Raw genomic sequence first — 70,946 nt, 5'->3', positions numbered from 1 at the left:
CCTGGCTTGGGGCTGGAGTTCTCAGAGCCAGCCTGGGCTCGGGGTCCCAGGGCAGCCATGAACTGCCCAGCACCTGCTGGGCCACACTTTGCCCTCAGCCTCCTGCTGCAAAGCTGAACTCATTGTGGTCAAGTCAGATTTCCTCTGCATGGATGTCTTTGTAGTCAGATGAGCAATTGGCCCCTTAATTTGAATGCAGTGGTGCATGGAGCTGTAGTCTAATGTTTTAATGTAGCTGACCTGTGCCCTGATAGCAAGGTGTGTTTAACAAATCTGGTATTGCCAGAAGGCTTTTGTTACTCTGAAACTGTGCTCTACACATGGAGCAGCAGAAGAATGAAGGGCAAATCCTCCCTCAGGAACTGGAGGATATCACCCGTGGGTAATGAGCTTTTGGAAGGAAGAATTGACTGTTCTTCTCTTCCACCAGGTGACCCTGTGCTCCAACACAGTGATGGAGTTCTACCGGAAATTGCTGGTGGACCTGGAGGGTATTGGCAAGGGAGTGGCAGCCCTGATCATCACAGCCAGGTACCAGCCCTTGCCTGGCCTCCCGCAGGCACTGCCTTGCCCAGGCTGTGCTGGCTGCAGCTGCCAAGGAGAAGTGCTGCTGAATGCCCTCATGTTGTGCCAGCTGGACACGAGAACAGCAGTGCTTGGGCCGCAGCCCATGGTGAAAAGCACGTTTGCTCACAGCTCAGCATGGTCCTGGGCCCTCTTCTAAAGGCACCAGGAATGATATCATTGATTGGCCTTGTTTTTGGTGCTTGAGGTGGAACAAATTTCCCGAGGGCCTCCTCTCCTTCAGGCTGCAAGAGGTGGGGTTGTGCTGGTTGTGAGCACCGTGCACTGGTTTGGGCCACACCAAGCAGCTGCTGAGAGTCAGGCTCTGGCTCTGTCCATGAGGGCACATGGCAGGGGGGAAGTGGCTCCCAGCAAGAGTGGGGAGGGCAAGGTCTGACAAGGGGAAAGCAGCCCTTGATGTGGCAGGTCAGCTCCAGTTTTTGTCCTTCCCTCTGCTTCCCATTTTGACCTTTAATGTTGTCAGAGTTGAGACCAAAAGTCGTCGTTGCTGCAGCAGAATTCCATGCTGCTGTGCTGCTGTGGGTGTCAGTGTGATGCCCAGAGGGATGCAGCTCCCTGGTGCTGTTCCCTGTGCCAGGCAGAGCCATCCAGGCAGTGCCTGGGCTGCCATTGTGTACAGCAGGTGGAGCTGGGGCCAGGCAGTGCCTGGAGCTGTGCAGTGAAGGAGCCAGGGAGCTGCAGGGCCTGGCAGGTGCTGATCAGCCCCTCTGTGGGGCAGCTGCTGTCTCGTGCCCTCCAGGGCTGGGGCAAAGAGCTGAGTTCTCAGGCAGGGCAACAGCACCATGGCAGAGAAGGGAGTCATTTTTACTGAGACCCTGGAGCTGTGTGTTCCTTGAGCCTTAGGGAGCACTGATCCTTTTTGGGAAGGCTCCCCCAGAGCTCGTGGGTCACTGGGACTCTTCCAGGAGTCCTTGCAAGCCTTCTTGGGTAAAGGAGGGGCTGAGGCAGCTGTGGGGCAAAGTGCTCTGCCTGGGGCACTTGTCAGCCTCTGGGTGCTGCCTCTCAGGGTTTGCCCCTCCTTGGCAAGACATGTTGGAGTGGGAAGAGGTAGAAGGCAATTTATCCCTGTAGGGCTCTTCAATGTGCATTTGACAGTGACCAATGTGTTCTGCTCCATTTCACAATCTTTGGGGGTAAGCATTCTCCATTCTCTCAGTATCTCTGATTGTCCTGGGGTCATCTCTTTGCCCAGATGTCTCGTTCCTGAGCTCCAAGTGTCCCCCCAAGTGCTGCTGTGTGATGAGTGCCACCTGAAGGTGCCCTATGAGAGGAAGATCCTCATTAGGAATCCCAGCCACCTTCCTGGCTGCTACGGGCTTATTCCCCAGGTTTGGCATCACATCCACCTCCTCCTATCAAATATTCCTGAGGAGATTATTAGGGGAAAAAAGGGTTTGGATAAGACCTTGCTGGTTTCTAATCAGTCCTAAAGATCTGCTGAGAACAGGATCCTACCCAGCTGTAAACTTTAGGAGGCAGTTTAAGCTACTGAGGAAACAGTTGATGTTCCAGTCCTCAGGGTGTTTTCCTGTGGGAGATCTTAGAGGGTTGTGAAAAGCTGCTGCACCCACAGACACCAGTGCCTGTGCTGGCAGCCTCCTTGCAGGATGCCCTGGGAGTGCTTACCCTACAATTCTGGCATCTTGTTTGTGCCTTTGACCTTTGTCCTGGGGAGTTTTAAAGATGTGTGTAAGTGTCTGTTGTGGTGGATGTTAAGGAGCCTAAAGTTTCTTGAGAGGTCCCTCTGAATCTGCGTTTCATTGTGTCCCTTCCAGAAACGCAAGGAGGACTCTGCTGTGCTCTACTCCAGCCCCAGGCCCTGTGGGATTGTGCAGCCCCAGAGCACAGCAGAGATCCCAGTTGTGGTGGCAGTGCAGGCCCTGGGCACTCATCGCACCAACGTTCTCATCGGCGTGTTCGGGGATGAGAGAAACCCCCTGGTGAGGGCAAGGGGAGATGTGAGCCTGTGTGCAGCTGCTCCTGGCAGGGTGCACAGGGACAGGGATTGTGCCGGGGAAAACAGGCACAGGCTGCTGGGGAGAAGGACTGGAGGGATGGGGGGCACAAACAGCTCCTGCCTTAGAGGTGGGAATCTCAGTGTCTGACACAGAATGGAGTTGGGCTAAGCTGGAATTCCAGGGGGATTTGAGTTCATTATTCTTTCAAATGCTGTTAACTTTGGAAACATCTGTTTGAAAATGTCATCTCTCTGAGCTCAAAAGAGGATGTCAGAAGACTTGTGGGAGCCTTGAGCTTTCTGTAAAAGAAAGGAAAGCTGGCATTTGAAGAGTGTTTGCAAGGACTGAAACTTCGATTAAAACATATGGAAATGGCAATGCCAAATTCCTTGGATGGCACCAAACATCTGAACCTGGGCCATTGTGGCACTGCCTGTAAATCAGTGAACAGGAAGGAAAGGCAATGCAGGCTGTGCCAGGGAGCCTGAAGTTTGACCAAACAGTTGCTTTAATTATCAGGCTGCTTCTCTTAAAGAGGAGGGTTTCTCCCCACCAGAAGAACCAGTTGTTTAACTGTCAGGCTGGTCTTACCTAGAGATTTTTTGCAAAGATTAAAGCTTTGGGCCAATAATTTTTAGTTTGAAAGGTTCTCTTACCTTAATCCTTTTTGATTTGGAGGTGAACATGTAATTTTCTTTTTCCCCAAAAGCCCAGCATTTCAGCTGGAGAGTGGTAGCTGTCCCTAAAGAAATAACTTGAGCAGGGTTGAGCTGTTGAAGGTTTTTTAGGTTTCTCTGTTGTGGTTTGTTTCGGGTTTTTTAAAATCTTTCTTGCTTGCTTCCTGGAACAGAGAGCACAATTACGGAGCTCAGGACGGCTGGCAGAAATCTCCCCAAGCCCAAGGCTGGCAGAGCTTGGCAGGGTCCCCGCACCACAGCCTGTGTATGTATGGATGGAAGGATGGATGGATGGGGAATGCGACCTGAGTCATCTGGGAGTGTTGTAAAATGTCAACCAATCCCCCAGCGGTGTCAGGGGAGCATTCCTGATAAATCCCAGGTGGAGCTTCAGAGTTTCTGGCCTTGGGCACTGGGGGGGCTGTGCTGGCTGGGCACTGGCTGGGTCTGCCCCTCGGTGTCTCAAATCTCACCTTTTTGCTGCCTTCTCTGTCTTTTCCTCTCCCACTGTGCTTTTTGCATCCCCACCAGGTGTAAATGCCTGTCCTGTCTAGTTGCTCAATGCAAGCAGTTGCAGCTGCTGCAGCACCTCAGTGTCACCCCTGGGCTGCCTTTAGAACAGACCTGCCCCAGCCTGGATTGGGAAGGGCTGGATCAAACCATTTCTCAGTTCAACGTGCGAGCACTCAGCCAGGGGCTGCATCCTGGCCAGGAGCTGCTCGTGCAGGTGTCCCTCCCTCCCTCCCACTGCAGGTCCCTGTTCATAGTTATTTATTTTCCAGAGATGAGCTCCACCCACCTAAATTCAAACCCCAGCCACCGAAAGAGAGGAGAACCAGTCTGGATTGTGCAGCAACTCGATGGAGGCACTTCAGGACTGGACAGGAGGAGGCAGCCAGAGCCCTGAAAGAAGTGCAGGATTTTACCCACTCTTCAGGAGCAGAGGTGGATTTTCTTGTGCACCTACTGCTTGCTTTGCCTCCCCAGCCTGCCAGCACCAAGTCCTGCTCATGCTGAGCTCCCTTTTTGCTGCCCTGCTGTGCTGTGCCCTGACAGTGGGCTGGGCAGCAGGGCCAGTGGCTGGACATGGGCTGAGGGAGAGGTAGAAATAGGAGAGTTTTCCTTGGAGAAGCTGACTCAGATCCTACAGGCCTGTGCTGAGTGTGGGATTTTTTGCCTTGTTTCCTTCCCAATGTAAGATGAGGCTTTTCTCTGCATTATAATGGTAACACCTCCAGCTTCCCTCCCAGAGGAAGCTGGGGTGATCCTGATCTCCATGGAGCCTCTTCCCAAGGCAGCCAGACTCCCTGTTTGCAGGGCTCTGCTTTCACCCAGAGCTGCTATTGCACTGCTGGCCCTGGAGCTGTCTGACAAAGGGAGACTTTGCAGAGGGGCTGTCTCTTCCTCCCAGCATAGAAAATGGCTTGTTTTTTGGGTGCCAGCACCAACTGCTGAGCACCCTCACCTGCCTCGAGGCTTGGAGGGATTCAGGTGCTCCCTGGATGTGGCGCACACTCCCCTGGGAGCGGAGAAGGCAAGAGGGAATCTGTCTCCCGTGCCCATTGTCAGTGTGGCAAGCAGGGCTGGAGCTGCCAGTGCCACTGGGGGCCCTCAGCATTGGCCACAGAGGGGTCTCCCATCCCTGCAGGCCCATCACAAAGTGCTGCTGGAGCAGCTGCTTGTTGGAGAGGCCGTGCAGGGCTGTCCAAGGACGCTGTGCGGCACCTGTGGAGGGCACTGCTCCCCCTGGAACTCCTCAGGTGCTCCATAGGAAATTTTTGCAGGAGCTTTTGCTGTAGCACCTTTAGAAAGAAGCATTTAAATCAGAGAGAGAGGGGAAGAGCCTCAGGAGTCAGATGAGCTGGGCTGGACTCCTTCCCTCAGCTCCAAGAGCTCTCACTCTGAGTCTCCTCCTTTTCTAAAAGCAGGAAGTTTTGAAACTTTTTAAAGGCAAGTTGGGCATCAGAGAGAATTTCTACTGCCAGGAGCCATCCCAGTTCACTTTCATGTCATGTACTAATTAATGCATTGAGCCGTGAGTATGGGAGAAGATTTTCCCCATGGTCCCTGCACTGGTCAGTGGCATGGATGCAGGATGAGGTGAGGGTGATTCTGGCAGTGTTTGGGGAATAAGCCCCTCTGGCTACAGCAGCAGTTTGCTCCAAGATGCTCTTCTGCCTCCATTTCCATGCTCAACACCTCAATCTCTCCTGTCTTCCGTCCAGGCTTTCAATATCCTGCCACTGCCAGGTGTGCTGCAGCCAGGAGAGAGCCAGCAGGTCTCCTCCACCTTCTCTGGCCAGCTCAACACCACCTGCAATGTCCCAGAGCTGTGCCACATGGAGGGAGGCTCCACCTCCGAGGTGCTGGTGCCCAGGGCGGCCTCACGTGTCAGCTCCTCCCTGAGCCCCCAGGAGATCAGCTGTGGCTCACAGGCCCCTCTCAGGGACAGGTGAGTCAGCCTTCCGTGGGTTCCTGCTCTGCCATGGGTTATTGTCCCTGCAGGGCTTCCCTGCTCCAAGGCCTCTGAGCTCAGAGGAGCTGCAGAGCAAAGGCCAGCAGCAACACAGGGATGGCTACTCTGAGCTCCCTGGCTGCCAAGAGAGGAAGGACCTTCTTCTGTTGAGACAGAACATCTTCTCTATTTGAGTTCTGAGCCCTGCTGGCTTAGCTGCTGTCTGCAGAGAGCTTGGCTCTGGGCTTGCCTTGGCACCACCTCTAGAGGTGTCTTGAAGTCCATGGTGTTGAGTGGCATCTTCTTCATCATCTGCCTTCTTCACCAGAACAGTGGGATTGTGGTATGGGCAGGCGTGGGGCACAGAGCAAACCTTGCTTTGGGTCCTGCTCCTGCCACAGATGAAGTCCTTGCACTGCTGATCTGCCAGGGATCTCCTTATGGTGGGACAGCAGCCAGAAAAGCTCCTGTCCTTTAGGCTCCCCTGCAGCTGCAGCCGTAGGCAAGCACAGGAGAAGCTCAGCTCCAGCAAGTCAGCCCAGCTCAGGACACACAGGCACAAGTGTGGAGCTGGGAGTGGAGGCTGCTTAAAGCAAGCCTGTGCATCAGGACTTCTTCAGGCCAGGCTGAAGTTGGTTTCATGGGGAGGAGATGGATGAGGCTGCTTCCAATGGTTTCCATGGCAGCCAGCACTGGTTTGCTTGGTGCTTGGTCCCAGCTGGGTTCCAGCAGGAAATCTGCCTGACAAGAGCCTGTCTTGCAGGAGAGGGGTTCCTGCAGCCTTTGCTTTCTGACTGATAGGATTGTTCTCATGAAGGAGCAGGCTAGGAGTCTTTAAAACCGAAGATCACGGACAGAGACTCTAACTAATTAAAGTTAGATTGTGGGATGTTTAATAACACCGGCGGGCGGCACCAGAGCCGTCCCTAAAAGGCATGACCACGCTGTCCAAGGTTCTTTGCCCTCTCCTTATTTCCCAAGATCTTACATACAATACATCTGCACAACCCCAGCACCTCCCATCCCTGCTCTGTATTCAAATGAGGTCATTGGTCCTTCACTCCTGTGCAATTCTTCCCTTGAATTGGGTTGGTGGTCTCGAATTGGGTCAGTGGTCTTAAGGGATTAAGTCAGGAATATCTTCATCAGATCTCTGTGACCCTCTGGCACCATCCAAGGTCCCCAACTTAGTGATTGATTGACATCAAGCCCAGGTGCTAACCATTGTTCTCCTGGTTTCAAGATGTTCTTATAACAGTTCACTTCCTCCACTTCCTTCGAGAAAGAAGCTCCTAATGGTCAACAATAGCACAATCAGCTCCAGCTTAAGCATCTCATAATCATTAACCTATGGTCTGCCTATCTAACCTACATCCTGATCAATGGGAATTGCTTCTAACCCTCAGCTGAAATCTGAACTCTTTAAAATCATGCTTCAGCTATGCCCAGGGAGAAGGGAGCTGAATGAGCTGAGTAAGAACTGTTGGAGCGCTAAGCAGATGTCAGCAATCTGTGCTCTGCTTTAAACTGGGAAGCCAAGAGACAAAGGGCGTTTCCAGGCACCAGCGCAGAGAGCTGCTGGATCAGCCTTTGGCAGGGGCTGGAGGGGTCTGGCTGTGCCTTCAGAGGGAGCTTGCACAGCCAACACCTTATGATGACAAAGCTCAGGTTTGGCTGGTCCTGGAGGTCCCCTTCCACCCATGCCCTCACTTGGGATGTTCCCAACCTCTGTGGGTTGAGGAGAATTCACGGAAATGGCCTCAGGGTCAAGGAATGAAGTGCAGGGCCAGCCAGGACTAGGGAGCCCAAGTTTCTGGTGGGACTCGCAGCCATGTTTTCTGTTTTGTCTGCAGAAGGGAGCTGAAGGAGCCAGCTCAAAAGGTCGAGGAGGAGGCAAAAGCCTTAGAGGAGGAAGACAGGGGGAAGGAGGAAGAGAGGCAGAAGAAGGAAAAGAAGAGTGTCTCTGTTGGGAAGCAAGCTCCAAAACCAGCGAAGGGGAAAACCAAGACCCGGGAGAAGAAAGAAGCCCATGTGAAAGCATCACAGAGGAAGGAAAGCAGAATCCCAGAGAAGAAGGAAAGCAAAATCCCAGAAAAGAAGGAAACCAAATTCCCAGAGAGGAAGGAAACCAAAATCCCAGAGAAGGAAACCAGAGCGCCAGAAAAGAAGGAAACCAAAGCCCTAAAGAAGAAGGAACCCAAAGCTCCAGAGAAGAGCGAAACCAAAGCCCTAAGAAGTGCGAAAGCAAAGCCCTAAAGAAGGGGGGAACTGCAATCCTAGAAGACCCAGCTGAGCTGGAGAACTCTTTACTCTTTATTCACAAAATTCGTTTTACACAGTTTGACAGACCTCGTGTGCAACATTAGTTAGTTCATAGATTTCCTAGCAGTTCTTCTGTTATTGGTTAATAAAATAGATTTTACTTGTGCATCAAATCTCTCTATTGTATTGTTTACCTCTTCACTGATTCTCATGGGACAAATCCCTTGTTGTTGCAGGTGCATTTGTTTTTCAGCCTCAGAATAGATTGTTCACAAAGTCTCATTCTTCACACGGGAACTTGTAACTGCTTAGCTGCACTCAGAAGAGATGACAGGCCAGCTATTAATATGGCAGAAGAAGGCCTGATTTCAAAAGGACTTTCTTTTATCATTATTCTACCTGTCTATGACATCTCCCCCTTTTCGTTCATTTAAAAAAGGCTCCTATGTCCTGATGTTGAAACAGCTCACTCTTGTGAGGGTATTATCTCATCACAGTTGTCACTGGTTATCTATTAGATATGGGATAAGATAGATAAATGACCAATTACAATCAACAAAACTTACCAAATTCTATCAAGTCATTGACACAGGGTTTTGCAGCATGAGAAAACAAAAGAAAAATATCCAATGTCTCTTAGGGAAATGAAAAGAAATGACCATTGTTTCCAATTAGTTGAGAAGGATGAGAAAGTCTGTGAGCTGGAAATGCTGATCTTTGACATCACTGAATGTCCTCCTGGGCAGTGGAACAGGGAATAACTGCAGAAGGTTCGTAGGAGCACTGTACCATGAGGATGCCATGAGGCTTTTGTTGGCAAATTGCCTCTGTCAGTTTCCAGCCACAGCCATGTCTTGGCAGTGCTCCTTCTGCTCCTGCTCTGGCCACAAAGGCTGCAAGGTGATGGGGTTATTTCTCCTTTCACTGGGCCTCATTTTTTCAGAACTGATCAGTATCTGATGGAATGAACAGGTGACTGCTTTGAACTGCTGATGATAAAACACAGGCACATCTTCTCCTGAAGTTAATGAATTGATTAGGCTTCACTGTGATAGAGCCTATTGGGATTTAGATGTGATCTTTTTTCCAAATTTCTCATGTAAATATTGCATTATTCAAAATGATTAGTTGTCCAAATTTCTCATGTACATATTGCATTACTTGAATGTTCATAAGGCGTTCATTCCTCTTCTTTTTTGTTTTTTAAGAATGAGATGCATGTCTTTTTTTATAAGTATGATGAAACATCATAGCAAAATAATACATGCAGTGAACAAGAAACTTACAGCAATTAGGAATAATTTGGATCCAACAATCAGGAATATTTCAAATAGCAGAAAAAGCTAACAACATAGGTTTCTTTCACGCACCAGAACCAAAAGAAAGTTTTCTTGGCAGTTCTCTGCTTTTAACCCCCTGTGTTCTCAGAGGCGTATCCATGTCCTCAGTGGCCACACCATGTGCCAATATTCAAATCTGGGCACCTATTGGTTTAACTACAGCATCCCAAAAAACTCACTTGCTTTTCAAACCAGGACAGAGGGTCTCTTTCCCTTCTGGCTGGCAAAGAGGTAACAAGGCCGACCCGGCCCCCATCTCAGCCAGGCCGGGCCGGGCGGCTCCTGCCGTGGGGCCGGGCCCATTCCCAGGGACCCCGCCAGGCCCCATCGGCTGCTGGGCAGGGCAGGGGAGGCCGCGGGGCCGAGGCCCGGCCGGGCCATGGCTGCAGTTGTGACCATCTGGGCTCTGCTGAGCCCTGCCCCGCCGCCAGCCCGGGCTGAGCCATGATCCACTGGGCCCCAGGAGCAGCCCCGGGCCGGGCCGGCTCGGCCAAGATTCTGCCACCGTTGGGGTTCAGCCGCAAGCCCCAGGCAGGGGGAGGAGAAGCCATCAGCCCCGGCCATGCTGCTGCTGAGTTCTGGCCTGGCTGCTGAGATCCTGGCCCTGCCCCAGTGCGGCCCATCCTGACACAGCCCCAGCGCAGCTGCTGCAGAAACCTCCATCATAAAACAGCTCCGGCCACAAGCACCGAGCCCGGCTGGGGTCACAGAACCATCTGCAGGCCCCGGGTGAGATATGAACTCTTTCAGTGCTTCCATCCTCCCTCGAGGGAGAGAAAAGGACAAAGTGCAGATACATACATGAGCAGCACAAAGACATGGGGGTCAGTGAAGTGGAAGCTGAGTCCCAGATAGGAGGGATGAGGAGATGTCTTGATCTTGGAGCTGAAATCCTCTTGTAAAGCAATGGAGAAGGATGTAATTGATACATCAGACTCTCTTTTTCCCTATAAGGCATTGAAAAGCATGGGAAGATGACTTGTTCAGCATAAACCTCCATGCTAAAGTAAGCAAACCTTGAAGTAGCTATGATCCCATGAGAAATTTGAACAGAGAAAGAGAGACTAGTGATGAGACCCTGTGCCTCATGAGGAGAAGAAGACCTCTGTTTGTAGATATGAAGATGATTTCAGAAATAGATGAAGAGAACCTTTGTTCCTAAGCAGCTCATCTTTAAACTAATACCCCATAAACTAACATGCCCATAAACACAGATGTGGCAAAAGATGTAAAAAAATGGGAGGGACTTCATGATTGCAGATTTTCTGGGAGGCTGATGTTCATGGGAATTGAGAGCCATGAGAAATATGTTTTCTTGTAAAGCTTCCATAGCATGGAAGAGAGACTCCTTTCCCTACGTGAATTGAAGAAAAACTATTCTAGAGGTGGCAAAGTGACTGAAAATTTTAGGTTTTGTCTCTTTCATTGTCAGTAAGAAAGAAAAGCTTGCAGGGAGAGGAGAAGTTCCAAAGGAGGAGAAGTTCCAAAAGTTTTTTTGCATTCATATTACTCTTTCTTCTAGTTACTGGTAATAAACTTTTCTTTATACCCTTTTAAAGTTTTGAGGCTACTTTGCCTTTCTCCTAATCCTACCTCACAGCAGGAAATAAGTACGTATAATCTAGTGAGTGTACTGGTATATAGCCAACACTGAACCCATCACAAACATTGCTGCATTCTCCAAGAAATCTCAAATTAGTGAACAAAAACCACTACAGACAGCTTCCTGATGAGCTCCATGAGAGCAGAGGGAAATCAAGGCAGAGCCATGGTTTGTCAGGATTTGCTTGATCCTCATGCGCCTCACTGTGCATTTGGAGCTGAGCCCTTGAACCTTAGGGCCTGAGAGGAGATTGCACAAACCTTTCCAGGAGTCAAAGTCAGAAGAAAACCGCAAAGTGTCTCAAGGCATTCATGGCTCCCACTGAGGTCCATCCCCAACACAGGCTCCTCATGGACTCCTTGGAGGACAGAATTGAAGGCCAGAATGGCACAAAAACCTCTCAGAGACTCAGCATGGAAAGGAAATTCCAAAGTACCTTAAAAACCTTGAGTATCTCAAAGTATTAATGAGCCCCACTGAGTGTCAGTACAAAGCTCCCAAGGGACTTGTTAAAGTAGATAATTGGGGTCATGATTGCACAAACCTCTCACAGAGTCTGTATCAAAACGGAAACACCAAGTACCTTAAAAGAACTGAAGTACCTTGAAGCATTAATGAGCCCCACTGAGTGTTGTTACTGACAAAGCCTCTCCAGGGACTAATTACAGCAGATAATTGGAGGCCATCATTGCACAAAGCTCTCAGAGACTCCAAGGCAAAAGCCAAACCCAAAGTCCTTTGAAAAACCTGCAATCCCTGCAGGGAGCATTCAGGAGTCCCCATTCCTGAGCAAGGCTCCCCAGGGACTCCTTCCAGCAGATCCTTGAGGCCACTGGGATGTGGGCTAGGGGGGATGCTGAGGGCAGGACAAGGGGCTGACAGTGCCCAGCCTGGCTGGGGCTGCGCCAGGAGGCCCCAGGGCCTCAGGACAAGGTGTCTCCTCACAGCCCTTGGTGGCACAGACCCTGCTGTGCCCCAGGGCACCAAGACTTGGCTTCTCTTTGTCCCCACCTGTCATCACTGCCTCCAGTTCTCTGCTCTGCCTGGGGTCTGGGGACACTTGCTCAGTCGTGTCCCTCAGTGGGACCCATTACAAGTCCAAGAAACTTTGGAGTTGGATTCTGACTTGGAGTTCTGGAGAGGTTTCTTCAGCTCCTTCTCAGGGACTGATGTTCAGGGCCTGAGCACAAAGCCCCAGAGGCTCATTACAGTCCTAGTCCTGTATCTGTGCTGCTGAGCTGAGCTGGGCTCCTGGTACAGATGCAGCTCCTGGTAACCAAGAAGAGCTTCAAAAGCACATTTCTCCTGATGAGCAGCTCTTCTGCCAGCCCAGCAGGGCTGGGACACTGCCTGCAGCCAGCCCAGGCACAGCACAGAGGCACAGAGAGCTTCAATCAGTCAGGGCTGGGAAGGTGCTGAGAAGTGCCTGGGGCAGAATCACTGCCAGCCCTTGGCACAGGAACCTCTGGCTGCAGGACAATGCAGCTGCAGCTCCTGGAGCCATCTCCTGCTGCTGGACCATTCCAATGCCTATAGACTCTGTGAGTACAACTCTGGGTATTTCTGGTGCAGGGGAGGTGAAATGCTCATGAAGCTCTGATGTACTGAGGGGTTCTGATCAGTCACAGAATATTTCCAAGACAAGGATTTTGATAAAAATGAGGAAAATTCCTAAGACTGTATTCAGTTTCCTACTATTGGAGGATGACGGGGAGGGGGTATAAATATTAAAGGATGATTATGAATTTTGACAAGTACCTGAGAAATCTGAACTGTTACTTTTAGTGATCAATAGGTTCACAGGAGATTCCTAATGTACTTTCAGCCACTCCTCTGCCCATGGACAGCACCAGCATCACCTTTGCATGACCCATCAGGCTCAGTCTGAGCTGTCCTTTCTCCAAGCTGCAAACAGAACCTGCCCCATCCAGTGCCCTGCAAACAGGCAGGGTTCTGTAGGACCAAGGAGAGTGCACAGAGATTTTTTGGGGTCTGTGAGTGCTGGCACAGAGAGATCAGGCACAGGGAAACACCTGCAGCAGGGAAATCTGCGGGAAGCAGAGAGAAGATCAGGGAATGAAAGAAAACAAAACCCAGCAATGCTGTGGCAGGGAGAGTTTAGAGATGCCCACAGGATCCCCTCCAGTGCAGCCCCTCCCTCTGAACAAGCCCCCTCCCTCCTGTGCCCCAGCCAAGCCTTTGCCCTCAGGGCCGGGGCTCCAAGGTGTGCAGCCCCTCCTGTGCAGGCAGAACTGCAGCAGAGCCGTGGGGCAGCTCTGCAGCCCCGGGCCCAGTTCCCTCTGCAGAGCACAGGGCTGGGAGCAGCTGCCCGGCCCTGGGGGCTCTGGCAGGGGGCACCGCTGGCTCAGGGTGACGCTGTCCCCAGTGCCCGGCTCTGGGCAATGCTGTCAGTGCAGCCAGGGAAGGAGCTGCATCTCCCTCATCCAATGCCATCATAAGGACACTTGGAAGTGTCCCTGAGATTTCAGCTGGGAGCTTCAATCCAGGGCGCAAACCTGTCCTGGAGTATCTCTGAGATATAAGATTGGTGGGGAAAGGCAGCGGTGTTGTTACACTGAAAATGCTGCTGGGTTGGTGAAATGAGCAAAGAGAGCCCTTGGCCACAAATGTGGAGCTGGGCTGTGGTGGATCCATCTGCTCTCAGCAGTACCTAAGGCATTTTTGGGAATAAACATGGGAAGTTGATCACCCTCCACCTGCTAAAGTTTAAACCCCTGACAAAATCTGAACAGATCAGAATGAAAGAACACCTCCCCTTAGTCTCCACTCATCACTTTGTCTCAGAGAAATCACTCTATTCTCCCGGGGGGCAGCAAAAATGCTGAGGGCTTATGATATCCAAGAATACCAAGACAGACATGGAGGGAGCTTAAAAAGAAAACTGCAGAACACTTGAACACAAAAGGAGGTCTGTGTCACTTACAGGGGACAGCGTATGGGAAATTGCTTTGATTTTGCTTACGGGTGTCTCCTCTATCTCTACACTGTCTTTTTCTCCATGAACAGGTCCACATGCCAAGGATCAGCAAATGTCCAACAGCAGCTCCATCAGGCACTTCCTCCTGCTGGCATTGGCAGACACGCGGCAGCTGCAGCTCCTGCACTTCTGCCTCTTGCTGGGCATCTCCCTGGCTGCCCTCCTGGGCAACGGCCTCATCATCAGCGCTGTAGCCTGCAGCCACCACCTGCACACGCCCATGTTCTTCTTCCTGCTCAACCTGGCCCTCACTGACCTGGGCTTCATCTGCACCACTGTCCCCAAAGCCATGCACAATTCCCTCTGGGACACCAGGGACATCTCCTACACAGGATGTGCTGCTCAGCTCTTTTTCTTTCTCTTCTTTATCATAGCAGAGTTTTCTCTCCTGACCATCATGTGCTACGACCGCTACATGTCCATCTGCAAACCTCTGCACTACGGGACCCTCCTGGGCAGCAGAGCTTGTGCCCACATGGCAGCAGCTGCCTGGGCCAGTGCCTTTCTCAATGCACTGCTGCACACGGCCAATACATTTTCCCTGCCCCTGTGCCATGGCAATGCCCTGGGCCAGTTCTTCTGTGAAATCCCGCAGATCCTCAAGCTCTCCTGCTCCAAACCCTACATCAGGGAACTTGGAGTTTCTGTTTTCACTGCCTCCTTAGCTTTTGGTTGTTTTGTATTCGTTGTTTTCTCCTATGTGCAGATCTTGAGGGCTGTGCTGAGGATCCCCTCTGAGCAGGGACGGCACAAAGCCTTTTCCACCTGTCTCCCTCACCTGGTTGTGGTCTCCCTGTTTATCAGCACTGGTATATTTTCCTATCTAAAGCCCCCCTCCATGTCCTCTCCATCCCTGGATCTGACCCTGTCAGTTCTGTACTCGGTAGTGACTCCAGCCCTGAACCCCCTCATCTACAGCCTGAGGAACCAGGAGCTCAAGGCTGCCGTGTGGAGACTGATGGCTGGATGCATTCAGAAAGACTAAATTAGATGACAGTTTTTGCAAATCACTTGTAATAAAAGTCATCTTAGATAGCTCTTGTTGGTTTTCTTGCTGGTGGTTTTTTTTCCCTTGATTGTAGTTTTTCCATATTTTCCAAAAGAAAAGCCACAGTTCATTCCATTTCACATTTTGTGTATCTCAAGAGTTCCTGTGGCCACAGACTGTGTCAAGGAGGGGCTGCAGTCTTGGTGGCTTTAAAGGAACTAAAGGATCTCCCAGCCAAGTTTTCTGCAGAGATGCCCTTTTGTTGCCTTCTCTGGAGGTGCAGCAGCAATGTCTGTGTGCAGAGCTGGGGGCAGATCAGTGCTGGCCCAGCAGCTGTGCCCAGCAGCAGCAGCCGCACTTGGTGTTGCCAGTGCTGCTGCCGTGGCCCTGCCCCGCTGCCCTGGTGGCCCTGGTGTTGCTGCAGGGCCTGAGTGCTCTCGGGGCCGGGCACAGCCCTGGGGGTGGCACTGCCGGGGCTGCAGCACGGACAGGCCATGGGCACTGCTGGGGCAGCGCTGACGCCTCAGGCCAGGGCCTGGGGGCTCCAGGCTCCTTGCCCAGGCTCTCTCAAGAACACGCCCAGGCCAATGCTCTGCACAGAAACCCCTGTGAGCAGCCTCAGGCTGGCCGTGGGCAGGCTGGGGGCAAACAGCACGGCTGGGGCTCTGCAAGGGCCCTGGGGCAGATGGGAAGGAGCAGCAGAGCAGGGGCTGATCCATCCCCAGTGCGCTGCACAGCTCAGGGCAGCGTCCCAGAGCATGCTCATGGAGCTGCCAATGACATCTCCCCTCTGCAGCCCTGGCCTCTCCCCCAGCTCACACAGGTGCCCCATCCTTGCAGGCACAGACACGGCAGCACTGGCTCAGCAGCCCCTGTTTGCATTGCACAGAGCAGAAGGAGCACCCCCATGCTGTTGGTTTTGGGACATGAACCTGAGGGAGCACAAATGCCATCTGCCCCTGGGGCCAGCAAGGGCTGGGGGACACCGGGGAAACCACTCAGCTTTGTCCTGGCCTCTGCAGTCAGGCAGAGAGTTTGTTCCCATCCGCTGAGAGTTCCCTGTCCCAGTGCAGACGCTGTTGCTCAGAGCCAGGGCTGCCTAGCAGCCACCCCCAAAATGCCTTCAGCATTTCCTTGACTTCACCTTTGCTTTTTTCACTCTTCCTGCCGCAAGTTTCTTCCTATTGCCCAGCCCTGTCCCCTCCCCTGCAAACAGCCCATCCCTGTTTGCCCTTTCCTCTCTGGCCCCACTCCCCATTGCAGTTCCTGACTTGGCACCATGGGAACGTCCCTTGGGCAGCAGGATCATCCTACAAGTGCTGCAGGAATTGTCTGCAGGCTCCTGCAGTGCCTGGTGCTGCTCCCTTGCCAGAGGCACCCCAGGCCAGGGGGGCACATCTGGGCTGCTGTGTCTGGCTCTGGGACTCCGTGTTCTGGGCAGTGAGGAGGAGCTGCAGAGGCTCTGCAGGACTGACAGGATGGGCTTTGGGGCTGGCAGGAGAAGCTGAGGGGCCTGGGCTGCTGCAGCTTCTGAAGAGGGGGCCCAGGGCTCCTCCTGCAACTGCTCCAAGGGTGGTTCCAGAGAATCCCAGAATCAGCAAGGGTGGAAAAGACCTTGGAGATCATCAAGTCCACCCTGTGCCCTGACACTGCCCTGTCTCCCTTGAGCCTCCTCTTCTGCAGGATAAACAACCTCAGCTCCCTCAGCAACTCCTCAAAGCTCTTGTGCTCCAGACCCATCCTCAGCCTTGTTGTCCTTCTCTGGACACGCTCCAGCCCCTCTATGTCCTTGTTAATTGGGGGCTCCAGAACTGAACACAGCACTCAAGGTGCTGCCCAAGCAGTGCTGAGCACAGGGGAAGAATCCCTGCCCTGCTCCTGCTGCCCACACCATTCCTGAGCCAGGCCAGGAGCCATTGGCCTTCTTGCCCACCTGGGCACACTGCTGGCTCATGCCCAGCCTGCTGTCCATCAGTCCCTGCAGGTCCCTTTCTGCCTGGCTGCTGTCCAGCCCCTCTGGCACCTTGTGGAAGGGAAGGGAAGGGAAGGGAAGGGAAGGGAAGGGAAGGGAAGGGAAGGGTCCAGATCCAATCCTTCCTGAAATGTGGGGTTTGCTGGCACTGCCAGTGCCTTGACCTGAAAATTTCCCTATTCTGGCACAGCCCAAGTGCAGCAATTTGCTGGCACAGAAATCCAAAACCCGGCAACTTTCTGCTACTGGGTCTGGCACCTCCCATGTCTTGTGTTTGCTGCCCCAGTACCCAGATTTGGAAATTTCCTGGTGCCCGCACAGCCCAAGTCCAGTGATTTGCTGGCACAGAAATCTAAAATTTGGAAATTTCAAGGTTCTGACTCCAGCACCATCCAGATCTAGTGTTTGCTGAGACCGCCAGTGCACAGATTTGGAAATTTCACAATGCCTTCACAGCCCAGGTCCAGCAATTTGGTTTTAGCTAGCTTAGGAAGAGAAGTTCCTCGGACTGTGACTTTCCTTTTTCTTGGAACTGTTTAAACCTGCTCTGGGCTGAAAACCCAGACAAACACCGGCAGCTCACACCTGTGGCCCCCTGAGCTCTGGGACGCTGCATTCCAGAACCAGAGGGACTTAGAAGAGACCGAGTGAGCCAACTACAACCCACAACAAGGACTTTCTGAATTTTCCATCTCTTCAGCACTGTCCAAGGTTTTATTTAATATTATTCATTTTTCATGCTTGTGAATACTTTACTTGTTTAATAAACTGGGTTTTTTTCACTTTTCTCGAGGGAAGTCTTTTCCTGAACTAGTAGGGGGAGGGGCTGCTTGAACTTCCTTTCTAGATGGATTCCTTTTGGAGGTTTCCTCCCAAAATTTGCCCTAAGCCAGCACAAACAGTCACAATGAAAACTTCACCAGTGGCATAATTTCCTGGTGGCAAATCTTGTGACAGAAGCTTGACCTTGTTCTCCATGAGAAATTCTTGGGAAGAGCAGACAGGACAAGATTCCTGGAAAACGGAAACAGCTTTCCAGAAGTGAAATGAAAATGGAAGAAACAATCCAAGATGTTTTCCTCTATTTATTTCTATGCTCCCCTTTTCCATGTTGCATCCCAGTAATTCCAGATGTACCTCACCTCTAAGATCAGTGACTTAGGGATTTTTAGGCGTTCTAAAATACCATGAGCCACACACAGTTTTCCTTCTCCTGTTTTTACTGGAAAGCAACACTGGAGATGTAAGTGCAGTGCTTGGGTCAGGTAGGAATCCTACCCCAAGGGAAGGTGCCCCGAAAGTGTTTGACCCTCAGCAAGGACAATGCACAGCAGCAGGCGAGGGGATCGCTGTGCCAGTGCGCAGGAGTCAGGGCTCTGCATCTGGGCTCAAGGCTGCAAAGTTCCCGTGTTTGGACAGACGGAGGGGCTGTCCCCGCGGCGCGCGGGGCTCGAACGTGGGGCTCGTGGGGCGAGCGGGGAACGGACACGGGGACAAACGGCCCCGGTGCCTCAGTTGCAGCAGCGGCAGCAGCAGCGGCAGCAGCACCGGCGACAGCAGCAGCAGCAAACAGATAGTTTTCAACACTCTTTCCATTTCTCTTTTTCTTTCTCTTTCTCTCCCTTTCCCGCTGTCGGGCACCCTTCTCTCGGGGTCCCTTGCCCGGCGTCCCTCTCCTCTCCCCGCCTCCCTCTCCCCTGCCGGGCCAGGCCATGCCCCCGGCCCGCCCCCGGCCCCGGGCGGGGCTGCCCCGTGCCCGGCCCCGGCCGTCCCGCCGCGGTCTCGCCTCCGCCTGGCTCTGGCCGTACTGGCGGTGGCGCTGCTGGGCGGGCATCAGTGCCTGGTGCGGGGGCGGCATCGCCGCCCTTCGGCTCCGCCTGGCCCGAGCCCGGCTCCGGACCCGAGGCAGGGTCCAGTCCCGGCCCCGGCCCCGGCCCCGGCCCCGGCCCCGGCCCCGGCTCCGGCTCCTCCCGGGGCCCGCGGAGGACACACGCGGCGCGGCCGCTCCCGCCACCTCCGCTGCGGCTTCCCCGGCCCGAGCTCCGCCGCTCGGCAGCGCGGCCGCCAGCCCCAAGCCGCCGCGGCCCGGGGCGGGTGGGGATGCCGGGCCCGGGGCGGGTGAGGGGCGCTCGGGGGTCGTTGCTGGCCCCGGGCCGAGCGCTGACAGCCGCGTCTCGCCCGCAGGTGAGGCGCACGAGGCCCTGCAGGAGCGGTACCGGCTGGGATCGCTGCTGGGGCGCGGCGGCTTCGGCAGCGTCTTCGCGGCCACGCGGCTCTCGGACGGCGCCCCGGTGAGCGGCGGGGCCGGCGGCGGGCGCGGGAGGAGGGGGCGGAGGAGGAGGGAGGAGGAGGAGAAGGTCGGGGCGCGGCGGGACGGGTGGCGAGCTCAGCCCGCTGCTCTCCCTCGCTCGCAGGTGGCCATCAAATGCGTGCCGAGGGATCGCGTCCGGCACTGGGGCGAGCTGGTGAGTGAGCGGGGCCAGCGGCAGAAGCCGGGCCGTGCCGGGCGGCGAGGAGCCGGGGCCCGGCAGGGTGGGAGCCGCCGTGAGCCCTGCGGGGAGAGCGGGCGTGGGGTGAGCGGGGCGTGCAGAGCATCCCGGGCTGCCTGAGGGCTGCCAGAGCCCCGGCACGGCCTCGGCCCCACTGACGGCACCGCGCTCCTCCCGCAGCCCGACGGCACCAGCGCCCCGCTGGAGATCGTGCTGCTGGCCAAGGTGTCCCGTGGCTGTGGTGGTGTTATTCAGCTCCTGGAGTGGCTTGAGCTCCCCGACAGCTTCCTGCTGGTGCTGGAGCGTCCGGAGCAGTGCCAGGAACTCTCAGGTTTCCTGGCGGAGCGGGGGTTCCTGCCCGAGGAGGAGGCGCGGGGGCTGTTCCGCCAGGTGCTGGAGGCCGTGCGGCACTGCACCAGCTGCGGGGTCCTGCACCGGGACATCAAGCCCGAGAATGTCCTGCTCGACCTGGCCAGCGGGCAGCTGAAACTGATTGACTTTGGCTGTGGCGCCTTCCTCCAAGACACAGCCTACACCCAGTTTGCAGGTGAGCCCTCGCAGGGGATGCTCCTGGGCATCTTGTGGCCCAGCCTGGGTGCAGCACTGGGGTTTCCCCCTATTGCAGCCGGGATAGGATTGATGCTGGAGCCGAGTTGTTCTGGGTGGGGTGTGAGGGCGGCCAGCTCCCAGCCCTGCTGACAGCCTTCAGCACCCACTGTGGCCTGGGCTGGGGCTGGAGCTGGGGCAGCCAGCCCGACACAAACCCCCATGGGGGTAGCAGAGAGGGAGGCCTGACCGCGTGCCCCGGATGGTTTGGTGTGCAGGTGAGGAAGGGCTGGACTGCTCTGCTCTCCTTGTTTGCCTTGGCTTATTAACATTTTTGGGGGCCATGGAGGTGGGGAGGAGAGTGAGTTTTCTCCACTACTGGGTGGGTTTCTTCTTTGTGTGTCATGGTTTGGCCTTCCCAGGGATTGTGCTGCCCTCTTCCAGCACCGGTGGCTTCTTTTCCAGCCCCGAGTTTGTGCACAAGTCCCAGGTGCTGGTGAGAGGGCAGCTCTCACTCCATGTGCCTCTGGGGCAACCCCCACATGGCCAGGGATGCTGGGGCCAGGCTCTGGGAGCAGCAGCATCCCCCTGCTGATCTCTGTCTGTGTTCCACAGGAACCCTGTCCTATAGCCCACCAGAGTGGATCCAGCACCAACGCTACCACGGCGAGGCAGCCACGATCTGGTCCCTGGGCCTCCTGCTGTGCCACCTGGTCATGGGGAAGCACCCGTTCAGGAGGGGCCAGGAGATCATCCGGGGGCGGATCTTGTTCCCACGATGGCTCTCTCAAGGTGGATCCTCATCTCTGGGCACGGGGCCAGTACCATTGCTGGGAGACAGGAGCAGGCTCATGGGCATCCCGCTCTGGCAGCTGCTGAGGAGGTGGCACATGTCCTGCTCTCCTGCTGTCCTCCAAACAGAACATCCATGGGGAAGTTTAGGCCCAGCTCTGGGCACACCCAGCATGGCCTGGGCATGGGAACAGGGGGGCAACTTCTCCAATTGACTGATGATTTCTGGTTTCTCTCCCCAGACTGCCAGGATATCATTAAGAGGTGTTTGTCCATGCAACCCTCGGACAGGCCATCCTTAGAAGATCTTTTCTGTCATCCTTGGGTGAAGGGTATTCCTCTGCCCTAGAAGATGGGAGAGATCCACGTGCACATTTGGATCCAGGGGCCTGGCAGGTACCAGCTCCACGCATCTCTTGGCAATCAGTGGCAAAGCAAACCAGGCTGGTTTTGTCCTGCCTGTAGCTTTGAGCAGGGGTCAGCAGAAGGGAATATGCATCTCTTGGGCTGGAGCTGAGCTGCAGACCTGGTGTGGTGGTGGTGATGGCAGGCCACTGGTGACCACCATCCCCCTGGTTTTGTTTGTCCTGTTCATGGATGGCTGGGGCCCCGGGCAGAGCCCTGACAGCCTGGTCTGGCCCCAGGGCAGGAGAAGGAGCCTCTGGAGAAGCTGTTCCAGGTGGGGCTGCTGCTGGAGACACCAAGGACAACCTCAAGGATGACAATCTCTTCCCAGCCTGGCCAGCTGAAGATGGTGGACTTGGATTCTGGCACCTTCTTCAAAGCCAGGCTCCAGGCCCAATTCGCAGGTGAGTCCACAGGCAGGGGGATGCTCCCTGATCTGGGCATGGCACGGCCTGGCTGGGCACCAAAGGTTCCCCCTGTGCAGGGGCAGATGCAATGAATTCTTCAGTCAGCTGCCCAGCTGCTTTTTGACTCTAGGAAGCTACTGAGGGCTGCATGTGCCGTGGCTGGCTGCAGGCTGGGCACATGTGCTGCCCTCCTTCTCTGCTGCCAAAGGCAGCAGGGATGGGCAGCTCTGGGCACAGCTCTGGGCACCGCAGGCCTTGGCACAAGGGCACAGGAGCTCTCAGCTGACGGGCACTTTTTGCTTTCTCTCCTTGCAGCCAGGCTCTGCGGGTGCTGAGGCTGCTCTGGGCTCTGCCAGGGCTCTGCTGGGCTCAGCCCTGGTCCCAGCTGGGCTGGTTCTGCCCTCACATTGCTCTGACAGCTCTGCATCAGACGAGCCTGTTGCGAGCACAGTGCCTGAGCTTTCTGCTTTGGCAGGTGAGTGAGACTCTGCTGCAGGCCCAGAGATTGCAGCTGGGGACACACATCCAATTGGCAAGGACCCAAAATCTCCACAGTCCCAGCTGAATGCCTGGATCTCTTTTGTCTGTCCCATTCTTCCTTCTTTATTGGCTGGAATTATGAAATTGCACGTTCTTCCTCCTCTAGAAGTGCCACAAGTGGGCCAAAGCTGGCGAGTGGGCGATGCTCCTGAGGCAGTGGAGTCTGGAGCTGGTGGATGGAGAATTGCCCTTCTGCACTTCCAAACCAGAGCAAAAAGCCGTAAGTGGGACTTTGTCAGGGATTTCTTAGAGACACAGTTTCAAAGGGAATGTGCAGCTCATTTCCAGGCTGAGAAGGAAGGTCATCTTCTAAAGGATTTGGGGTTTGACAGAGTTTCCACTCCCAGTCCTGCTTGGAGCTGGAAGGGCACAAAGCAATTTCCTTGTGCTTCAACCACAATTTCAAATACCAATGTTGGAAACAAAGCCCAAAATCTTTTAAGAGGCTGCTGAGGTCAGTAAGATGGATGCATGCCATCAGCACATTTACAATGTAAATAACTGAGTTATCTTTTTAAAAAGATCATTTACCTCTTAATGCACAGAATTTAACTTTGCCTTTATATTTTGTTTTTTTTCACTAACATTATGTTTTTTTCACTAACACTTGGATTTTACTCTTATCTTTTACCATTTACCTATTTTTCCCTTTGTCCTTTTTTTTCCTTTCAATAGAAAACATGTCCTACAAAAGGAACATCCTTTGCTCCTGGTTCCTGTGTGGAGCAGCTCCCTTCCTGCTGGCTGAGCTGGTCAGGCAGAGCCCGGCTTTTCCCCGTTGCTGGGCACAGACTGATGGAGCAGCACTGCTGAACACGGGCACACAGAGGGAGCAGCAGCAGCTGCCTTTGGCCACCTGAGGCTCCAAGGCCCAAACTCTGAGCAGCCAGGGCTGGAAGAGACTGGCAGGATCTGATCCCTGACTCTAGGCCAGGGCTGCACAAATGACCCCACAGAAGCAGCAGCAGCAGCAGCAGCAGCAGCAGCAGATGGAGCTGATTTTGAGCACAGCCCCTGCCCTTCTTCCCTCCCGTGTGCAGCGGTGTCACAGCAGCCTGAGGCACCTGGGAGCCCCCAGTGCCAGCAGGGACTGGAGATGGCAGCCCAGGGCTCCTGGAGGCTTTGCAGGGAACGGAGCTGGGCACTCCCTGTCCATGGGGAGCTTCCAGATGGAAAAGGCTGCTGTGCCCAGGCAGCTCCAAGGGCACAGAAAGGAGGCTCTGGAGCACTGGATCTGTGCCAGTGCCACAGTCCTGGGCAGCAGCCACTGAGCCCTGGGGGAACAGAGGGCACAGCACGAGGGACAGAACCAGGCAAGGGCAGAGACTGGAGAGAGCCAGGCCCGGGAGCAGGAACAGCTGCTCCATTGCACTCTTGGAGAAAGATCTTGGCTGGTTCAAAGCACTGAAAGGCGTGAAGGGCAGAGAGGAGGCCACAGCAAACAATGCTCCTGTTTGCACAGCCTCCCCTCTCCGTGTCCCAGAAGGAATTGCATGGACTGTGTTCTTCTCTCTGAGGCGTCTCGTTCAGCATGAGCATGTCAGCACCAGGAGCTGAAGGAGCTGAAGCCTCAGGCCACAGGAGCTGGGCAAGAGGGAACTTTTGGAGCAAAGTAATGCTGCTAAAATAGCCCCAGCTGGATGCAGTGGATATAATCATGGAATCACAGAATCCTTTCTGTTGGAAAATCCCTCTGAGCTCAGCCAGTGCAGCCGCTCACCCAGCAGTGCGAAGCCCAGCACTAAACCACGTCCCTGCAGTGCCAAGGCCTGGACACCAGCCCTGAGTGAGGCCTGGACAGCATGCCCTGAGCCAAAGGTGGCCTCTGGATGAACCTTCCAAGCAAAGGTTATCTTTGTATCTGCTCCCTGATGAAATATCCATGGTCATTAGCAGTGAGATAGATGCAGCCACTCGTTAGTGAAACATGTGTTGGAGATGAGGGGGAGACGACCATCCTTTAATGCATCGAACTCCGATTTTATTGATCAATCAATCACCTTAAATAACAAAGTTAACGAACTTCATGCATATTCTGTAATCCAATGTCATGATAGGCTAACAGAGAAATTTCGAACCACTCCCTTTGTTTTAGAATACCTACAATTGTTTATTAAAAACAGAAACCAAAACAGAAACCAAAAACTAAAACAGAAACCAGTGTTCCCAAAACGTTTACATCTGTTCTCAGGATGGCAGGCCTTCCCAGAGACGGTGTTCTACTTGTTATGGGAAGACAATCTGAGAACTCCATTGTTTATAGAATGATGCCTGAGAGAGTCTAATTGTTTATACAAATCAGAAAGCTGAGAGCTGTTAGAAACTGCTTTTACTTTTCCCCTATACTTTTCTCTCAATTGTATGTCTCATGGCCTTTTCTTTAAGTCATTCTTGAAAAACTCTCCAACAAACATGTATTGACCTTTGTGTATTTAGAAGCCAGACAAGGCCATGAAATCTGACATCTGGCCTTGTTTGGGGCTGTATGGTCAAAGTCAGCTCCCTTGGTTCCTCCTTGAGCCCTGGCCAGGCTTTGGGAGGGACCCAAGAGGTGGATGAAAGCAGATGTTGCCACACTAGCAGTGCTGTCAGTTTGTTCCTTCAGCACTGTCAGAGCTGGGCCCTCTCCCAGCAGGGTTGGAGCCTCACCTGGGGCTGGAGGCACCTGCAGGAATTCCCAGTGCCCAGGAGTGGCTCTGCAGCCCTTGGCTGTGACAGCTTCCCCAGCTGCTGTGTGGGTCCGGGGGATGGTAAAGCCTGAGGGTAAATGCTGCTGGATCTTTGTTAATATCTGCAGGCAATCTTTGTTGGGGATGGTTGGGTGCATTGCTGAGCTGCTCCTTTTGTGATTCTTTGCTGCTCTGAACTGCAGGAAATGACACTGATTCCTTCAGTTGGAGTCTGTGCCTTTGGTGCTGCCCCTGCCCACTGGTAAAACAAAACTGGCACAGTCTGGCCAGATCCCAACAAAATGTCACTTGTTCAGTGTAAATGTGAGGAATCAGTGCCATCAGAAATTCCCAGCTGGGAAGCCCTTCCCTGGAGTTCCCTGGCTCTGGAGTGGGCTGAGGTCGGAGCCCCGTGGGAGCAGTGGGGCAGTCGGGTAAAAGAAGCTGCACCCCTGGATGTCTTCAAATGCATCCAAAAATTGTATATGGAAAAGGAAAAGACCTTGTGGATTTGGGCAGACAAAGATGAATTTGTTGAGAGTACATAGGAAACAGCACCTTCAGAAGGAACAATGATTGTTGGAATGCTCCCACAAGGAGCAACAGAAGAAGGTTTTCAGCTTGAGCTCAGATGCCCTTGTGCAAGTGAAATATCAATATAACAAATAACTATATACATATTTATAGTATAATAAGACCTTCATGTTTATATTTATAGCTTTTAATGTATATATGTCTATATCTACATGTCTATATCTGTATTTATATATAAATATGTACATATAATAATAATGTGAAATAGTGCTGACAATACTAATTTGGTATCTTTGGCTGCTCAGGGATGTAACACGAAATACCCTACAGAACAGGATTGGCCAGGACCCTAATGTCAGTGGTCAACTTTGTGAGATTGTATACAATGGAAAAAGGAGGAAGGGAGGAAATTGGCTATTTTTACAGGGTGTGCTGATACTGTGATGCAGAGTGCTTTGTCTGTTCCTGTGAAAAATACAGCGATTTTGTCTGCAGGGTTTTTCATGTACCAGAGTATGCACAAGCTGCAGGATTGGTTGCATGGGTGAAGGGGTTGTTAAAAGAGCAGTTGGAAAGATGAGGAGAAGGGAACCTTTGCCCATGGAGAACCCATCTCCCAGATGTGCTCCATGCCCTTAACAATGGCCCACGGGGGAAATGGAAACCCCCTGGCTGTGCACGGCTGCCCCCAATTTGCAAATCCAGCCATGGGCAGTGAGACTTGGGCTGCCTGGGAAATTGTTCTGGCTGTGATGGCCCCTGGCAGGGCCGGCCCAGAGGCTGCAGGGCTGGGCCTTCATGCATTGGAGTTCATTAGGAGAAATTCAAAGCAAATGAGAGCTGTCAATACTGAAACAGGAATTCAGATTCCTCCAGGACACTTTGCTTTGGTAACTGCTCCCTTGGAGCTTGGCCTTGCAAAGTGTTCCTGTCATGGCAGGAGGAATTGATGCAGAATATCAAGGAGAAATTACAGTAATTCTGTAAACAATAATGAACAAGATTGGATTATTCAACCCTGTGACAGGGTAGCACAATTATTGATATTGCAACTCTAAGAGCAATTGATAAAAAAGGAGATCCAGCTCCAGTCACCACCATTTGTGGAGATAAAGGGTTTGGATCCAGCAGCCCTAATAATGGAGCCAGAGTGTGGGTCGGAGGCCAAATGGCCCTCCCGAGGCAGCTGAAGGAGCAGCTCCTAGGAAAGACAACTCTGAGTCCTGAAACCTGGGCAGGAACAATGGGAATGTGTCCCTGCAGCCAAGTATTGTGTGTGAGAACAAGTAAATCTGACAGGATATTGTTTTACACATCCTGCCAGACCAGATCTCCCTGTTTGCCCCAAGGGCCCCTGTGGAAAATGCTCTGATCCACGGGGCTCCATGTGAAGGCTGCTGTGACACTGAGGGACTTGCACAGGAATTCCATCCAGGAGGCTGGGTGCCCCTCAGGGCCTGGGACCCGGCCCCTTCCAGCCAGAGGGGAAAGGGCCCCCCAAGCCTTGTTAGCCACAGACAGCATGGGAAAGCTGAACAGCAAAGGGCCCTGGGGCATTATTCTGGAATTAAAAAGGTGCCAGCTCCATGCACAACAGAATTCTTGTTCCTAATTCGAATGATTGAGAAAAAAGAATGAAGAATGGTGTCACTAAAGTACTACTGATGTCTGTAAGGTGTACCTTGATAGTCAGCCAGAATCTTTGTCTGCCACAAACACCTCTAGTGTTTCACCAAGGGATTGGTCATCATAATGTAATGATGGGTTTTGATGGATTGCTGAGCTTCTTTTGTAATTCTTTGCTAATGATGATGTGCTTTGCTGAGCTTATCCTTTTGTAAATCTTTGCAGCTGTGCATGATATAAATGACACAATTCCTTCAGTTGGTGTCTGTGTCTTTGGTAGTGACCCTGCCCACTGGTGAAACAGGGCGCCCTCTTGCCTAGGTGTTCCCTGGGAAGGCAAAAGCCCTCCCTCCAAAATTCCCCCCTTTCTCCCTGTTCCCCCCTTCATACACTGAGCATGATGTGCTCTGGTCTGGGCTATGCCCGGGTCAGTTGGGCTCCCCTGTCCTGGCTGTGTCCCCTGCCCAGCTGCCCCGCAGCCCCAGCCCCTCCCCAGCGTGGCTGGACGAGGGGCAGGACAGGCCTTGGCTGTGCTGCAGCTCAGCAAGAACAAAACCATCTCTGCGTGCTCAGCCCTGTGCTCAGCACCCGGCCCAGCAGTGTCTCAGTGCCAGGGCTGTGCCCTCAGTCCCTGCCAGGGGTTTCCATGGCAACTGCCAGGCCAGGTGACCCAGGTGTCCCCCCCAGTGCCGGTTGCCATGGAAACAGTGCCCAGCCCTGCCCCTTTCTGTCTGGCTGACCTGGCCTTTGGCCTTGGCAGTGCCGTTGGCTGCTGGTTCCTGGTGCCTGAGCGGCCAGCGTGGCACAGGGCATGTGGCCATGGCACAGCCCCCAGCAAGGGATCCCCTCTGGCTCTGGGCACTGACACCAGCCCTGAGCAAGGGGCCAGGGCAGCTTTCCATGGCCACTAACCATCACAACGGGGCTGGGCATTGGTTGCCATGGCACCAAACCAAGGACCGGGCCCCATGGCCATTGCCATGGCACCTGGTGGCACCAAGTGTCACTGCAATTGTACCTGGAACAGCCCTGGCACCGCTTTGTCCTGAGGGTTGCAATGGCAGCTGAGGGCAGCAACAGCTGGGGCTCTGCAAGGGCCCTGGGGGAGATGGGAAGGAGCAGCAGAGCAGGGGCTGATCCATCCCCAGTGTGCTGCACAGCCCAGGGCAGCGTCCCAGAGCATCCACATGGAGCTGCCAACAACATCCCCCCTCTGCAGCCCTGGCCTCTCCCCAGCTCACACAGGTGCCCCATCCTTGCAGGCACAGACACGGCAGCACTGGCTCAGCAGCCCCTGTTTGCATTGCACACAGCAGCGGGAGCACCCCCATGCTGTTGGTGTGGGCACATGAACCTGAGGGAGCACAAATGCCATCAGCCCCTAGGGCCAGCAAGGGCTGGGGAACACCAGGGAAACCACTCAGCTTTGTCCTGGCCTCTGCAGTCAGCCAGAAAGTTTGTTCCCATCAGCTGGGAGTTTCCTGTCCCACTGCAGACGCTGTTGCTCAGAGCCAGGGCTGCCTAGCAGCCACCCCCAAACTGCCCTCAGCATTTCCTCTGCTTCACCTTTGCTTTCTTTACTCTTCCTGATACAAATTTCTTCTAATTGCCCTCCTCAGGGGACCCAGAACTGGACACAGCACTCGAGGTGCTGCCCAAGCAGTGCTGAGCACAGGGGAAGAATCCCTGCCCTGCTCCTGCTGGCCACACCATTCCTGAGCCTGGCCAGGAGCCATTGGCCTTCTTGCCCACCTGGGCACACTGCTGCCTCATGCCCAGCCTGCTGTCCATCAGTCCCTGCAGGTCCCTTTCTGCCTGGCTGCTCTCCAGCTGCTCTGTCCCCAGGCTGTATTGCTGCAGGGGTTGTTGTGGCCAAAGTGCAGGACCCGGCACTTGGACTTGTTAAACCTCACCTTGTTGGATTTGGGTCCTGGATCCAGCCTGTCCAGGGCCCTGTGCAGAGCCTTCCTACCTCCATCCTCCATCAGATCCACACTCACACCCAGTTTGGTGTCATCTGCAGATTTGCTGATGTTGGAGACAATCCCGTCATCCAGACCATTCCATGCAGACATTGAAATCCACGCTGGCTGGCTCTGACCCCTCAGCCATCCTGTGGGTGCCCTGGGATGGCACTCAAGGTGATCTGTTCCATAACTTTGCTGAGCACCCAGGTCAGGCTGACCGGCCTGGAGTTCCCCAGCTCCTCCTTCCAGCCCTTCTTGAGGATGGGCTCACACTGGCACCTCTAGTGCTCTGGGACCTCCCTGCTGAGCCAGCACTGATGGTAAATGATAGAGAGCAGCTTGGGGAGCTCATCCACCAGCTCCCTCATCCCCCTGAGATGGATCCCATCCAATCCCATTCACCTGTGAGCATCTGAGTGGCTCAACAGGTCACCAGCTGCTTCCTCCTGGATTCCAGGGGGGCTGTTCTGGTCCCTGTGCCCATCTAGCAGCTCAGGAGAGCACTTGTCCTGAGGACAGCCTGTCCTAATATTGAAAATTGAGAGAAACAAGATGTTAAGTAGCTCTGCCTTCTCCTTATCTTTAGTTACTATATTCCCCACTGCATCCAATAAAGAGTAGAGGTTCTCCTTATCCCATGTTTTGCTATTAATTTAATTGTGGAAACATTGTCTATTTTTTTTCACAGAAGTGGTCAGGTTAAACTCTAATTGAGTTTTCACCTCCTGACTTTTTTTCTGCACGACTTTACAACATCCTTAAACATTTCCTAAGCTGCTTGACCTTCTGTCCAAAGTTGATGCACCTCTTGTTACCCTTGAGTTCCCACAAAATCTCCATGGCCAGCCAGGCCAGTCATTTTCCTCACTAGCTCATCTTTTGCCACACTGGGACAGGCTGCTCCTTCCCCCTTAAGATTACTTTCTTGAAATGTGTCCATCCTTCCTGGACCCCTTTGTTTGTAAGGGATATTTTCCTTAAAAAGAAATCAGTACCTGATTCATTACTCCCCAAATCTGCATCCTAAATAAGCCAAAGTCTGCCCTTCCTAATTGTTAATAAATTGTTTCCTGTTCAACTGTGGTCTGTTGGCCATGAAGGGAAAATTTCTGTGCCTCTGAGTCTCACCAGTTCCTGACCCCCAAAGGACACAAACCCAAAGAGTTGTGTTTCCCACTCCAGTGGCTGCACTTGCACTTCCCTCCATAGCCAGAGCAGAGCTCCCTTGTCCCAGAAAGTTCTTGGCAATGCAGGGATGAAGGAAACAGGACAGGCTCTGGGGATCAGGGGCAGGGCACAGCCAGGGATTTGGAGGCTGTTGTGAGCCGAGGGCAGGACTCAGACCTCGGCCTTGGTGAACCTCATCCAATTGTCCTGGGCCCATGGCTCCAGCCTGGCCAGATCCCTCTGCAGAGCTTCCTGCCCCCCCAGCACAGCCACACTCCCACCCAGCTTGGGCTCACCTGGGAACTGACTGAGGGTACCCTCAATGGCCTCATCCAGATCAGCAATAAAGAGATTTCGCTGACCTGGCCCCAATCCTGAGCCCTGGGGACATCTCTGGATGTGACCCCATTCCTCAGCTGCTCTGACTGCCAGGGGTTGGATGAGAGAAATGGTGGTGTTGGGGTAGGAACAAAGTGTGATTGACTGTCAGCCATGAAGGGTCTTGATTTTCATATCTGCTCAAACTGCATTAGGAGGTGCTGGGGATCAATATCAACTGGGGATTGCTGATATCAATCTATAAAGAAGAAAATAAAACAGGACAAAAGAGTTCTCTCTGCATTGTTTTCAATATGGTATATTCACTTTGAATAGCCTTCTGAAATCTGTCTAATTAACCACAGAAGATCTGAAAACTTAGATTATTCCCATGGAATTTTCTTGTTTTGGGTGTTTTGAACAAATGTTTATGAGCTTTTCTTACTTAATTCCTGAAGTCAAGAGGTGCTGGGGATCCATATCAACTGGATACCAATCTATAAACAAGATACCAATCTATAAACAAGAAAAGAAAACTGGACAAAACCAGTTCTCTCTGTTTAGTTTTCAATATACCATATTCACTTTAAATACACCTCTGAAATCTGACTAATTAACCACAGAACAATTGAAAACTTCAATATTTCCCACGGGGTTTTCTTGTTGAAATGTTTTAAACAAATGTTTAATAGCCTTTTTCACTGAATTCCTCAACTGAGTAGCTCAAGAAAGAAGAGGCCTCTGGAGTAGTAAAATTCATCAGCACCCTCCAAGTGGCTGAGGATCCATCTCCATCAGAGCAGCAATGAACAGAAATGGGCACAGCTTTGTGGCTGCCCCAGCTTTGGCATGGGCCCTGGGCCTGGAGCAAGAGCAGCTCTTGAGGTCCCCAAGGCCGGGGCTCTTGTGCTGCCCTGGGTAGATGGGATGGCAGCAGGGGCTGCAGAGCTCTCAGCACCTCAGGCCGAGGGGAGCAGGGCAGCCAGGGAGCCTCCTTTGGCCTTGGCCCAGCACCTTCCCTCATGGCTGGAGCCGACTCCTGTGGCTGCTGCTGTGCCCTTGCCAGGGGCTGAGGCCGTGGGGCAGTGCCCAGAGCAGCCTGGCTTGAGCAGAGCTGTGGGGCCAGAGCCAGCTGGGCTGGGCTGGGGAGAGGCCCTTGGTGCTGCCCAGAGCTCAGGGCAGCTGGCAGAGCTTGCAGGGAGCTGGGCTGGGCTCAGACAGCCTGGCCTAGAAAACATCAGTGTCCATCTCAGCCTGGCTGAGTGTGCAGGGGCAGAACTCAGGCCAGGCCTTGTGAGGTAGGGCCAGAGCCTGTGCAAGGCATTGCAAACAGGCAAGTGGCCCAGAGAGGAGGCTGCTCTGTGCCCTTGATGGCAGGGATGGAGGAGGGAGGGGGTCCAGAACATTTGTCAGCACCAGCCTCTGTGCCCAGGCCTTTGCAGCCCTGGCTGCTGAGCCCAGCTTCTGCCTGGGCTGAGTTTGGCTGTGGCCCAGCTCCATCCTCCTGCAGGGTCAGGGCCTGTTCCCAGTCATGGCCAGCCCTGGCTGCCTCTCTGCTGGCCCAGAGGCCGGCAGAGCCCAGCGCAGGGCTGTCTGTGCAGTCCCACAGGTGCCAGGGGCTCTGCAGGAGCTGGCAGAGGCTGCCCAGCAGGGAGGCCATGGGGCACAGAGCCCCAAGGCTGCTGTGGGCACCACGGCACAGGGGCCGTTCCCAGCCGCAATGCTCCTGGCCTGGGCTGGGCCTGCACAGGGGCTGGGCCACCATGGCTGGGCCAGCACAGGCCCAGACGCTGCTGGGGCTGACAGCAAGGCCAGGCTCACACAAGACATTGCTGAGCATGGCCTGTGCTGACCAGACCTGACTGTGCCAAAGGCAGAGCTCAGCTGCCCTTGGGGGCTGCAGCAACAGTCCAGAGCCCAAAGAGCCTCCATGGCTGTGCTGGAGACCAAGGCTGCAGGAGGGAAATGCAGGGCTGCTGCAGGATGGGGAGGGCATTGAATTCCAGCACACACCTCAGCTCTCTGATGATTCCAGCACCATGCTGGGCCCTGTTTCAGACTGGAGCAGAGCAGATGTTGATGGGACAGGAGCCCTGCGGGGCTGTCAGGGACCTGCAGCTTGCAAGGTGCTCTGCTCTCCCTCAGGTGCTTTCGGAGAGATCCAATCCTAGCTGGGCACCTCAGGGCACAAGTGGCACTGCCTGGTCCCCCCCCCCCCCCCCCCCCCCCCCCAGCAGTCTTGCCTGGTGGGGCAGGGAGGGAGGAGTGAGTGGGGCTGGGGCACTTTCGCTTTTGGCTTGCTGGCCTGCTTGCTTGCCTGCTTGCTTGCTTGCTACTGCCTTAGCCCTAGCTGATAGCTGCCTTTTTTTTTTCCCCTTTGCTGCTTTCTGCGCTGTTTTTTTTCTTTTCTTTCGTCCTCTCTTTCTTACCCGCCCCTGAAGATACTGGACCGGCTCCGGACCTGACCTGGGACGTCTGGCGGGATCTCCAGAGTCAGCTAGAGAAGCTCAGAGCCCTCCACAACACTGACTGGTTTCTTTTCTTTTCTTGTGTTGGGGAGTGTTCTTTTGTTACTTGTCAATAAAGAGGTTTTCTTTTCCACTTTGCTCCTCCGAGAAATTCCTTCCCGAACCCGGTATTGGGGGAGGGGTGGTCGGAGGTTTGTCTTTTGGGGGGGCTCCCTTTTGGAGATTTCCCCTAATTTGTCCTAACCAGGACAATCTTTTTGGTGCGTTGGCCAGGAAACAGAGGCCAAAGCCAGTGGAAAAAAACCTATAACAATAATATTTTGGTTTTGGTTGTTTTGTGGGCATATTGGTAATTCATAATGTCATTTGGGGTGAAAGCTTGCCGGTATTTCTGGTCCCTTGGGGTTTTTGAAGCTTTAATACCTTTGTGGTCCCTAGGGTTATTTCCTTACCCAGAAATAGCTCTGGTGTTGTCCCTAATAAGTAACCTTTGTAAGCGGGGGGCACTAACCAGAATAGTCATTGGGCTGGTCGTATGTTTGCTGATTTGTCGGAGGTTTATGAAAGACTTTGTTTCAGGAATGTATGGATTGCTGTCATGGCTGTGTACTCAGTTTGTTTGGGGAGAAGAAGGGGAAAGGGCTTCTCAGCTTTTGTCTTCCTTCTTCTCCTCCAAATTGTTGACATCTCTATTAGAAAATATTGAATTTCCCCTGAGTTTAAAAGAAACCATCTTTCTGGCATTTAATTTATTAAGCCTTTTCTATACTGTCTGGAGTGTATATAAAATGAAAGCCGAGATTTCTAGAGGGGTTAGAGAGACTCCTGATTCAGGAGTAAAACAAAGCAGGAAAAATCTTGACTGGAGTGGGAAATGGGAGGATATGGGCCAGACTTTAAAGGAATTTTCTGATCCTATAGACTGGGACTTTCCATCTGATCAAATTCAGAACCCAGTCGAGGTGGCAAAGTATTTGAGGGAGAAGTGCCATGGTAATACTAAGGAGGAAAGGATTACTGCAGCGAGCTGGGTCTTGGCGCTTGTTTACCGTACTCTGCTAGATACTGTGGAGCAGCAGATAGCAGAAAGGGAACAGGGAGATAAGTTAGTTACTATCCCAGTGACCCAGGCTGCAGCTAACATCCCAGGCTCCAGGCTAGCAGCTGAATCAGACAATAGGCCTCAACCCATGGCTGTCGCAGCTAATACAAGAGGTGGAAAGTGTAAAGGCAAGACTGATCGAAAGGTGGAAGATGATGATGATGATGCAGGAGAAGGACCCTCACCAAAATCAGAGGCCACATCAAAGGGCACAGATTCTGGAGCTAATATTGACTCCTTTTCTCTGAAGGACCTCAGAGGCCTAAGAAAGGATTACAGACGACAACCTGACGAATCTATAATTAGTTGGTTAGTCCGCCTTTGGGATGCTGCAGGGGAGGTTACGATTTTGGATGGTATTGAAGCAAGGCATTTGGGATCCCTGTCACATGATCCTGTCATCGATCAAGGTATGATGAGCAGGGCTAGCCCTCACAGCCTCTGGGAACGGGTCCTGGATAGTGTAGCACAAAGATACTTATGTGCAGATGATCTCTATATACAGCAGACACGGTGGAAGACCATAGAACAGGGGATCCAACGCCTGAGAGAGATGGCGGTGGCAGAGCTCATTTTCTCAGATGATATAACAACTAGGAATCCGGACCTGGTACCATGCACACCCGTAATGTGGAGGAAACTTGTGCGACTTGGGCCACCTGAATACGCTTCTGTCCTAGCAATAATGAAGCGGGATGATACATATGAGACTGTGCTCGATATGGCGAAGAAGCTTCGAGTGTATGCAGATGCTGTGCATGGACCAACTCATGCCAGAATTGCAGCAGTGGAAACCCGACTGCAGAAACTAGAGGACAAAATAGAGGAGAATCATAAGAAACTCCGGGAAGAGATTAAGGAGGACCTTATTCAAATCTCAGCTGTGCAAATTAGAGGCCCTGGTATCCAACGCTGGCGCTCCTTTGATGGGGAGAGAAGGTACACCCCATGGGCTGAGTTATGGGTCTTTCTGCGTGAGTCTGGAGAAGACATGAGGAGATGGGATGGAAAACCCACCGCTGCTTTGGCACAACGGGTGCGTGATTTGAAGAAAAGAGGAAGTATCACCAAAAAGAGAGCAGCTCTGGTTGCTCATAGCTGAGATGTTGAGTATGACGATGACATGTCCGATCCCCTTGAAGGAACTTCTAAGGCATACGCCCAAGGAAAGAAGGACAATCTGGCTTAGAGGGGCCCTGCCTCTAGCCAGGAAGAGGCACGGGAAAACCGGGTTTTTTGGAAGGTGTGGATCAGATGGCCTGGCACATCAGAGCCACAAGACTATGAAGCATTGGTTGACAATGGATCACAGTGTACCTTAATGCCATCGGAACACGTGGGGACAGAACCTGTTTCCATTGCTGGAGTGACGGGGGGATCACAACAGTTGACTTTATTGGAAGCTGAGGTGAGCTTGACTGGGAAGGAGTGGCAGGAACATCCGATTGTGACTGGTCCAGAGGCTCCGTGTATTTTGGGCATAGACTTCCTCTGGAATGGCTATTACAAAGATCCTAAGGGATTCAGGTGGGCTTTTGGAATAGCTGCAGTGGAGATAGAGGGTATTAAACAATTGAATACCTTGTCTGGACTATCAGAGAACCCATCTGCAGTAGGACTCTTGAAGGTAGAGGAGCAACGAGTACCAATTGCCACCTCAACAGTGCACCGCAGGCAATACCGGATGAATCGAGATGCCGTGATCCCCATCCACAAGATGATCCGAGAGCTGGAGAGCCAAGGGGTGGTCAGTAAAACCCACTCACCCTTTAACAGCCCTATCTGGCCCGTGCGAAAATCTGACGGAGAATGGAGATTGACTGTGGACTATCGTGCCTTGAATGAAGTGACTCCACCACTGAGTGCGGCTGTACCGGACATACTGGAACATGGCATCGAGTGGGTATACCATATCCCCTATCATGTACCTGCTGCAGGGAAAGTGGAAAGGTATAATGGATTGTTAAAAACCACCTTAAAAGCATTGGGTGGGGGGTCTTTAAAAAACTGGGAGCAGCATTTGGCAAAGGCTACCTGGTTAGTTAACACTCGAGGTTCCACCAACCGAGCGGGTCCTGCTCAGTCTGAGCTCCTTAATAAGTAGATGGGGATAAAGCCCCAGTGGCCCATGTCAGAGGTTTGTTGGGAAAGACAGTATGGATCAACCCTGCCTCGAGTACAGACAAACCCATCCGTGGGATTGTTTTTCCTCAAGGACCAGGTTATATACATGGTGGATAATGCAGAAAGATGGAACAACATGGTGTGTACCTCAGGGAGACCCGATTGTGGGGTGAGACTCATATATGAATGTCATTGTTTGTTGAATGCGAGACAGAAGGAAACTGTAAGTGTCAAAGGTCTGAGCAAGTAAGATGAGAGGAATGCGTAAGTGTCAAAGGTGTGAGTAAGTGAAATGAAAGTTTTTTATTGTATGTTCACGATATGGGATAAGGGGTAGAGTGTCATGGGGTGACAGCCTTTATCCCAGTATCGTGTATTGGTCTGGCAGCTGTGTTTTTTCTCTCTCTCTCTCTCTCTCTCTCTCTCCCCCCCACCCCCCGGCCGTCTTGCCACGGTGGGGCGGGGAGGGAGGAGTGAGGGGGACTGGGGCACATTCGCTTTCGGCTGTTTGGCTTTGCTTGCTGCTTGCTTGCTGGCTGGCCTGCTTGCTTGGCTTGACGCTTTGCTTGCTTGCTACTGCCTTAGCCCTAGCTGATAGCTGCCTTTTTTCCCTTTGCTGCGTTCTGCTTTCTGCGCTGTTTTTTTTCCTTCTCTTTCGTCCTCTCTTTCTTACCCGCCCCTGAAGATACTGGACCGGCTCCGGACCTGACCTGGGACGTCCGGGATCCCCGGAGTCTGCAAGAGAAGCTCGGCGCCCTCCACAACACTGACTGGTTTCTCTCCTTTTCTTGTGTTGGGGAGTGTTCTTTTGTTATTTGTCAATAAACAGGTTTTGTTTTCCACTTTGCTCCTCCAAGAAATTCCTTCCCGAACCCGGTATTGGGGGGAGGGGTGGTTGGAGGTTTATTTTTTTGAGGGGACACCCTTTTGGAGATTTCCCCTAATTTGTCCTAAACCAGGACAAGCACATAATTCCTGCCTCTTCCTGAGATTTCATTGCTGGGTGAGGAGCTCAGCAGTGCTGAAAGCTGAGGCCTGTCCTTTGTGATCCCTTTGGGATGGCAGTGGAAGTGCCCTGAGTGCACATTCAGAGGCACCTTCAGGGCTTCTCATGCCATGACACCAAAACTAAATGTGCAAGGTGACTTCCTAGAATGGCATGTAGTCCTTTGAAATATCTGCAGGCAGTGGTCTGAAACTGCTTTGTGAGCCTGCTCCTTGGGATCATCAGTGAGGGGCTGAGGGCTGGCCTGAGCCCGGTGCTGTGTCCCAGTGGGAGCAGCCGCACAGGCTCACGTGCAGAGCAGGCATTGCCAGAGGCCCTGGAGATCTCATCTGCCCTGCATCCACCATTGTCAAGGTGCTGTAAGCATCAGCTGGTGCTGACTTTCCTCTTGGACCCCTTGGTTTAGGCACTATGGGGAATTTCTTTCCTGAAGCCCGTGGGATTTGCCCCTGGCAGGTGTGATGGGGATGCTTGGGGAGTGTGGGGCTTTGGGGGCAGCTGCCCGGGCAGGGGCTGAGCTCCGGGCCCTGTTGGGCCCATGGCCCCCAGAAGCAGCAGCAGCAGCAGCAGCCCCAGGGCCCAAAGCCCCGTGCCCCCTGCCCAGCACAGGCTGCCCTGCAGCTGTCACCCGAGCGGGGCCCAGGGGCCACTGGCTGCTGGCAGCAGCAGGAATGCGGGCAGGGTGAGGATGCCCTAGCCTGGCTTTTGTCTCTGGAATAATGCAGGCACAGGGCAGTGCAGAGCAGGCTGGGAAGCAGAGCCCAGGGCCTTTGGAGGCTGCAAGGCTTAAAGATCAGCCCCTGCAGCAGCCCAGATGTAGCTGGCCCAGTTGCCAAGGCTGTGGGGGCCTTGAGAGCGGGCAGCTGGATTTTGGATGGCTGTGGCCTGCTGGTGGCTCTGGGCCCAGGAGTGCCTGTGGCTGCAGCAGGAAGGGTGGCTGAAGGTTTGCTGCCTGCTTTGGTGGCCTGGCTGCAGAGGCCAATGCTGTGAGAGCCCCCTGTGTGTGAGCTGGTGAGAGCTGAGCTCTTGGGGACAGCGCTGTGCCCCAGGCCAGGAAGAGCAGCAGTGCCCAGTGCCAGGAGTGGTGTCAGTGGGAGCCCCTGTGCACAGGGACCCCCAGCCCCAGGGTGGCCGTGCCAGCACCCCCAGGGACCTCCAGCCCCAGGAACGTGGAACAAGTGGAACTCACAATTGTGCAAAGGCTGCCTGTTCCCAAAGGAATGGCCAAGAGAAGTCAAGTTTTAAAATGAAACAGTATTTATTTGCCAAAGATTGGCAAATCTAGGATTTACAGAACATGTGTCATTATACAATTGTTATAACAACAACAACAACAATATACAGAACATATTTACATGGGATCTGAGGGGCTAACAATCTTCAAAATGTATTTACTGGAAACTTCTAATGTAGTCAACATATTTACAGGAACTTCACAACTTTCAAACGTATTTACAAAGGTATCAGATCTGCGCCATCATGTGCATGAGTCCTGGAAGAAACGAAGCAGCAAAGCTGGACTCAGCTGGCAGCACAGGGCCCAGCAGGGCCTTCTTATACATGCGATTCATAAGAAAGTCTCCAAGAAACAGTTCCCCTTGCCTAGTCACGGTCCCCTTGTAATACATTCCTTAGTTCACAAGCAAGATCATAAATCTTCTGCTTATCTTATTCTAAGAGCATTGTATGCTGCCTCCAGACAGGTTAGTATTCTTACTTTCCTGCACTAGTTTAATTATTTATTAAATTCCTAAGACTACCTGCTAGGTTACGCACAAACCCAACACACACACTATCAACGGCTACAAAACTGCAAAACTGCTTTTAACAAACCAATTCACACACAACTCATAACTAAACTATAATTACACATTTTGCTAAATTTCATTTCTTTTCCAACATTTCCCCCCTTTTGAGCATCCTTCAGTCCTGCTGCAAGGATGCTCAATCAACAGTATTGACAGTAACATCTTCATAACGAGGTGGGGAGCGTTCTTCATTCTGCCGCCCGCGGGTCATCGCCTTCAGCAACCGGAGAGATCGTTTCTTTTCCTTTTCGATCACACCTAAGCGGCATCTATATACAATCCATACAGTCACTAAAAATACTAAAAACATTAGTGTATACGTATAGCAGACGTAATCCAGCCAGACAGGTGAAGCCCCAAAGAATCAAATACTGCTCCTATCCAGTTATGCTGTGCTTCCTTTTCAATTTCCTTGGTTTTTGTTTCCACTTCTGCCAGCTGAGAAATATCTTTCTCAACTTCAAGTGTAACATTTGGAATGTGTACACAGCAATGATCTATTCTCCTACTCAGGTAACCACAAACTCCATGTTCTTTTAACAGTAGCAAGTCCAGTGCCATTCTGTTTTGTAGGGTCATTCTTGATGTAGCTTGCAATTGCAAATTTACATCTTTAAAACCCTTCTTAGTAGCTGCTGCCAACCTTTCTGTCCTAACAAGTTGTTGAGCATCTCCCTATTTCAATATGTTGCTACCAGAGGGAATAATGACTCTAGTATCCATCCAAAGTGTACTCCTGAGCCAGGTTCACGCCACTGCTCCTCTAGGGATTCTTCCCTCTTTCTGAGTCCTTTCCTTTGGATCAATCTATTCTGTTTCCAGTATGGACACAATGTGGGAACCCCTAGGGTGATTTGTGTTACTGTTCCATCTAGAGGTAAATGTGTGGTCCACTGTCCATGTCCCAACACCCAGACTAGATTTCCAGGGCTATGCACAGTAGTATATCTGCAATCTATAGGTCCCTCCATGGACTCTCTGCTAACCGTATGATCATATCCCCTACACTCGCATCCCCACTTTAATGCCATTTTCACCGGTACCAATCCAATTCGGTCTTCTGGTGTATCACATGTAAAAACCTCAGTACAATTCCAATCCTCTTTCTGCGGTCTGAACTCTCGGGAAGATGTAGATGTGATAAGGGCCCTATAATGTGACTGATTCTTTACTCCTGATCATTGGATGCACCATTGTACTTCCCCAAGGTAATTATAGTGTTCCAAAACACTAGGTCCCCATAATGTCTTCCAACTATTCCAGGTGTCAAAATTCTGTGTGACATTCTGACAACTCATCTCATTTCGGTGGGATTTCGTTCTTATTCGTACTGTATTGCATGGCTCATCTATTGGGGTTGCAATCAAACACCTCCTGGTATTTTGAATCCAACCATAATGATTGGGTTTCTTTTCACATTCCTCTCTAGTCATAGCCCGAAAGGTCATACACAAATCCCTCCATACATCTACTGGTTTGGGAACTGACTGGCAGGACCATGAAGCATTCTTGAATGTTTCAGGCATTTTGGTTACCGGTATTATTCCCCAGGGAATTGGTTCACCTGCAGCCTGTGGTAATGGTAGGCAAGCTGTTATTTTAGTCACGTTCTGCATGATCCCAAAATCTCTAATTAATCCTACCACTAAGTTTTCCTGCTCAGTATTCCGTTCTATTGTATCATTAGCCTCCCGTCTACTCCTTCTACCGTGTCTCTGTAAGGATAACATCATTCTGTCATGCCTCCACCATGCATTTCCTATTCTGGGATTAGTGACATTCAACCACCCACAACCTTTGCCTTCCTTCTCCCACCAACTGGTCCCATCCTCTATTCTGTCCCAGGTCAGTTCCCTATTTTGCTTCCACCATTTGACCCGTAGGTTCCTTTGATATCTTGATCTTACTAGGAAGGAACAATTTATTCTAAGGGGTGGCCCATCCCACATGTTCGCTGTCATTGATACTGGATCAACCTTTATGTTTTCAGCACGATCCCCTGTCCCTGGCAAAACCCTCATACTCACTCTTTTTTAATCAACACTATCCCGTATCTTGATCAAACATGCATATTCTCCCGTATCGTTTGTGGTTACCTTAGTAAGATTCAGTACTGTGTTTCCTTGTTGTTTATCCTGATCCCAACCGACTCCCATCTTGCCTCGGCTTCTTTCAGCCCCCCGTTGCCATATTGCAATAACTTCATCGGCCTCAACTCTCTGGCTGTCAAATATAACACAAGTTGATTGAACATCCATCCCTTCCATGACTGTAACCTTTGTTTCTTCAACCTGTACTAGAGTAGACCCTTGAACGGGTAATAGTCTCATGATCACTAGCAGTAATATAATTAGGAAGGCGGCTTTGCGCAGAAGATCATCCGGGTTGGAGACACCATCTGGGTTTCCCATTGGAACGGTGCCTTCTTTACCCTGGTGTAATGGATCCAAGCATCCATCCCCTGGACCTTCACCGCCGTGTAGGTCATCATCATCACCTGGTGGGGTCCGCTCCATGATTCCCATAGCGGATCCGTGATCCACTTCTTGACGTACACCTGGTCCCCAGGCTGGATGTCGTGGACAGAATTCTCCAGCGTGAGCAGTCTATTCCACTGTAAGGTATTTCTTAAAGAATTTAAGATCTTATTAAGTGACATAACATACTCTGCAATTGCCTGGTCCCCACTCACATGTACCTCCCCTTTTAATACAGTTGCATGATATGGTTTGCCATATAGTATCTCATATGGACTTACGCCTACCTTTTCCCTTGGCTTAATTCAAATCCTGAGTAGGGCCAAAGGCAAAGCTTGAGGCCAGTGCAGTTTAGCTTCCTGGCAAATCTTTTTGATTTGTCCTTTCAGGGTTTGATTCATGCTTTCCACCTGCCCACTAGACTGAGGTCTCCAGGGGGTATGCAAATTCCAGGTTATATCTAACAGTCGTGCTAATTCCTGCACTACCCCGGCTATAAAATGCGGACCCCTATCTGATGACAATCCTAAAGGTACTCCAAATCTTGGTATTATTTCTTTTAACAAGGTTTTTACCACCTCCTTAGCCTGATTAGTTCTACATGGAAAAGCTTCCGGCCACCCTGAGAACGTACATACGTACACTAACAAATATCTGTATCCCTGTGCCCTAGGCAATTCAGAAAAATCAACCTGCCAGTAATCTCCCGGTTGTGACCCGACTTGCAGCTTTCCCATTTGTATTTGTCTCCTAACTACTGGATTATTTTTCAAACATACCAGGCACATTGCATTAACTCTTTTTGCCATTGTTAACATCTGATTAGAGATTATCTCATTTTTCAAAAATTTTACCAATACTTCTGCCCCCCAATGACATTTGTTATGTTCTGATTCCAAAATAAATTTCATTATGCGGGTTGGTACCACTATTTGTCCCATTGGTGTAACATACCACCCAAGTTGATTCCTCTGTGCCCCTAGCAAGTTTATTAGTTTTCCATCTTCTATTGAATATTTGGGCTCCTGATTCAGGTATGGGGTAGCCGGATTCGTTCTTACCGGTACCAATGCCATTTGAATCCATATTTCCCATGCCACTTGCCGTGCTGTAGCATCAGCAAATCGGTTTCCTCTGTAAACGTCTCCTTCCGCAGTCTGATGTCCTCTAACATGCATTACTGCAACTGCTTTGGGACTATGTACTGCATCCAGTAGCTGTAGCACTTCTTCCCGGTGCTTGATGTTAGTTCCCTGTGAATTCAAAAGCCCCCTTTCCTTCCATAACGCCCCATGTACATGAACCACACCAAAGGCATATTTAGAATCCGTCCAGATATTAACCCTTTTGTCCTTGCTCAAATACAGGGCTCTGGTGAGTCCAATCACCTCTGCCTTCTGGGCCGAAGTTCCAGGTAACAAAGCCTTTGCCTCTATTACCTGATCCAATGTTACCACTGCATACCCGGCATAGCGAGTCCCATTCTCGACAAAACTGGATCCATCAGTGTATAGTTCCCATTCAGGGTCTTCCAATGGTTCATCCTTTAGGTCGGGTCTGCTGGCATATACTTGTTCAATTACCTCTACGCAATCGTGCACCAGTCCCCCAGCCTCCTGATCACTGCCTAAAAATTCTGCTGGATTAACATGATTAGTAGTCCTTATTTCAATATCATCCTGTTCTTTCAGGATGGCCTGGTATTGCAACATTCGACTGGATGATAGCCAGTGACCCCCCTTTGGCTCCAAAACGGCCATGACCATATGGGGAACAAACACTTTCATTTTTGCCCCCAAAGTCAATTTCCGGGCCTCTTGAATAAGAATTATTGTTGCCGCCACGGCTCGTAAACCTGAGGGCCACCCGGAACTTACCGAATCCAGTTGTTTAGAGAAGTATCCCACTGGCCTCTTCCAGGATCCCACCTTCTGGGTGAGGACCCTCAATGCCAGTTTTTGCCTCTCATTCACGTACAACTGGAATTCCTTGGTCAGGTCAGGGAGTCCTAGGGCTGGGGCCTCCTTTAGTGCCTGCTTCAATTCCTGGAAGGCCTTCTTTTGCTGTGTCGTCCACTCCAGTCGATGCTGCTTCAAGGCCTCATACAGTGGCTTGGCTAGGAGACCGAAATTCATGATCCACAGTCGACACCATCCCACCATTCCTAGAAAAGATCTCAATTCCTGATGGTTACGAGGCAAAGGAATAGCACATATTGCCTCTATTCGGTTTACTCCCAAACGTCTCTGCCCTTGTGTGATCTCACAACCGAGATAACTAACGCTATTTTTGACCAATTGAGCTTTTTCATTAGAAACCCGATACCCTGCTTGGCCCAGCATGTTGAGTCATTTAATTGTTAATTCCACACACATTTCCCTTTCCTTAGTAGCCAGAAAAACGTCGTCCACCTACTGCAGGGCTACATACAAGGATGGGGATATTGTTACCTGGGTTATCTTCCATTCCTCCAGCTCCTTGGCCAGTTGATTTCCAAAAATAGTAGGGTAGCATTTAAATCCCTGTGGGAGTCTCGTCCACGTAAGCTGCTTCTTTCTCCCAAAATCAGGACTCTCCCACTCGAAGGCAAAATATTTCCTACTCTCTACTGCCAGTGGGATGCAGAAGAAGGCATCTTTAAGGTCAATCACTGAGAACCATTTAAACTCCTCCGATACAGATGTTAACAAGGTATAAGGATTAGCAACAACTGGATGTATGTCTTTCACTATTTCATTAATAGCCCTTAAGTCCTGTACCAAACGGTACTTACCATTAGGTTTCTTTACTGGAAAAATTGGAGTATTATACTCCGATTCACATTCCTGTAATATTCCTTGAGCCAAAAATTGTTTAATTAACGGGGCTACTCCCCTCCTTGCCTCAAGCTTCAAGGGGTATTGCTTTACCCTCACTGGTTGGGCCCCTTCCTTTAGTTCCACCTTTACTGGCTGTGCAGCTTTAGATTTTCCGGGGACCCCTGACTCCCATACCCAGGGTATTACAGCCTGCTCAATTTCTTCTGGAATAGGAGAGGCATCCACTTCCTTGATCACAAAAATGCCTGCTATTTGTTCCTCAGGTATTTCCAATTTCACCCTTCCTCCCTCAAATATTATTTTCACATTAAGTCGGGACAACAGGTCTCTGCCAAGAAGGGGTGTGGGGCAATTTGGCATATACAAAAATTGGTGATCTAATTCTTTCCCCCCAAACCTAAGATTTAAAGGTTTTAAAAATGGTTGTTCCTCTAGCTTCCCTGTTGCCCCCACCACCTGTACTGTTGTGTCACTCAAAGGTCCCAATCGTCTATTAAGTACAGAATATGTTGCTCCAGTGTCCACCATAAATTCTTGATCCTTTCCATCTATCTCTAAAACTACCCTAAGATCCTTTTCTAGTCAGCTTTGATTCTGATAGTTTCCCAAAACCAGTGCTTGAGCGACTTCTGCTGGTCCTCCCGTGAATCCTCCCACAGGAGCATTCCCCATTGGACCTGTCCTTAATCCTATGTTTCCCATGCCCATACCTCCTCTAACCGGGCATTCATTTTTCCAGTGTCCCAATTGTCGGCAAAACACACACTGGTTTGGATCCAACCTCCCCATGTTAGGTGCAAACCCAAATCCTCCCTGACCTCTTGCCAGCCCCCTATGTCCGTGACTAGCTCCTCCCCGACCTCGACCCCTAATGGGTCTTCCTCCTGCCCCTGTCTGTTGCATTACAACCAGAATACTAGCTTGTTGTCTTTTTGCAGTTTCTTTTTCCCTGTTGTTGTACACCTTCCACGCTACCTCCAACATTTTATCCAAACTCCGAGTGTCCTCTCCTTCCAGCTTTTGTAACTTTTTCCTAATATCCTCTTGTGATTGCCCCATAAACAACAATGCCCATTGAAGTTTTCCTGATTGATCCTCTACATGTAAATTAGTAAACTTCCGAGCCATGTCTTTTAATCGTTCTAAAAAGGCAGACGGAGACTCATTCTTGTCCTGCTTGACCGAATACAACTTGGACCAATTCATAGTCTTAGGTATTCCTGTTCTAATTCCTTCCACCAACAATTCCTGATATCGTTTTACAGCCCTTATTCCTCCCGTAGAGTTTGGGTCCCACCTTGGTTCCTCACTAGGTACCAATTCATCAACTGTTTCATTTAGTTGTCTCAACCGAATTTCCTCACGAGCCTTTTCTCTAGTGGCTCTAATAACCATTTCCTTTTCCGTGGAATCCATTATAGTATCTAATAATACCTGTAAATCATTCCAGTCCAGATTCTGAGTCTTTATTACCATTTTAACCACCCTTGCCACCCTTTCAGGATCCTCCCGATAACTCCCCGCTGATTGCTTCCATATTACCAAATCCCCGGGGGAGAAAGGCACCTTTATAAGTATCCTTTCTCCCTGTGGTCCCACAGCTTCCCTTAACGGCGCAATTAACTGTGGCCCCTTCTGCCCCCTTCCTCCCCTTGCGAGTCCGCCCTGCTAACGGAGTTCTTTTAACACTCTCATTCTTTTCACTATCACCATCACTATCACTCTCACTAGATCCCATTTTTATAGCTATATCCGCAGGGGGAGCAGGGGGCAGATTAGGAGCAACCAGAGCCCTCGGGCGTGCTATACAATAAGACAAATCTTCCTCAACTGAAGGATACAAATTACGCTCCTTTCTTTCTTTACATCCCACGCACTCCCTCTCATCATTCACTTCTAAAACCAAAATACCACACTCCTTTTGCCATTCATCTTTCCAGTACAAAACGAAAAACAAATCCAAATATGGTATTTCATCCCATTTCTCATTTCTCCTTAAAAATTGCATCAAAGATTCCATTATCCCCAATTCCACTGTACCAGTCACCGGCCATCCCGCTTGCCCAATCTCATATTCAGGCCACCAATGATTACAATAATCTATCATTTTACTTTTATCCAATTCTTGATAATACCCCTCACTTTTCCACCGTTGCAATATAAAACCTAATGGCGTATTTCCAGGTATTTTACCATTGGCTTGCAGTAAGGTTTTAAAAGTTTTACAAGACATCATATTACAACCTTTAATTCCACCTTTAGTCCCAGTAAACCAATACACCTTAAACCAATATACCTTCTCGCCGTCCTTCCCCAAAAAAAAAAAAACAGGAGGCGAGTTCCGGTCCTGCGTCCTTAGACGTCTTATGGCCGGAGCCTAGGCTTTTTTACCAACCACCAAATCCAAATCCAATTATCACCTTTTTCCAATATAAAGCATCTTTGGGCTTACCTTGATGCAGTTTGTCCAACAGGCGCGGGGGTCGGACACGACCGATGACTCCCCGAGAAATGCTCGGTGCCAGCTTGGAGTGGATCGAGACGCGGAACCGCCCCGGCTGCCCTCGGAGTCCTGCCGCGGTCGCCATAAAAACTGTTGCCCGATTGATAAATGACACAAAACTTGAATAAGTTTTGTGGGTGCTTTATTAAGGGCCCGGGGAGCTGAGGGGACTCACATCCCAAAAAAAACCCGAGCCCCCGATTTCACGTATGGGTGCTTCCCTGTTTCTCCAAGAAACAGTTCCCCTTGCCTAGTCACGGTCCCCTTGTAATACATTCCTTAGTTCACAAGCAAGATCATAAATCTTCTGCTTATCTTATTCTAAGAGCATTGTATGCTGCCTCCAGACAGGTTAGCATTCTTACTTTCCTGCACTAGTTTAATTATTTATTAAATTCCTAAGACTACCTGCTAGGTTATGCACAAACCCAACACACACACTATCAATGGCTACAAAACTGCAAAACTGCTTTTAACAAACCAATTCACACACAACTCATAACTAAACTATAATTACACATTTTGCTAAATTTCATTTCTTTTCCAACACCCCCAGGGACCTCCAGCCCCGGGAAGGCGGAACAAGTGGAACCTACAAGTGTGCAAAGGCTGCCTGTGCCCAAAGGAATGGCCAAGAGAAGTGAGGTTTTAAAAAGAAACAGTATTTATTTGCCGAAGATCGGCAAACCTAGGATTTACAGAACATGTGTCATTATAACAATTGTTATAACAACAACCACAAAAACATACAGAACATATTGACATGGGATCTGATGGGCTAACAATCTTCAAAATGTATTTACAAAAAACTTCCAACGTAGTAAACATATTTACAAGGAACTTCTAAACTTCGATCGTATTTACAAAGGCATCAGATCTGTGCCATCATGTGCATGAGTCCTGGAAGAAAGGAAGCAGCAGAGCTGGACTCAGCTGGCAGCACAGGGCCCAGCAGGGCTGGGAGCTGGGCCCCAGGGGCTGGGCCGGGGCTGGCAGGGCTGGCGTGGCCCCAGGCAAGTGCAGGGCAGGCCGGGGCTGGTGCTTGTGGCAGCACAATCCAGCCGCCCTGCGGGCACCGTGTCCCTGAGCGGGGCCATCCAGCCCAGCCCCAGCCTGGCGTCAGGGGACCCAGTGTGTGTGTGGCCAGGATGTGGGAAGCATCTGCCTGTCTTACCTGTGGGGCTGCATCTTCATCCAAGGACCATGGGCTCGTTTTCATCCTCCTCATCTACTTCCATGTCCTTGATGTTATCCTCCTCATCGACCTCCATCTTGTCGATGTTGTCGTCCTCCTCTACTTCCATGTCCTCAACCAGGTTGGACATGGAAGTAGAGGAGGAGTCCACCTCCATCATTTCTTCCTTATCCAGCCCCTGGTCCACTTCCATTTCCTTCACAGTGTCTCTGTCATTCTGCAAGGGGCAGCACAATCTCCCAATGGGCTTTCTGTCCCACACCATCCATTCCCACATGGCTGCAGCCTGCCCAGGCCGGGTGCCCCCTGCCTGGCATGGCACTGTACCTCCATGGGCACAGCAGAGCATGTCCTGCTGGGATTAGCGCTCCAGATCTGGCTGCAGGAAAAGCCCAGGCAGCAGCAGCACCTCAGCGCTGAGGGTCAGAGTGCAGGGCGGGCAGCAACTGACCCTTGGCAACCAGTGAAGTGTCTGCTGTGCTCGTTTCCAGGTCCTGGACGTTCCACCTGGAACCCTCTGGGAGCTGTGATGTCACTGAAGTTTCAGGGCCGCTGCTCAGTGGGAGATGGGGATGTCAGATTGATCAAATCCTTGAATGGTTTGGCTTGGAAGGGACCCTCAAGATGATGTGGTTCCAAGCTGAGCAAGCTCCTAGCACAGCAGGTTGCTGCAGCCCCTGTCACACCTGGCCTTGGATGTTGCTGCGGATGGGGCATCCACAGCCTCTCTGCACTGGTCCCTGTGTCGGGGACAAGCACCCTGACAGTAAAGAACTTCTTCCCATCATCAAATCTCTTCCATCTCTTGCAGTTTGATCCCATTCCTCCTTGTCCTGTCACTAAAGTTCCTGACCAAGAGTCCTCTCCCACTTCTCTGTAGTCCCTTCCCTCACTGGAAAGGTGCTGAGGTCTCCTGTGATTCTCTGTACAATGTTCATAAGCTGAAATCTGCAAGTTGAAGCTTGTAGGCCCTCTGCAGTTGTATAGTGGTGCTGGGGTGGTTCCTCAATGGCAACACGAAATTCTGAGGTATCAATTCATCAGCTGTTTTTATTGTGGTGGGATCTGAGAATTTGGGTCAGCAGAGCCCTTTATTGTCAGGGGATGGTGTCTGTGAGCCTGACACAGAATCCAGCACTCAGACTAATCTTTTCTTGAGTATGGTAGGTTTTTTCATTCCTTTCCTCCTGCCCTTAGCCATTGCTAGAATGTCACCGTGAAAATAGAATTGAGGCCGTTTTTCACTCATTACATGTTCTTGTTTGTTTTGTTTCTTCTGCAAGGCTGGGCAAGGTTGATCTCGATGCAAATTGATTCACATCTGAGGAGCTTAAAAAGGCCTTGGCTAAAATGAAGGAAAGTGAGAAGGCAGAAAGGAAGGTGAGTTTCCCATTTCTAAAGCAATGCACATTGCAGGGATCTGAAAACACCCTGTTACACTCTGCTGAAACACAATGGTTAAAATGATTGCTTGGAAAACACTATGCAAACTAATTTTGTAGTGAATATGGACCTAAAATACCTTTATTAACCTGTTAGTGATATTGTTCCCTGACTTTTCTGTATGACTCGAAGATTCTGTGAGTGGTTTGGGTTGGATACGACCTTAAAGGTGATCCAGTCCCACCCCTGCCATGGGCAGGGACACCTTCCACTATCTCAGGTTGCTCCAAGCCCCATTCAAGCTGGCCTTCGACATTTCCAGGGATCCAGGGGCAGCCACAGCTGCTCTGAACAATGTAATTTATCTGTTTCACTGCAGCTCAATTCACAAAAATGTCTGCAGACCCCAAAGGGAACTGGATTGCAGCTGATGGTATTTACAGAGGGTATTTCCCTTTACTCTCCTTGCTTTGGGTTTCCAACCTTGTGCTCTGGATAGCAAAACCCAAGTGGCCATGGGGAAGCAGGGGCTGACATTTCCTTACACAAGCTCCAAGTTGTCCATTTAGTTACAAAACAACCCACTACCTGAAGTAAATAGGTGGGAAGATGTGTGACTCATCAGGTACATCAGAGCCTCTTTCCCTTCTCCCCCTCAGCAGTATTTCTTTAACCCTCGCTCCTCCTGCTGCCTTGGTCTTGGCTCACTCAAACAAAAACTGAAAGAGGAGTCAAGGCTCTAAAGTTCTGGTGTCACAGAAAGGCTTTTTCTTCCCTTATGTGGCAGCACGGCATGATTTCATTTGCTGGAGATTATTTCCATAGTAGCATTGCTGATTGATTGCAGGGCTGCTGAAAAGGGCTGCTGTAAATGAGGATCATTGAAATGCAAAAATTAGTGATACTCTATTAGGGGAAAATAAGCCATATTTTAAAACCCCTTGTTAGAATAGCTTTTGTCCCAGCAACTAGGCTAAAAGCAGCTACATCTAATGAACCTAAAGTATTCCATTTGCAGTCACTCCTGCAGAGAGCAAATCCATCCCTGAAGGCTCAGTGTCAGAGGAAATGGAGTTACACTGAGCCCCTCTGTGCTCCGGCAGAGGCAGCTCGGGCAGGGATGCGTTGGGTGTGGTACCTCTGGTAATTTACCATTCCATTGACACAGCTTTCACCTCCATTGCTCACTTGGTTTTCCTCCAGCCCTCTCTGATCCCTCATGGGGAGCAGGACAGTGCAAACCCTCCAGCTGAGGCTCACTCCGCATACAAACACATCTTGGCATTTGTGACAAATGCCTTCCAAAAGGGGCTTTCTGCCTTTCTCCTGTCCTTGGAGCAGCCCAGCTCCAGCATGGCCTCTCTGCTGCTTCTGTCCCCTGCAGCAGCAGGCTCTGTCCCCAGTGCCACCAGTGCTGATGTTCCTGCACCTCTGGGGCTCTCTGAGATCTCTGACAGAGCCTTTCCTCCTCACCACATGTTTTGTGTCAGCTCTCTGTTCAGGGCAGCCCTTGGGGTGCTGTTACTGCGAGGGAGATGAGCTCAGGACAGGCTGTGTGCTGGCCAAGCCCCATGGCACAGCGCGTCAGCTGCCCCCAGCTTATCACTGCTCCTTCTGCCTCCCTTTCTGACAGCTTCTGTCCTCACACCTCTCCCTAGGAGATAGACCCTTCCAGGAATTTGCTCAACACTTGGAAAGGCAAAAGCATCTTTGTCTGTGTCTGAGAACTCATTGGAGTCACTGGGCACTTTGGGCTGGATGGGACCTCTGGAGCTCTCCAACCTCATGTCCAGTTCCAGAGAGGTTCAGCTGTAAGATCAGGGAGGTGCCTCAGGGCTTTTTGCAGCCAGGTTTTGAGAAGATCCACTTGCAGGCAAGCAGAGAACAGCAGTACTGCTGCCTGTGGGCTTGATGTTGAATTGGATGGAAATGGGATGTAGAAATAGTGCACAAATGCTGTAGAGATGTAGAAGTGGTGCACAGAGCTCTACTGTTCTCTCATGTTGTGGGTATATCACAGCTAACTGGGTTCCTGGGCTTCTCAGAAGGACCCTGCCCCTGCACCTCTGATGTAGAGCAATAAATCCATTGGCCCAGACAGCCCGGTTCCCTTTGTGAATGTTGGGGCTGGCATTCCTTTCTGTGTCTGTCTTGTCTCTCTTCATCTCCTATCTTGTTATCTCACATCTGGTTTTTCCTCCTTTTGTTTCCAAGGCCCGAGAGGAAGAGGTGAGGAAGAAGTTCTGGCCCATAGATCAGCTGAAGGAGGAGTTTGAAAAGCTGAACATGAAGATAGAAACAGATTATGAAATTATGGTTAAATTAATCAGCAAATTCAACAGCTCTGCCTCCACGCTGGATGAGAAAGTCGCGGCGCTTTGTGATCTCGAATATTATGTTCACCAGGTAACAAGAATGCCTCAGTAACTACCGTGTAAAATCCAGGGGATACGGTGTCATAAACGGGGCTTTATTTTTCTTATCAGTATCAGGTAATACAAATTGCTTAATTACCATAATCCTAGGACAATAACAGACAGCAGAGGACTAGTGCAGGCTTATTTTATATCCAGGTTGGAATTAATCATCGCTTGAGCCAGGAGCCAGCAGTATCCTGGTGGTTGCCTGATTTGTTGTCTGTTCTCAGGCTGGTTTTCTTATCTTCTCTTTTTCCTTTTTTATCTCCTTAATGTTTCAAAATGGTGTTTTAGCTGCCATTTTTGGGTAAGTAGAGTGGTGGTTGCTCCGAAAATAATTACTTTCTCTCTGCTTCCATGGAAAGCTGCCGTGGTTGATGGTAGGTGCCTTTATATCAGTTCACAGAGAACGTCTTTGTACCAGGAAAGGTGACAGCCACCCAAAACCCCCTGTTTTGCATTGGTGTGAGTAAGCAGTGGCAAGCAGAGCCTCGCTGTGCTAATTAGCTCTGTGTGAGGGTGAACATATTTCCTGGCATCTCGCTTCCTGGGGTTTGTGCTCACACTTTTCCCCCCTCTCTCTGATCTCTCTTGCTCTGCTTTCAGCTCACACATTCCTACCTCCCCTTGGATGCAGCTGCAGGCACAGAACTCTGCTCCCCTGGGCTTGGTGCCTGCCTTGGTGCCACCCCTGGGAGGGTGTCTGGGCATCCAGCCTCTGCTCTGCCGTGTGGGAAGGGACTTGGCTTCTCCCTCCCCAGTGACTGGGGAGAGTCTGGAGTGCACTGGGAGAGTTTCCAATGGCACTTTGTCATTTCAGAGGGTGAATAGGACAACTCTTGGGAGGTGCCAGTGCAAGCCCTTTCACTGGAACAGCACTTGTTGAACCAAATGTGGTATTTGGAGGCAGGCAGCTGAAGTGTTGCTGCTGTGAGAGAGAGAGTCCATGTGCCAGCTGATACAAGTGTTATTTCCAGGGCTCTTTGTCTTGAATTTCCACTCTGAATTGTCATTGTGGGCATGCAGAGGCTTCCTTGCTGTTTGTTCTCCCTGCTTTTGTGTCACTGACAGCATCTGTGTGACTCAGAGAATAACTGTGAACAATGGGCACCCAAAGAGCTTCATATTTGTACTCAGGGCTAATCTTGCCTGATTAAGGGTGCCAGAGCATCAGGCCATTGTGCTAAAAAGCAACCCCCAAATGCCCTGGCATGCCTTGAATTCCAGCATAGCGATCTGGACTATTCCAGCAGAAAATCCCTGCAGCACAGGATGGGGCAAACAATTTCAGAATGGCAGAGGAGCAGGGACTGGACCATCAAAGGGAAACACATGCAGCATCAAAGGGGTCAGAGAGGGGGAATGGCAGGAGGCTGGCAGGAGCACAGGGGCTCCTTTGTGCGCCGATCACAGCGCTGCTCTGTGCCCGCGCTGTCGGGGCAGATGGCTGGGCAGCACCTTCTCGTCAGGCAGGAAGCTGAGAAGAAATATGACTTGTCTCTAAGCCAGCATGGCTTTTCCTCCTCTTTCTTCTTCCAGTCAGTTGAATGTGTCCAGAGCATTATCTCTGCTTGGGACTGACTTTAGCAGCAGTGGCTTAATGTAATTACTGAACAGCAGCCAAAGGACGCTGATGCTGCATAACCCTGGAAGGGCTGAACTGCCAGGACTCCTCTGCAACCAGTCACAGCCCTGCTGTGGGAGCAGGGGATCCTTGCAGATGTGGGTGGCCAAGGACTTGTGTAGGGCCACTTTGCAAGTCCCACCTTCCCCAGCCTCCATCAGAGCAGTACCATGCCGTGCCGTGGCTTTTCCGAACTGTTCAGCTCCCAGCCATCCTGCTGCTGTCTCCGGGACACAGGATGCCCTGTGGAGTGGAAAATGCCATGCCCTGGAGGGCGTGCAAGCAAAGGCTGCTCCCTGCTTTTTGCCATGGTCACCCTGGAGCAGTGGGTGCGGGGCAGCTCGTGCCTCGGAGCGTGCCGTGGGAGCCATGGCTGGTGCCCAGCCCGGGGAGATGCTCTCTCCTGCCTTTGAAGAGTCAGCCCAAGGGCTCTGACTTTGCTCAGCTTTTGGTTGCCAGCTCTAGTTTGCTTCTCCTCAGCCACGATTCAGCTTGGCATGTTCGGGAGCCCGTCTTGGAGAAGGAGTAGGAAGGTTTGGCTTGCTGGGTTATCTGTAACGCATAAAACCCAAATGCAAATGTGAAGAGGGCAGAGCGTAACTCATAAACAGCATTCACGGTGCTTGCACAGCAGTGTGTGGAGCCAAGGCCCGTTCTCAGGCATTGCAGGCTCTTTCTCTCAATTATTTACTCTGCTTATCTTCCCCTCTCCTCTGCTCTGACATGCTACACCATCTCTCTCTGCTAATTTCCTCTCCATCGTGTGCAGTTGACATGCTGCTTTCCCTCGCTCTTCTTTTCTAACATTTTCTCTCTCACCTTCCCTCCCTATTTTCTTTCTCCTCCAATTCAAACCTGCTCCCTGAATAACTGCTGTCATATTTGCTCTTCTCCCATCCCTCCCCTCGCCTGCTTTGCCTGTGTACTTTACTCAAGAGCTCTTTTGATCTTTGGTTTTTCTTCTGTTCTGATTTCAGTGGACTGAAGTGAGGTAGAAGCTGCTGCCTTGCAGCATACACTGCTCCCCAGAGAGGTTAATACCTTCAAGTTGTTAAGTTTGGGGATTTTGTTAGTTTTAGAACTGGAGCTCTCACAACAGACTCTGGTTAAAAAAGATAAACACATCTTCAGAATAAGCTTTACAGCACAACAGCACAAATACATTCTGCTGTTGTGGTGTCTCACTGACGCTGGGGCAGCACAAAGGACTCTGGTGCTGCTGAGGTTACAGCAGGGGATGGTTTTACCACTCCAGCTGCTGGATGCAAATTCCTGCCTGTCCATATATTCCCTCTCATGCAGAAGTCAATGTCTGATTCCAGCACTAAACCAGTTTTTACAGAGGCTGAGTAATAAAAGGACCCACTGGCAGCTGAAATTGGGTTGCTGCATAGATTTCGTTGTAGATAAAGATGGGTCTGCAGAAAAGTGAGAGCTCTGGCAGGCCTGGTTTATAGGGACAGTTAAAAGAACAGCATCTGAAAGGATACAAAAGCTGCTGCAAATCCTCAATCAGCCCCAGCAGACCTGCAGAGAGCAGTTTTGCAGAGGGACAGGTGGGTATTGTCCCACTGGGGAGCAGAGATGAGCTGGAGCTCCCCAGGTCCTGCTTTGGTTGGTAACGACAGACCTGTAGGACACAAAGCTTCTTCTTCTCCTGGGTACCTGAAATATCTGACTTAGGGCCAATTTTGATGAAGGTACATGGTTGAGATACATATAACACTGAGCATGAAGTCATTGACTAGAAGAGGGTCCCACATGCCCTGCATGGCTTGTGGTCCTGTTCCACCTCATCAGGGGGTTGGCTTGCCCTGCTGATAACTCATTTTTATATTCTGTTTCCATCAGTCAACGATTGCTGTTGTGTCCCTGTCTTTCAGAGAGATATGTTGAATTTCTAAACCTGATTTTTCTGTGCAGGCAGAAACTGATTTTTCTGTGCAGGCAGTTCTGAGCATTCATCAGATCCTCTTTTAAACTGAAAAAAAAATCATTGAATACCAAAATGCATTGATTTGACTTTGGACTGAATTTTGTACTTGAAGTAGTTTGTGCTGTTTGTCTAAATTTTGTCTGTGAGCACTCAGAGCCTTTTCTGATCTCCTCTCAAAGAGCAGATGCCCGCTGGGACTGTGCCTGGCTAGCCCCTGATCCACTTAGAGCCAGAGGCTGATGAATTCCCACTAATGTGCAAAGTTTTCCCTACTGGCAGTTAATCCATTACTGTTTGCTTAGAAAAGTCATTGTGGGGCTGCTCCCTGGGGAAGCTCCTGGATGACCCCTCCAAGCTGGGACTGGCTTTTTCCTTCCTTGTCCATGGGAAGTTGTTGATGGAACTCATGGAGAACTCCCAGAAATGCCCATGCTACTCGCTCCCATGCCCCCTTTGCACCCTGTTGGTGCTGACAGGCTCCTAAACATCCCTGACTCCTGGTGCTACAATTACAGTATCAATTAATTAACTTCATTTGCAAAACATGCAATTCCCTGGATCCCTAGTAAAGCCTTGCTCAGGGGAGAGCAAAGAGCTGGAGTTTTTTGACATCAGCAGATATATTGAGTTTTTGACACCACCTGAATTGCCAAATACATGTCAAGAGCAGCTTTGATAGCTATAATCAAAGTATTTGAGTTTCCAGTGATGCCTTCTGAGTGTGACAATGTCCTCCCACAAGGACACTGGGCCTGGGCAGCTGTGACATCTCTGCTCATGGGCAAGGCTGTGCTAAGCTCAGCCACAGCCATTCCCTCGGAATTTTTAATCCCTTATAAAACTCCCTGCTGGTCAAAGCAGGAGGGAAGGGATGCTGTGGATGTGAAGGGAGGTGCTCTCCAGGGGCTGGGGCTTTGTGCTGATGGAAGCTGCTCTCTCCCAGGTGGACAATGCCAAGGATTTCCTGTCCATGGGTGGGCTCCGGCTGGTGATCGAGGGGTTGAACAGCAGCGAGGCCTCGCTGAAGGAACACACTGCCTTTGTCCTGGGAGCTGCCCTGTCCAGGTGAGACCTGCCCTCACCTGGGCTCTGTGCCTCTCTCCACCTCCCTTGGTTTATTTCTGATAGCAGAGACCAAAAGCTGTGTTGTGACACACCACAAAACTGTCTTGTCCCCTTCCTCGCCCTTGCAACATCTGTTTCCCCTTCTCCTCAGTGTGTCCTTATCTTGCTCATTGGACACATCCAGAAGTAATGTGGTGTCAAATCTATGATTGTTTCTTGGTTTCCCTGGGCTCCCTGTTTCTACAAAGTCCAAGGAAGGAATAATTCTCCTTCTGTCCCACTGACAGCTCTCTCTGGGGGAAGATGTTACAGAGGGTACAGTTACAAGCACCCCAGTGAGCACCTTTGTCCTTCCTCATCCTTGCTCCTGGGCTGCCTCAGGATGGCAAAGTGCTGATTTGAGCAGCTCCCGTGGTCTTTAGAGAGAGACTTGGGCCCCATGAACACATGCCTCTGACATCAAAGGCGTGTTGATTAGATGTGGGGTCAGGAATAAGGGTCAGCAGCCAGAATCCAGAGGAGACTGACCTGCAGAATGTTTGAGGTTCAGGGGAAGGAGCCTGCTCTTCCTTATGCTCGGGCATCCTGTGTAGCGCTGGCTACAGGAGGTATCCTGTGGGCTCCATGGGTTTTCCTGGTGCCCCTTTTTTGATTTATGGGTTTTGGGGCTTTTCAGGGGATGTGTTGCTCATTCAGAGGTGCAGAGGCTTTAGAAATTCATTGGATAGACTCAAATTCAGGATCAGAAGTGCAGAGTGAAAATTGAAGGTCAGGACTGTTTTATCTGCATATTTCTACACCTAAAAATACAGTCACCTTCTCCAGCATCATAAATTATTTATGGCCTAGTCTAACACATGGTGCATGCACAGACCTGAATTTACTTGGCAATCTCATATGCAATGCCGTTGGCCCTCAGCGTGTGTGGAGTGATGGGCCTCATGGACAGGAGCAGGTACCCAGGTTTATACCAGGGAAGGATCCAGCTTCTAGTCTGAAACAGAGCCTGATTTAGGGATGACAGGAAGATACACGAGAAACAAAACCTGCTCTTCATATTCTGGTGTATCTTTGTCTCTGAAACAATACCAGAGTGGTTTGCTCAGGTTCTTTATGTAGACTCTTTCTGCATACAGAGAAGATCATGCAGAGGATCTGGAAACATTTGCAGGTAACTTATGAAATGACAGGGGCTGCTAAAGAGCTTCTTTCCAGATGTACCTGCCATGACATGGCCAGGACTCCAAAAATTCATTGTCTCATGGTACCTGACAGTGTAGCAGTGGCCACAAGAGTCACACTTTTGTGTAGTGTTTCTTACTCAAGTGCAAAAATCTTCTTTGGAGAGAGCCTCTCATCTGATAGGACAATATTAAACTGCTGCTTTGCAAACTTGTGGACCTGTTTTCTTTGAAGGACATTCTGGCAGATGGTAATTTGGAGTGGTTTGGCTGATACATGGTCTGAGAGCTCTGCTCCAAAATGTGAGGGATATTATGCCTTGGTTTGAGTTTGCTTTTTCTCCCCTTGCTGTGCTTAAGCTTTCTCAGTAGACACCTACATGCCAACTTGTCTGCTGTGTGCTCACTTGTTTAATTCGTTTGTTCATACATTTTCTCAGCTTACTCCATGCTCTAGTTAAACTGTTGGGGGCATTTCAGGTACTTCACACAGCATTTTGTGTTTTTCTGAGGGCTTGTTTTTTATTTCCTTCCCTCATGGTTGTTCCTGAGAGCCTTAGAGAGGTGGTAGGGCTTTCCAGTAAATTCCCAGAGGTGTCACAGCTCACTGGGCTGCAGGGACACCATCTGCTCTGTGCGTGTGTGCCTGGGGCTGGTGTCAGATCCTCTGCTGGATGCTGAGCCTGGGAAGAGGCAATGGTCTGCTGCTCACCAAATGGGTCTGTGGCCACCTCCCAGGTCTCTTCAGGCAGGCTGGCTCAGGCCAGTGGTTTCAAGCCAGGCAAACATTCCCAGAGGGAAATCTGGGCATGATGAGAGCAGCTCCAGAGCCTGGCACAGGAGGTCAGTAACTCCTGGCACAGCTCAGTCTGGAAGAGGGAGTTTGGCCTTGACTGTAGACAAGTGTTTAACACAGGAGGAAACCACTGGAGACAGAGTGATTCCAGACATGCCTGGGACACATCCAGAACTTTTCAGCTCTCAGAAATACCCAGATCTTCTCCAGATTTGCACTGTCCTTAACTCTGCTCAGGTAGTCAAGCAGGTAAGGGATGGAACAAACAGCTGCAGCCCCCAGATCCTGCCTGCACATGGCCCTGCCAGGACCTGGCTCAGAGCTCTGGCTGTGTTGGAAGCTCATTGGAACAAAAAGGTTTTCCAGGGGATCAGCATCTTGAGCCAACAGGCCAGGGGGCTGGCCAAGACTTGGATCAGCAAAGGCAGCAGGAGGAGAAGGCACAACAGGGCCAGCTCAGAATTTCCCCTTCCTGATATTATCGCTCCTATTTATTTGGCTCAAAGCAGACTTGAAAAGCAGCCATAGCACAGCATGACTGGGACATGAACATGCACTGCATGTGCAGCCAGGGTTGTCCTGCAGAGCAGCTCCTGCAGCCCTCATGGCTCTTGGCCAGCCCAGGGCATGTGCCACCTGCCAGGGGCAGCTCTCAGCCTGCCTGGCAGCTTCCCATGGACGCTGCTGGGGGGAAGTTGGAGGTGGAAGGAGCCACCCCCATCAGGGCAGATTCCTCCTGCTGTGGAGATGGTGCTGCATGGCCAGGGCTGCTCTCAGCTTTCTCCTGAAGGGAAGGGAAAGGGGCTGTCAGCTTTGGCTGTGTCACTGAGACTCCTGCGCTGTCAGCCTGGGCATCAGCAGATGGGCCCCAGATCTCCCTCAGAAAGCCTCCTTAGCCTCCTCTCCCTACAGACAGCAGCAGCAGCACCTTGGATTGCAGCATCTCTGTCTGGCCTGCCCTTAAGGCCCTGCTGCCACGGAGATGCCCCTGGGAAGTGCCCTGTGCTGGGAGGTGTCTGCAGGGCACAGCTGAGCCCCCAGGGCTTGGCTGGGCTCTGGCAGCACTGGCAGGGACAAGGCTTGGATAGAGAGGAACAGTTCCTAGTAGGCAAAGTTACAGGCAGCAGAGAGCCAGACCCATCCTTGGTATCCCTTTCTGTTCAGGTGCACTGGGAAAGAGAGATGGGCTTAGAGAAATTGACTTTGAAACTGGAGTCTTTAGAAACTCCACTTTTGTTTTTAAACATGTTTAAAATTTCATCACCCTGAAATAAGAGGAGATGTAATAGGCATAGGGCACCTTTGTGGGAACAGCAGGTCTGACTGCACTGGGGCACAGGGAGCCCTGTTTTCCCTTTTGGGCTTCCCTGGGGTTCAGGCTGAGAGCAATGCTGAAGATGAGGAAGGGACTCAAAAGCATAAACCCAATCAAAAATAAAAAAAGCTTAGTGAAATTCCCCCACAGATAGAAAAGTAGTTTTGAGGGAATTCCTAAAATAACCTCATAGGATTGACTCAAAGCGCTTGTCAATGTCTTCTTTCAACAGTCCACCATGGCCAGAGTGAAAAAATGTCCAACAGCAGCTCCATCAGGCACTTCCTCCTGCTGGCATTGGCAGACACGCGGCAGCTGCAGCTCCTGCACTTCTGCCTCTTGTGGGGCACCTCCCTGGCTGCCCTCCTGGGCAACGGCCTCATCATCAGCGCTGTAGCCTGCAGCCACCACCTGCACACGCCCATGTTCTTCTTCCTGCTCAACCTGGCCCTCACTGACCTGGGCTCCATCTGCACCACTGTCCCCAAAGCCATGCACAATTCCCTCTGGCACACCAGCACCATCTCCTACTCAGGATGTGCTGCACAGCTCTTTTTCATAATGTTCTTCCTCTCAGCACAGTATTTCCTCCTGACCATCAGGTGCTACGACCGCTACGTGTCCATCTGCAAACCCCTGCACTACGGGACCCTCCTGGGCAGCAGAGCTTGTGCCCACATGGCAGCAGCTGCCTGGGCCAGTGCCTTTCTAACTGCTCTCATGCACACGGCCAATACATTTTCCCTGCCCCTGTGCCATGGCAATGCCCTGGGCCAGTTCTTCTGTGAAATGCCTCAGATCCTCAAGCTCTCCTGCTCCAAATCCTACCTCAGGGAAATTGAGGTTTCTCTTTTCTCTATCTCTATAGCTTTTGGTTGTTTTGTTTTCATTGCTTTCTCCTATGTGCAGATCTTGAGGGCTGTGCTGAGGATCCCCTCTGAGCAGGGACGGCACAAAGCCTTTTCCACCTGCCTCCCTCACCTGGCTGTGGTCTCCCTGTTCATCAGCACTGGCTTTTTTGCCTACTTGAAGCCCCCCTCCATGTCCTCCCCATCCCTGGATCTGGTGGTTTCAGTTCTGTACTTTATGGTTCCTCCAGTTTTGAACCCCCTCATCTACAGCCTGAGGAGCCAGGAGCTCAAGGCTACAGTGTGGAGACTGACAACTGGATGGTTTCAGAAACATTAAACGGCGTGCCAGTTTCTGCAAATAATCTATAATAAAAGTCATCTTGGATAGTTCTGTTGATTTGGGGTTTTTCCCCTCTGTTTTAGTTTGTATTATTGTCTCTAAATCTAGGCTTTTCTTTATTCCATTTCTCATTTTCTTTCTCTTAAATTGTCCTGTGGCCCCAGACTTGTCAAGGAGGAGCTGTGCTTTTAGTGGCTGTAAATGAACTAAAGGCTCTCCCAGCAAAGTTTTAACTACAGATTCCCCTTGTGTTGCCTTCTCTGGAGGTGCAGCAGCAATGTCTGTGTGCAGAGCTGGGGGCAGATCAGTGCTGGCCCAGCAGCTGTGCCCAGCAGCAGCAGCACTTGGTGTTGCCAGTGCTGCTGCCATGGCCCTGCCCCGCTGCCCTGGTGGCCCTGGTGTTGCTGCAGGGCCTGAGTGCTCTCGGGGCCAGGCACAGCCCTGGGTGTGGCAGTGCCGGGGCTGCAGCAGGGACAGGCCATGGGCTCTGCTGGGGCAGCGCTGATGCCTCAGCCCAGGGCCTGGGGGCTCCAGGCTCCTTGCCCAGGCTCTCTCAAGAACACGCCCAGGCCAATGCTCAGCACAGAAAAGCCCCGTGAGCAGCCCCAGGCTGGCCGTGGGCAGGCTGGGGGCAAACAGCATGGCTGGGGCTCTGCAAGGGCCCTGGGGGAGATGGGAAGGAGCAGCAGAGCAGGGGCTGATCCATCCCCAGTGCACTGCACAGCCCAGGGCAGCGTCCCAGAGCATCCTCATGGAGCTGCCAACAACATCCCCCCTCTGCAGCCCTGGCCTCTCCCCCAGCTCACACAGGTGCCCCATCCTTGCAGGCACAGACACGGCAGCACTGGCTCAGCAGCCCCTGTTTGCATTGCACACAGCAGCGGGAGCACCCCCATGCTCTTGGTGTGGGGACATGAACCTGAGGGAGCACAAATGCCATCAGCCCCTGGGGCCAGCAAGGGCTGGGGAACACCAGGGAAACCACTCAGCTTTGTCCTGGCCTCTGCAGTCAGCCAGAAAGTTTGTTCCCATCAGGTGGGAGTTTCATGTCCCACTGCAGACGCTGTTGCTCAGAGCCAGGGCTGCCTGGCAGCCAAGCCCAAACTGCCCTGAGCATTTCCTTGGCTTCACCTTTGCTTTCTTTCCTCTTCCTGCTGCAAATTTCTTCCTATTGCCCACCCCTCTTCCCTCCTCTGCAAAGAGCCCATCCCTGTTTGCCCTTTCCTCTCTGGCCCCACTCCCCATTGCAGTTCCTGACTTGGCCCCATGGGAACATCCCTTGGGGAGCAGGATCATCCTACAAGTGCTGCAGGAATTGTCTGCAGGCTCCTGCAGTGCCTGGTGCTGCTCCCTTGCCAGAGGCACCCCAGGCCAGGGGGGCACATCTGGGCTGCTGTGTCTGGCTCTGGGGCTCCCTGTTCTGGGCAGTGGAGGAGGAGCTGCAGAGGCTCTGCAGGACTGACAGGATGGGCTTTGGGGCTGGCAGGAGAAGCTGAGGGACCTGGGCTGCTGGAGCTCCTGAAGAGGAGGCTCAGGGCTCATCCTGCAACTGCTCCAAGGGTGGTTCCAGAGAATCCCAGAATCAGCAAGGCTGGAACAGGCCATGGAGAACATGAAAACCACCCTGTGCCCTGACACCGCCTTGTCTGCCCTGAGCCTCCTCTTCTCCAGGATAAACAACCCCAGGTACCTCAGCTGCTCCTCACTGGACTTGTGCTCCCTCCCCAGCCTTGCTACCCTTCTCTGGACATGCTCCAGCCCCTCCATGTTCTTCCTAAATATGGGGGACCCAGAACTGCAAACAGCACTTGAGGTTCTGCCCAAGCAGTGCTGAGCACAGGGGAAGAATCCCTGCCCTGCTCCTGCTGGCCACACCATTCCTGAGCCAGGCCAGGAGCCATTGGCCTTCTTGGCCACTTGGGCACACTGCTGCCTCATGCCCAGCCAGCTCTCCATCAGTCCCTGCAGGTCCCTTTCTGCCTGACTGCTCTCCAGCCACTCTGTCCCCAGCTTGTAGTGCTGCAGGGGTTGTTGTGGCCAAAGTGCAGGACCCAGTACTTGGACTTGTGAAACGTCACCTTGTTGGATCCGGGCCCTGGATCCAGCCTGTCCAGGGCCCTGTGCAGAGCCCTCCTACCCTGCAGCAGATCAACATTCCCAGACAACTTGGTGTCACCAGAGTTCCATGAGGCCCCCGAGTGTCCCAATGCTCTCCATGATTCCATGAGGCCACCCAGTGTCACAATGTCCCTTTGGTTTCAAGGGACCCCTTGATGTCACAAAGTCACTTGGATCCTTGCACCCTGCAGTGTCACAATGGATCCTTGGCCCCCAAGGCCTTCCGTGTCACAGTGTATTCTTGGTTCCATGAGGTCTGGCAGTGCAGCAATGCTCTCCTTGGTTCCACAGTGTCACAATGGTCTCTTGGTCCCAAGGGCCACCACCTTGTCAAACATGTTTCCTTTATTCCAGGAGTACCTGAGGTGTGGTGGTTTTCACAGGGGTCACAGAACAAAGGAAGAGATAAGAAACTTGAATCCATGTTTCAGAAAGCTGATTTATAAATTTATGATATATATTATATATATTAAAATAAAATTATATACTAAAACTATCGTAAAAGAATAGAAGAAGGGATTTCATCCGAAGGCTAGCAAGCAATAGAAAAGAATGGAATGATAATAAAATCTTGTGACTGACCAGAGAGTCCGAGAAAGCCAAACTGTGATTGGACATTAAAAACCACCACATGAGACCAATCAAGGTCCCCCTTTGCATTCCAAAGCAGCAGATAATTATTGCTTACATTTCATTTCTGAGGCCTCTCTGCTTCTCAGGAGAAAAATACCTAGCAAAAGGATTTTTCATAAAATATGTTCACATAAAATATGTGACACTGAGGAGCAGCACTGTCCCCTTTGTTCCATGGGGCCCTGCAGTGTCACAATGGCCCCATCATGACACCAGGTCCTGCTCTGTCACAATGCCCTGCATGGTTCCACAAGGCCCTGCAGGGTCACAGTGGCCTCTTGGTTCCCTGAGGTCTCAGAGGGCCACCATGAATTCCTTGGTGCTGCAGTGTCACAATGGAGCCCTGGTGACACAAGATGCTGCAGTGTCACCAGGGACCCTTGGTTCCATGGGGCACCACAGGGTCACAATTGTTCCCTCAGTTCCCAGAGTCCTTGCAATGGAGCAATGGCCCCTTGATTCCATTGTGCCCATGCTCTCCCAACGGTCTCCTTGGTTCTGCAATGGCACAATGGCCCCTTGGTTCCACAAGGCCCTGCAGTGTCACAGTGACCTCTGTGGTTCCACCAGGACCCAGACTGTTACAATGGACTCCTTGCTTCCATTCAGTCCCACAGTGTCACAATGGCCTCTTGGCTCTGTGCTGCCATGTCGTACACAATGTCACCATGGTCCTCTTAGTGCCACCAGGCCCCGAAGTGTCACAATGGCCCCTTGCTTCCCCAGGCACCTGCAGGGTCACAATCATGAGAGAATCAGCCAGGCTGGAAAAGACCTTGGAGAGCATCAGGTCCAACCTGGAACCCAACACCACCTTGTCACCCAGACCATGCACTGAGTGCCACATCCAGTCTTTCCATAAACATTTCCAGGGACAGTGACTCACCCACTGCCCTGGGCAGCCAGTTCCTGTGACCTAACAGTGTGCTGCCCAACCAGTACTGAGCACAGGGGAAGAATCACTGCCCTGCTCCTGCTGGGAACACAATTCCTGATCCATAGGAGTGCCAGGGGTTGGATAAGGGAAATGGTGGGGAGAAATTGTGATTGATTGATTGATTGTCAGCCATAAAGGGTCTTGATTTTCATATGTATTCATGCTGCATTAGGAGCTGCTGGGGGTCAATATCAACTGGACACTGCATTTCTGATATCAATCTATGAACAGGAAAAAAATAGGACAAAACAGTTCTCTCTGCATTTTTTTCAGTACAGTATATTCACTTTGAATATATTTCTGAAATGTAGGTAATTAATCACAGAAGAACTGAAAACTTATATTATTCCCAAGGGCTTGTCTTGTTTGGGTGATTTGAAGAAATGTTTAACAGCCTTTTCCAGTGAATTCCTGAACTGAAGAGCTCAAGAAAGAAGAGGCCTCTGAAGTAGTAAAATTCATCAGCAACCTCCAAGTGCCAGCAGATCCATTCCCATCAGAGCAACAATGAACAGAAATGGGCACAGCTTTGTGGCTGCCCCAGCTTTGGCATGGGCCCTGGGCCTGGAGCAGGAGCAACTCTTGAGGGCCCCAAGGCTGGGGCTCTTGTGCTGCCCTGGACAGATGGGATGGCAGCAGGGGCTGCAGAGCTCTCAGCACCTCAGCCCAAGGGGAGCAGGAAAGCCAGGGAGCCTCCTTTGGCCTTGGCCAAGCACCTTCCCCCATGGCTGGGGCTTAGTCCTGTGGCAGGTGCAGCTGCTGCTGTGCCCTTGCCAGGGGCTGAGGCCGGGGGGCAGTGCCCAGAGCAGCCTGGCCTGAGCAGAGCTGTGGGGCCAGAGCCGGCTGGGCTGGGCTGGGCTGGGGAGAGGCCCTTGGTGCTGCCCAGAGCTCAGGGCAGCTGGCAGAGCTTGCAGGGAGCTGGGCTGGGCTCAGAGAGCCTGGCCCAGAAACCATCAGTGTCCACCTCAGCCTGGCTGAGCGTGCAGGGACAGGACTCCGGCCAGGCCTTGTGGGGAAGGGCCAGCGCCTGTGCAAGGCATTGCAAACAGGCATGTGGCCCAGAGAGGAGGCTGCTCTGTGCCCTTGGTGGCATGGGCAGAGCAGGGAGGGGGCCCAGGACATTTGTCAGTGCCAGCCTCTGTGCCCGTGTGTTGGCAGCCCTGGCTGCTGAGCCCAGCTTTGGCCTGGGCTGAGTTTGGCTGTGGCCCAGCTTCATCCTCCTGCGGGGCTCAGGGCCTATTCACAGCCATGGCCAGCCCTGGCTGCCTCTCTGCTGGCCCAGAGGCTGGCAGAGCCCGGGGCAGGGCTGTCTGTGCAGTCCCACAGGTGCCAGGGGCTCTGCAGGAGCTGGCAGAGGCTGCCCAGCAGGGAGGCCATGGGGCACAGAGCCCCAAGGCTGCTGTGGGCACCACGGCACAGGGGCCGTTCCCAGCCGCAATGCTCCTGGCCTGGGCTGGGCCTGCACAGGGGCTGGGCCACCATGGCTGGGCCGGCACAGGGCCACAAAGGGGCCACGCAGCCACTGCCGGGGTTGACAGCAAGGCCAGGCACACACAAGCAATTGCTGAGCATGGCCTGCGCTGGCCAGGCCTGGCTGTGCCAAAGGCAGAGCTCAGCTGCCCTTGGGGCTGCAGGAACAGTCCAGAGCCCAAAGAGCCTCCATGGCTGTGCTGGAGGCCAAGGCTGCAGGAGGGAAATGCAGGGCTGCTGAGGGATGGGGAGGGCATTGAATTCCAGCACACACCTCAGCTCTCTGATGATTCTGGCACCATGCTGGGCCCTGTTTCAGACTGGAGCAGAGCAGATGTTAATGGGCCAGGAGCCCTGTGGGGCTGTCAGGGACCTGCAGCTTGCAAGGTGCTCTACTCTCTCTCAGGTGCTCTCAGAGAGATCCAATCCCAGCTGGGCACCTCAGGGCACAAGTGGCACTGCCTGTTCATGGGCACACAACTGATGTCTGCCTGGATAGGGGCACAGGTTTAAATACTTGTTAGTTTCTAATATAGAAACAAATCTTTATTATCTGGGTAATCTGAGTACTTTGAAGTTATAGCAAAGTTTTCCCATCAAAAACAGGGATTTCCTGGAAGCATACTGATGGCAGAAGGAGAAAAAATACTGATCTTCCCCTCTGCTTGTGTCCGCAATATTCATTCTATGATTTAATCTTTCTTTTCCATCAGGTGTTTCCAGCCCTCCTGGTTAAATGGCCATGTCTAAGGACATCTCTTCTTTTAAAGCAGGTGGATCTATGTACTTCCTGCTGCCCCCAGATTTACTCCTCTAGGTCCTCTCTGGTCATTGAAGTACCTCTCAAAGGACTGATTTCATACTTTGATCTGCAAGAATTTGCCCAATATTTCTGAAGTTCAAATAAATATATAATTAAACATCATCTCATTTCTGTTTATATTTATCACAGCATTGTGTTTTCTTATGTCCTTTTTTTAGAATTCTTCCTGTACAGAAATCCCTTGGGGATTGGGGGTATGTCAGATGCTTCTGGGACATCCCAGAGAGCTGAGGGAAGAGCTGTGATGGTTCTTAAACTGTTCAAATGTTCAACTTGTGTTTGTTGGCAAGAAACCTTTCTGTGCCTCTGGATGCCACCAGTCCCTGACCACAAAGGACACAAACCTGATGAGTTGTGGTTCCCACTGCAGGGGCTGCACTTGGACCTTGGCTCTGCACAGGAGAGCTCTTCATCCCCTTTCCCTATGTTCCTCCCTCTGGTCATGGAGGGAGCTCCTGACTTCAGTGTATGACTGCTGTGTGCAAAGAGCAAATCTGGGCAGAATCAGAGTATGGAGGGTTTGCACGGGAGGATCTGTTGAGATCTGTGCTGTGCACAGAAGGTGTTTTCCATTGCTCTGAGACTGTCTGCTGTGGAAAGTGGATTCAATATCCAGCAGAGGAATGACTTTTGCATTTGATGGAGCTGTGCCTTCCCTTGGCTTTGTTGGCTGACAAGAAATGAACATCCCTCTGTGTCTCGGGCAGCTCCTTCTCCGAGAAAAGCAGGTGGGAGTTGGAGCCAAGGAGCTGAAAGCTGCAGGTGCAGCCTGGGCTGGAGGGAGCTCAGATTTGCACAAGGCTGCTCTGAGTGCCAGGGCTTGGATGGGGGAAATGGTGGGGTGGGGGTAGGGACAGAGTCTGATTGATTGTCAGCCATGAAGGGTCTTGATTTTCATCTTTATTCAAATTGCATGAGGAGGTACTTGGATTCAATGTCAATTGGAGACTGCACAGACTGATTTATGAACAGGAAAAAACTGAAGAAGGACCTAAAAAAAGTTTTCTCATTATCTTTGTAAATAGAATATATTCCGTTTGAACACACTACTGAAATCGGTCAAGTTAACCACAGATGATTTGAAAACTGAAATCAAATTATTCCCAGAGGCTTGGCTTGTTAAGGTGTTCTCAATGTCAATGAGCCCTGGGACACCGAATTCCTGCACTGAAGAGCTGAAGGCTGAACAAGCCTCTGGAACAGGAAAATTCAGCAGCAACCTCCAAGTTGCTGAGAATGTCAGCAGCCCCCACTGAGGCCATCCCTGCCCAGAGACCATGGGGGAATGGGCAGACAAGGAGAGCGTCCCTGGGGCTGGGGCAGCACAACTCAGAGGCACCAGGGGCTCCAGCTGGGAAATGGAGTGTGGAATGTGGCTGGGAAAGCCCTGCCTGGGCTGTGCCCAGCAGGACAGACAAGCCCTGACTCCCATCCACTAAAAAACTTTCTCAATGAGAGATTTAAAAGAAATTGCAATTGTTTGTTTCCTCTGAGTTGGACGCAGTGCAGAAATTCTGACAAGAGATCATCAGGAGCTCGAAAGAACAAGACAGCTTTTACTAGTTATATTAGAAAATTATGGAAACTTGGCAAATGGTTTAATATGACATTCAATGAAATAAAAAACCCCACTTATCAAAGCTTTAAATTGGACCATTCACCTTCACAAACTCTAAGCCTGTGCAGTTTTAAGTTACTCAAGATTTGCAAGAGAAGAGAAATGGAAGAAATATACACAGAAAGAGAAAAACAAAAAACATGTACAGAAGCACCCACACAGCTACCAAGTCCTGGATTCCAGGAGTGTTCAGATGCAAATTCCAAGTGGAGGTAGGGTCAAGATGTGTGCTTGCCTTGTGGTCAGCTTGGTTTCCCTGGGCCCTTCCCCCAGGTGGGACTTGGGCTCATTTGGTCCCTCAGGAGCTGGGCTGGGGGCTGCAGAGGTGGCTGTGGAGCATTGCCTGTGCTGTGCCAGGGACTGGCAGACACTGCTGGGCTGGGAGAGAGGCTCTGGGGCGATTGGGGTTCCAGGGCACAGCAGCATTGGAGTTCCAGGGCAGGGCAAGGCTGGACCTGCCCCTTCCTCCCCTGTGCAAAAATGTTTTGAGCCAACAATCTCCTCCAGTCTCTCACAACAGGGAATGTTGGAGGTGAAATCCCAATTCTGTCCATGGGTGCCTGGAGGAGAAGGACAGTTCTATTCCACAGGAAGGAAAACACAGGGCTCCAGTGTTTGGAAGGCAGCTGAGAGCCTCACAAGGCCAAGGCCTGGCAGACTTGTCAATAAGGGCAGATTTTGTCTGGGAGCATTTTTGAACTGAAGGAATTTTGGAGGTGGAAGGCCAGTCTTGGCCATGGGCACCAGGAAAAGCAGGACAGTTCTTTCCACAGGAAGGAAAGCATGGAGCCTTCCCCAGTATTTTGGGGACAGATGGGAAGTGACCCTCATGAAACCACTGGCAACTAGACTTGTCCTGGCAATATTCCTACTGGAACAATCTCTGGATATAGGGAAATTTGGAGGTGAAATCCCAATTCTGGCCATGGGTGCCTGGCGGAAAAGAACAGTTCTTTTCCATTGGGAAGGAAAGCACAGAGGACCAGTGTTTCAGAAGCAGATGACAAGAGAGTCTTAATGTTCCAAGGTCAGCTGGACCAGTTAGGTGGCCCCTGGGAGGCCAAACCAGCAAGACCTGTTCCATCTTCCCTTGGTTTTGTGGGGCCCCATAGTGTCACAATGGTGCCTTGGATCCATAAGGCCCCACAGTGCCATAATGGTGTTACATGGCTTTGCAAGGGTTCCTCAGGGGTAAAGAGATAGATGAGAATCTTGGCTTCATGATCAGAAGGCTGGATTTATTAATTCATTATATATAATACATTATGACTATACTAAAAGGAATAGAGAGAAAACTTCAGAAGCTGCTAAGCTAAGAAAAGAATAGGAATAGCAATAAACAAGAGAGCTCTCTGTGAACCTGTCCCAGAGAGCTTGGTCCTGATTGGCCCTTAATTGTAAACATGGATAATGGGCCAATCATAGGTGCACCTGCTACATTCCACAGCAGCAGATAACAATTGTTTACATTCTTCTTCTGGGGCCTCAGCTTCCCAGAAGAGGAAAAATCCCAAAGAAAGGATTTTTATGAAAAAATATCAGTGACATATTGGTGTCTTGTTTCCATGGGGTCCAGCAGTGTCACAATGTCCCCTCGGCTCCACAAGGCCCTGAAGTCTCACAATGGTCCCACTGATTCCATGAGGCCTTGCAGTGTCACAGTGGTCTCCATGGTTCCCCAGGCCCCACAATGTCACGTGACTCCTCTGTTCCACGAGGTCTGCAATGTCACAATGGATCTTAGGACCCTGAGGGTTTGCCGTGCCACAATGGTCTCCTTTGGCTCCACAGTGTCACAATGGACCATTGATGACATGAGGGCCTGCAATGTCACACTGGACCTTTGGTTCCAGGCAGCCCTGCAATGTCACAAAGGCCTCTTGGTTTCACGAGGCCTTACAGTATCACAATGGTCCTCTTGGTTTCTGTGGGGACCTCCAGGGTCCCAGTGGTCTCACTGGTTCCATGAGGCCTCACAGTGACATAATGCTTTGGTTATTCCATGGGGCCTCGTAATGTCACAATGGTCTCCATGATTCCATGGTGCCCCTCAGTGTCACAATGGTCTCCTTCATTCCATGAGGCTGTGAAGTGTCCTAATGGTCTCTCCACGGTTCGATGAGGCCCTGCAATGTCACAGTTTGGACCCTTGGCTCCATGGAGTCTTGCAGTGTCACAATGGCCCCTTGGTTCCATGATACCCCAAAGTGTCATAATGGTCTCCACAGTTTGAGGACTCCCGGCAGTGTCACAATGCACCCTTGGTTTGATGGCGCCTCTCAGTGTCACAATGATCCCTACATTTCATGGAGCCACACAGTGTCAGGACAGTCCCCTTGGTTCCATGAGGCTCAGCAATGTCACAATGGTCTCCATGATTGCATGAGGTCCCACAGTGTCACAGTGGTCCCTTGGTCTCACAAGGCCCCACAGTGTCACAGTTGTCCCTTGGTTCCATGGGCCCTGTACTGCTGCATTCCCCCCTCCCCTTCTCAGGCCGCCCTGCCAGCTGAGAAATGCTCCTTGGGCCTCGGCCTTGGCCAGCAGCCCCTGGGCTCAGCTCCTCTGCAGCTCATCACAAACACTGTCTGCTCCAGGCACTGCTGCTGCCCAACCAGCTCCTGGTTCCTGTAGGAGCA

General features: G+C 51.5%; 1 pseudogene; it reads left to right on the top strand.

Annotated features, from left to right (window-relative positions):
- The first annotated feature begins 14,311 nt into the window (after positions 1 to 14,311).
- On the top strand, positions 14,312 to 62,778 carry LOC128943458 (uncharacterized; annotated as a pseudogene).
- Positions 62,779 to 70,946: the final 8,168 nt, after the last annotated feature.

This window comes from Melozone crissalis, unplaced genomic scaffold, assembly GCF_028551555.1.
Source record: "Melozone crissalis strain CALT ecotype California unplaced genomic scaffold, PUWL_Pcris_2 ptg000046l_1, whole genome shotgun sequence".
Lineage (NCBI taxonomy): Eukaryota > Metazoa > Chordata > Aves > Passeriformes > Passerellidae > Melozone > Melozone crissalis.
The sequence above is the reverse complement of the archived record's forward strand: the minus strand, read 5'-3'. Positions and strand labels throughout refer to the sequence as shown.